This window comes from Bidens hawaiensis, unplaced genomic scaffold, assembly GCF_021521415.1.
Source record: "Bidens hawaiensis isolate Kalapana, Puna unplaced genomic scaffold, B.hawaiensis_p1.1 tig00032798_1, whole genome shotgun sequence".
Classification (NCBI taxonomy): Eukaryota; Viridiplantae; Streptophyta; class Magnoliopsida; order Asterales; family Asteraceae; genus Bidens; species Bidens hawaiensis.
In genome coordinates this window covers 70,261-142,349 of record NW_027495603.1, presented here as the reverse complement: position 1 = coordinate 142,349, position 72,089 = coordinate 70,261, and the positions used below count along the sequence as shown (strand labels likewise).

General features: G+C 38.2%; 1 protein-coding gene and 1 pseudogene across 2 annotated transcripts; one reads left to right on the top strand and one right to left on the bottom strand.

Annotated features, from left to right (window-relative positions):
- The first annotated feature begins 30,155 nt into the window (after positions 1-30,155).
- On the top strand, positions 30,156-34,894 carry LOC143584070 (leucine--tRNA ligase, cytoplasmic-like). The gene is made up of 3 exons (XM_077066217.1): positions 30,156-31,399; positions 31,945-33,455; positions 34,246-34,894. The coding sequence occupies exons 1-3, from the start codon at positions 30,173-30,175 to the stop codon at positions 34,766-34,768; spliced, it is 3,261 nt and encodes a 1,086-aa protein (XP_076922332.1). The 5' UTR covers positions 30,156-30,172; the 3' UTR covers positions 34,769-34,894.
- Positions 34,895-35,891: 997 nt separating this feature from the next.
- Positions 35,892-40,042, bottom strand: LOC143584074 (cell division cycle protein 48 homolog; annotated as a pseudogene). Its single transcript, XR_013144288.1, has 9 exons — positions 39,993-40,042; positions 39,708-39,873; positions 38,730-38,958; positions 37,900-38,652; positions 37,462-37,683; positions 37,285-37,356; positions 36,921-37,202; positions 36,335-36,694; positions 35,892-36,249 (listed from the first exon to the last, which is right to left on the bottom strand). The product of XR_013144288.1 is annotated as a cell division cycle protein 48 homolog (transcript).
- Between the last annotated feature and the right edge of the window lie 32,047 nt (positions 40,043-72,089).

Here is a 72,089-nt window from a genome sequence, read left to right as displayed (position 1 = left end):
TTTCCTATTGTGACCCTAGAGTCTCCTTTTCTACTTGAATGATCTTTGTCACCATAGCTTCCCATATCTGATTTGAGTTCCCATCTAGTCGAATCGATGTCTGCAACATGAGTTTGTCCTTAAACAGTGGAAGATTGTCGTCCTTCAAATTACCCCATCTAACTCTAGGTGTACATTTCCTTTGTTGCTTAGTTAGCTTATTTCTGAAGCCTATATCTTCCACCAGTAGCCGATGTTGAGCCACAACTACCTCCCCATGTATGACTTTGCAGTCCTTCCACTAACGTTGGTCTCCTCTCCTCATCAAAAGGTAGTTAATTTGTGTGTTGTGTCCCCCACTACTAAAAGTGATTAAATGAGATTCTCTTTTCTTAAAGTACGAGTTTATAATACCTAGATCGTGGGCCACCGCAAACTCTAGAAGATCTGTGCCATACTCATTCCTTTCTCCAAAACCGAAACCCCCATGTACAGCTTGAAAACCATCGTTAGCCTTACTAATGTGCCCATTAAAATCACCTCCTATACAAATCCTATTGCCCCTAGGTATGCCCTTCACCACTGCGTCTAGGCAGTCCTAACATTATCTCTTTTTTTGATCCCCTAAGCCTACATGAGGCGCGTAGGCGCAAACTACTACCACTACGTCCTCCCCTAGTACTAATCTTAACACCATAATCCTGTCATTATGTCTTATCACTTCCACCACACTAGTATGTATTTCTTTAGCCACTAGAAACCTGACTCCATTCCTAACTCCATCATTCCCTGAGTACCACAACTTATACCCATTACACTCGACCCCTCTGTACCCTTTCCACTTAGTCTCCTGTAGGCATGCTATCTGAACCTTGCGTCTTTTAAGCACATCTATCAATTCTAGCAACTTACTATTTAGTGTTCCTACATTCCAGGAAGCCAAACGCAATATATGCTCCCTATCTTTACCCTTTCCTGCAACTCTCTTTTCAGGACATGGTCTCAAGTGATGGTCATGACTCCTACGGTCTATGATTGCAACTAATCACACAAACACAAGCAATAGAACATCCAATCTATATATAGAGATGTATTAGGAATTTAGGATTGAGTGCACCTGGATGTTTGTTGCAAGATCGTCGTTTAAATTGCCTTGACGGATCTGCTCCAATTTCCACCTCTCTCTTGGACCAAGTATATATAATAATAATAATAATAATAATAATAATAATAATAATAATAATAATAATACTCGGGTCTGCTCTGGAATTTTTGTGGTCACCGGCAATTGAATTTTCATTGTTATTTTTTAAAATTTTGAGACTTTGTTATTTTATTTCTTATTTTTGGATTTTAGGAAATTATTTATGAACGTTTGGACAAGATGTTTGGATTAATATGGTGGTTTAACTCACGAGGTTTGGATTATATTGTTGATTTATTAAACGGACGGTTTAATAAAAATTATAATTATATCTCATTGTTATATTCATATTTTTAGTATTTTTTATGTTGTGTACTTAAATGTTTTATGATTTCACTGAAAATAGTTTTTAACACACAACTTATGTTACAACATCGACATGTTACGCTTCATAGTTTACAACATATGACTTCAGTAGATGATGAAATTTTAACAAATATGCTTTTTTTGTTCCATGGTATAAGTTAGAAATATGTGGGATAACTTAGAATTATGTTTTAAATTGTTATTTTCCTCTATTTGTCTTTGTATGTTGGGTTCTTTTAATTAAAATAATAATGTGATACCCTATAATAATAATAATAACAATAATAATAATAATAATCTGACGTTTACAATTCGTTAAAATATAACACACACACATGCACGCGCGCGCGCACACACACACAGATATATATATATATATATATATATATATAGGGATAAGTTATTGTAAAAAGACAATGTTTTCAAGGAATGGTAATAATAATTATGGGCCATTAGATAAAGGGATCCAAGGGTTGAGCTTTAAAATTACAAAAAACCGACATAGTTTCCTAGAATTACTCTTTCACAATTATAACCGACATAATTTCCTATAATTATTCTTTTACCATAGGTTTTAATGTCAAATGTCAAAAATATATTGGTTCTTACCATTCCTAGGAAACTCTTTATTCTTATTTGAACCATTTTCTATATATATAAATATATATATATATATATATATATAGGAGAAGTATAGTTTGAAAACTCTCTTGAGTTGAGAAAATCCGTGAAAACCCTATGTAACATCTTTTTTTTGTAACATGTAATATATGCTGTTTTTTTTTTACATTTTTTTAGTAATTTATATATATGTTTTCAGAAGAGAGAAAGTGTAAGAAAACTTTAACATTTTTTATTAATTTTAATTGTGGACCACAATATTTAATATTTAATTAAAAACATGTGGTTGAGAAATGAGTTTTTAGAGTTTTCACAACTCAAGTGGGTATTTATTCTAACCTAACCCTATATATATATATGAAGTTTTATATATTTTTGGTCCGTGTGTAACACGGGATGTAACCTAATATAATTAATAAATAAATTAAGCAACGTTTACCAAATATACAATACAGAGTAAGTCTTAATGAACCAAGATGAATTAATTTTGTTTTTTAAATAGGAAAAACGGATGAGTTAAAAGAGTTTTTAGGAGAGAGAAAAAAACTTGAACGGCTATTTTCGATTGAATATTTCGGCTAAGGCATAAACGAATTGGCGACCTTATTTCATCAACAAAAAGTATGAATTAATTCAATTAAATGTCTTTAACGACTAGAGAGCGAAACGTACATCATTAATTATCAATATTGGCACGTGGTTCTACACGTGTCACTGATTACTTATCGTGGATATCGCGTATCGCGATGGTCCAATGGGTGATATCATCGCGTAGCGCGACACAACCCATTTATTGGGTTGTGTGAGGGTCCATCGTGTATCGAGAGGGACTTACTCTTAGCAAGACACATGGCGATAGATAGTCAAATTTGATTTTCTCTTTTTTTGTAACATCCAACTTTTGTTAAATAATAAATAACCAAAAGTTTTGTTATTAACTGTGTGTCGTTAAATTAGTTGTGTGTTAAGTGTTTGGATAATAATTGGAATTGCAATTGTGAGTGGGTTGTGGGGCCCGTAACCCCCTATATAAATCCAACCCCTCCACCCTTTCACCATTTCCTTCCTTTCACACACACACTAGAACACACATTTTCTCTCAAGACCCGAATCCAAATCCGGGCTAAAGCAAGGAAGATCTTGGTGTTTATGTGTCTTCAAACAACATGAACACGTCCAGATCTACGTAGTGTTCAGTTCCGAATCGAACCCGAAGAAAAAGTTGAGTTTTGGTTAAAAAGATTAAGTTTTACGGTCGAATTCGACATGCAAATTGATAGAACGATAGATCGGGTTGTAAGATGTAAGAAAAACATAAACTTGGTGAGTTATAACCTCACGGGTTGATATAGGACAAAAAGGTGATGTTCGGACCTCTTAAAATGCGGGTATACAAAGTTGGTGCAACCCAAAACCCATAAAAAGGGTAAAATCGGGTCCTAAGGAAGAGTCACAAAGTAATTTGGCTTAAAATGGCAAAAAAATGAAAAAAATGAGGTATTCTCGCATAAGTCGATTTCGCATCGCACAGCCATGCGAAACGAAAAAGTCATGCGAAGCGAAAAAGTCATGCGAAGCGAAAAAAATCATGAGAAGCGAAAAAGTCATGAAAAAATCATGCGAAGCAAAATTCCAGCTCAACCCCAGCCAGGGGCTCTTCCCCTTGGACCCTGCTAGGGGCTGCCGCCCCTAAACCCCGCCACCAGGGCTGCTGCCCTCGGACCCCCATTAGTTGAGGGTTTCATTAACTTAGATGTAGGAAATAGTAGTAATGGATAATTGACACACGTAATGTACTGTACAGCTAGCCGTGCACAACTAAGGAATGGCATTACCATTAACGGCGAGAGAAACCAACTCCAAGTGAGTTCTAGCCCCTTTATCTGTTATGTTTTCGGGGCTGTGTGCATACTCCTATGTGGTAGATAATACACTTACTTGATTGGTAAGTGTATGATACGTGTATGATTGTGTATTGAATGTATTGTTACATAATGATTGTATGAACGAGTATGTATATATATTTATAACTAGAAGATATGTAAAGTATGCACGTATGATAAAGGTATGGTTATTCGAGAAAGAAGGGACCAGACCCTCATAATATATGTGATGTTAGGGACCAGACCCTCATAATATCTGAGATGATAGGGACCAGACCCTCATAATATCTGTGATGTTAGGGACCAGACCCTTATAATATCTGTGATGTTAGGGACCAGACCCTTATAATATCTGTGATGTTTAAGATAGAATAGCTTATGATATACCATAGGGTTTTATGAAAGAAGGTAAGTAAGAACATATGCATGTATGTAAAGTATGTATGAAAGAAGTGATAGTAAATAAGGTATGAATGTAATGTATGTTAATTGATTAACTAGAACTCACTTAGCGTAGCTGACTTTTAGTATGCACGCAGGCAAATAGGTTGAGGCAGCTGGCTTGAGGAGGGACACATGGCACGAGCTAAAGAGACTGGCATCTATGAAGAAGTGTCATGACTATTTTATGTTAATGTTTATGAAAAGACAACTTGTATGTTAAGACATAATTTAATGTTTTGTAATGTAATGCATGAAGTTTTAGTTATTCCGCGAAAGTTTTTATTAACTCTGATTTTTAGAACTGTGTTTATGAGTAAATCCAACACCAAAGTAGGGTTACCGGAAACGGGGCCTTACATTTTTGGTCCTTCATCTTTCATAAGTTGATAAAGTTAATTCAAAAACTTCCGGATGTTACACCCATGATGGTTTTTTGCAGTGCCGCAAGAGGTGGGCTTTGTTCCCGCCGATACTGAGGTCGCACCACCTCCTTCTCGCAAGCGCTCCGTCCACTCTTAGAAGGGCGTTTTAGTAATAGTTAAGTTGGAATTTTCTTAAAGTTCAATGGAATTAAGTAAATAACTTAATTCTTAATTGTGCTTCTTAATTATAATCATAATCTAAATTCAATTTAATGTGTTTGGTTGAAGAATGATTAGAATTGAAATTTGAATATGAGGTTTCTCAATATCAATCAACATTCATTCTAAAATATGAAGAAACTAAAATATATAATTGAAATTTCTCGCTCTTTATATCCGTCACATGCCATCCCTACCATACGTAGTCCGTAGGTATTGAGGTTGCGGTCCAACATATATATGAAATACTTTAAACAAAACTAATTAAACTGGAATAAATGTTGCATCCACGTATATAATAATGTTGTGTAGATTTTTTTCGTGATTTGGTGCATTAGATTTAATTCTCATCTACCTATCTATCTATATTATTAAAGCAACACAATTTTTTTACATGTCATTCAACTAGACCCTCTACATAGGTGCCAAGTGTATAACTTTTCATTTTTACAATTTTTTATTTAATGAATGATAAAATAAAAAATATGTCGTTTGTGGAAATTGAACTCACTACCTTATTTTTAAAATGTTTGTGGCTTACCAACTCAACTAGGATGAATTGATGTCAACTCTCTCTTTTTCTTAATTGTTATAGATTCACAATCTTCCATTTTGATTTCTTTTAAAATACAAATACAAAATATTCTTACTAATTACTAATCTATGTATTTTAGAAAAAAAAATTATATATATCTTATAAATTCATAAGGTATGTTATTATTTATATTATTAAATTTAATTTTTTTGTTTACTTTTTAACCACCCGTGTATCACACAGGCTATATCTTAGTTTTCTAGTATGATAGAAGTTGGTGTGCTCTACATATGTCTATATATAGCATTTTAAGGCTATGTTTACATATTATTGACAAACTAGATTAGTTACTTGTGTTACATGCGGATGTAAAATAAAAAAAAATTGTACTATATATGTGCATGTTATTTCTTTTAATGAATTGTAAATATCATATTTATAAGAACGGATAATTTTACATAATTAAATTTAATTAAAACATAATAATTATTTGATTTTGGTCAATAAGAACAAAGAATATATATATATACATATATATATATGGTAAGGATCCTAAGAGAAGCATTGGCAAATTGAGAAATTTGAGAACCATTTTGGACCATTAAAAAAAACCTAAAAAAAATATTTAAAAATTTATAAAACAAAAAAAACGAAATTTTAAAAAAGTAAAAAAACCAAAATTCTTATATTTCATTCCGGTTTCATTAATTAAAAAAACCGATTTTTTTTTCTTTTTAATTCGTATTATACCTATACACATATGTATATTTTCATTTAATCTCTAGACACGTAATGTACACATATGTACATTATCATTTACCTTAAATTAAACATATGAGTATATGAAAAAAACATATGTGTACATATATGTACATATTATACATATATGTATAATTTAGCTAAATCGAGATTTAAAAAAAAAACTGAATTTTTTTTTCTTTTTAGTTCGTATTATACCTATACACATATGTATACTTTCATTTAATCTCTAGTTACGTAATGTACGCATATGTACATCATCATTAACCTTAAATTATACATATGTGTATAGGAAAAAGAACATATTTGTACATATATGTACATATTATACATATATGTATAACTTAGCTAAACCAAGATCTTTTTTTACGTTTTTTTTAGAAACCGGGATGATAAATAAGAATTTTGGTTTTTTTCCTTTTTTTCATTTTTGTGTTTTTTTTTTGTTTTATGATTTTTTTTTATTTTTGGGTTTTTTTGTGGTCCAAAATGGTTATCATAGTTCTCAATTCCCAAAAGTTTTCACATGATCCTGATCCTATATATATAAATCGTTTGAATATTATACAATTGGTATATTGTGAATTAAATGTTTAATGTTCAAAAGATATATTTGGATTGTACTTTTTGTTACTTGAAATTTTTTAAAAGTGCAAAAATAAGGTCAACGTATATGGTGAGCTTATAACGAGTTTTAATTTTTAGCCGATTTACACTATTTTTACGGAGAGTTAAGATTAAATACAAGGTGCCGGAGTAAATTTAAGTACGCTAGCATATATATATTTTTTATGGCTACTGGCTACACTATTGTTACACTAGTATACAATAAATTAAACAGAATAAATTAAAGTTATATTCATTTTAAGTTTGACCTGTTATTTAATCAATTTGCTTTGTCGACCTTTTATAAAAATTTTAAGGCTACTAACTTTTGAATTATGTTTGTGACTTTGTATTGGTTAATAGGATTAGTTATTCTTACATGCATATCTAGTATCACTTTTTTTACTGGTCATTGTTTTGCAACATCCGAAAAAAAAAATGCAGTATCCATTATGTTACTATGTACACCATGATTTTGTTTAAAGTAGTCGTGCATGTAAAATATAGAAAGAAAAAAAAAGGAAAAAAAAAACATTATGTAATAACAAACTCCCAACGAACCAAATCTAATTATATTTTGTCTTATAAAAAATGATAAATAATCAATTGATGAACCGACCTTGGTTAGTCAAACTTTGGACGTTAGCTCCACTAACATCAAGAAAAAATGAAAAGAGCAAATGACGATAAGAGGCGTACGGTCATGTGGTGTACTCGTACTTATAGTTGACCTTTATTTGCTTTAGCTGATATTTCTAGTATTTTATTTGAAATATTAGCCAATTTTTTTACTATTGCGTCATTTGTGAGATTAGAAACTAGGAAGAAAAGTACGGCACATTTAAAAAATGTAAATATATGAAAGGGCTAGTTTTGTTAGAGTAGTTGTATTTACTAAGAAGTTTTTGATTTAGGTTTCTTCTCTTTTAATCTAATAATAATAATTCGTGTTAATCTATGATTGGTTTGTTTATAAATAGGTTTATTTGTAATCAATTTAATTATCATAAATCAATAAAACAATCAAGTTTAGACTAATCTCTAATATATCGATTGTTATGAATTGGTATCAAAGCTTCCATGGCGGCTCTCGGATCGTAGGCGAATCTGGCAAGGAAGGTGATCATCTTAGATCACAAGCCTTTGTGACGGGTTCTGAAGGCGGATGGAAGATCAAGAGCAGCAACCGAAAAGAAAAACCATGCAGTTAGTTAGTTTGGAGTTCGACTAACTTCAGGCGAACGATCCTTTTGATGCTCGTCTTAATTCTGGTGATACACTATCAAATCATAGTTGGACTCTTGAACAAAGTGACGGTAGGGTTCAAGAAAAGTGATTCGATCTTGACTCGGTTTCTTGAACATGAACAAGAGGAAAGTTTGAGGTCATCAGTAGGTGTGTTCCGGAAAAATAAAGTTTTGTAGGGCGGCGAAGGGTTCTTGAAGTAGTAGGGAATGCAAATAATAACAATTCTAGTAAATATAAAATCTACATATTCTAATAAAGTAAAATAACTGGAGACATGTGTCAGTTTGTGGTTAAGCCTCAAAACTTTTTTCCCTTCAAACTAATAACTATGTTACAAATCAATAATTATTTACTTTTCTTTTACACTCTATTTATATAATAGATATAACATGATGAAATTATTTACTTTCCTTTAAACTCTATTTTATCATCTATATACTATACATTTTTATAAAAATAAATATTTTTATAAATTATAAACATATGCTTTAAATCTATCCATTTATTTTTTCAGTTAATTTACTAAACTATATATATATGTTAAAATGTAATAATATATACCATTCACTTTAATATATAATAAAGTTTATCATAGTCGGTTTCCTCGGTTTTTTTTATCAATGATTGTTTCAGGTTTTTTATGGAACTTAATTTTGATTGTTATGGGTCAAGCGTTGGTAAATAGATTATGTGGTACAAGTTAACTACATTTGGCTCAAAATTTGTTACGGGTCAAAAGGAGTAATATGAGTGTTTTTAAAAGTTTGAGAATGTAAGTAGATTTATCATCAAATTTGTTACGGGTTCAAAATTTTGACTTGAAAATGTCAAGCAAAATAAAGTTAGAATTTTAAATGTGATTTAGGTTTCGAATTTATTTTCAATGTCATTTTTGAAAATAATGAAAAGATTCATGATTTGGTTAATTGACTATTTTTCCCACAACTATTAAAATTTTAGAAAAGACGGCGAACCTTTTCGACATGCTACCTCCAGGCACATCAATATTTCTAACTTTTATCAAATTTAAAACAGTTTTGTCAGCATTGATTTTTCCTTTAATGGTGATTAAAATGTAGTGTGTGAAACATGTCATACAAATTATGCTCAGGTGAAGCAAAACATTCACAAAATTGAATAGGTTAATGTGTTATTTTTATTTGTAGTTATTATGGCAAAGTCGAAAAGCCCCCTCAAAATTATAAAAATCATTTTCATGGTGTAGCTCAGAACTGTTATTGTATGAAAAGTTTTTTTTTTAAATTGGTCCATAACCAAAATTCTTTCAATTATATATATGATACTGAAAATCAAATTTCCAATAGATGGACCGTTCTCAAGTATGTTTTTGTACTTGCGTTATTATTATTATTATTATTATTATTATTTTATTAAGTTCATTTTTTTTTGGAAAAAAATTATTTTCTAATATAAATAAAATCAATTTATGTACACATAGTATAGATATAAATATAGATCTAATCATTTTTTCATATACAGTAACTTTATTATTTGAATCATCTCGTGTTTTACACGGGCTCTAAAACTAATAAATGAATATAAGTAAATATGCGTTATGAGTAATAACTATCACCAAAGAATAAACATTAGAAGAAAATAGAAGATATAAATGAGAACGTGAGATATATGATGATTTCAATATTGAGTAGGATTGAAATTAGAGTGTATACAAGAATAGAAAAGTTGAAAAAATCTTCAAATCTCAACTATAGATCCGTCAAGAGAGTATGGTGGCTTCGTCATGAAGGTTTGTGGGTCAAAATATGGCGTTAATAATAAGACTTATGTTTAAAATAGGAGTTGAAAAATTATCCAACATGGTTAATTCCTTGAATAAAAATCAACCCAAATCCTGGCATTTGTATAACAGGTCGAAGAAATAGTTGAAAACATTACTTGGGTTTTCGTTCCTATTTTACGTTTTTACCCCTCACCTATGGTGTTGCATAACAAAAGCCCCTCGCCTATGGTATTGCATAACTTAAGTTACCAGATTATATGATTTCACAAAATCAAATTTTATTTTAAACACTTTGTTAAATGTAGTAATTTGGTTTTATCATGTTATTTTGGTTTAGTTGTATTTAACTACAAAACAAAGGGAAGGAGTAGAGCCAATTAAAAATTTTAGATCTGTGTGGTCAATAGAAAAGTTCCTAGACTTGATCATGAGTAGTAAGTAGTAACTATTATCAAAAACTTGCACGATCGATGGTAAATGAGTTTATTGTTGGCAAACCCATCGTGAGCAGTAATTAAGTCACTAATTAATGTAGGTGCTTGTGTTGAAATTATTTCTTTCTAATGTAACCGAATAAGTGAGGATGGTTTTAACATCCTAGCAACATACCACAAAAGACTTTTTTGTGGGAACTCTTTGCCTATGAAAATCCTCGGTAATTAATCTGAGAATAATCTTTTAGATTTGGACCTTGCATGGGCTTTAAATACGATCTTTTGTCAGTAAGCACCCATTAAATTTTCTCACATAATTCGCAGATTGACAGCATAGAACATAGAAGTGTAGAACATCTTATTGGGTTTAAAATGTTTAGATACAAAATTTAGGTTGTTGCCTGTGTAAATATGATACGAACCAAATCTTTAATCAAGCGGTCCAAAGAAATTAGAAAGAATCGAGAACTTTAGATAGAGAGAACAAGATTAATTCATTTTAGTATTGAAATTAGATAAGCCCTTTATAGGCAACAGGAAATGAAGCCCCTAACCACGACTACTAACTCTAAACTAAACCACTAGCAGTTCATAACTAGATAAAATAAACGGAACATGAAGTGAAATTGGGTGCGTGGGTTACGTGTCATGGAGATCATGCGATAAAGGGTATGGCACGTAACAAAATCACTACCAATATGAAGGTGTATACACCTCTAAATTTTAAATTTAGTTGTAAATTGAGGTTTTTGCTTTTTCAGACTTGACATCAAGTTTACTGTGTTTTTTGTTCGGGTGGCTAAAGCCTAAACATCCCAACACTTTTGGGGTTCCACATTTTTAGGCTTGAGTAAGAATTTGTGCGCCCAAACACGAACATGCACTTTGAGTAGCCCATCATACGAACTCCATGAAGCCCAAAAATATGTAAAAACCAAGACAAAAGATTACAAGGGTTAGGTATTAAATTGTGTAATATTATCCTTGTAATGAAAGTTATTTACATTTTAACAAATGAGGCCTATGTAAAAACCAAGACAAAAGGTTTGTACACACCATTTACAAAACTGAATTTTTAGTTGAGGGATTTTTTAATTAGTATGGTTAATAACATAATAGATCAAATAGACCAAACAGGTTGAAAGTCTTTAATAGCATACAACCTCTTAATCTTGCTGATATTTTATTCGACTATGTAACTTTTATTGTATTTTGTCTGTGGCATCCTTAATGCTGTTTTTTTAAATCTCTCTCTCACTCTCTGTAATTTTAGAAGTTTTATATGTACACAAATCATCAAATATTATCAGAGCATTGGCGGTTAATAATGTTAACAGTAAATCTGATCAAACGTTGGTTTAACAGTTGAATATAGTAAGAAGAAAAAAACGTCGGTTTAACAATTGAATATAGTAAGAAGAAAAAATTATGATTTTTTCTTCTTACTATATTCAATTGTTATACCAACGTTTGATCAGATTTACTGTTAACGTTGAATATACTATTATAAAGGGGAAAATAGATAAAGAAATGCGTCATATAACATAAAACACCTAATAATTGAATTTTCATTTCACATATCCAGATTCATTTATTTATTCTGAACATGTTATAACTTATAACATGCATGGATGCATACAAAAATGAGTAATTTTTTTAACAACAATCAATTTCATTTTAAACATACAAATTTAACAACCTAAAATTAAATCATGCACAACATTTTTCTACATAATCTTTGGGCAAATCAAATAATCATATGCATCTCCCAACAAGAAACTAATTTAAAAAAAAATGGATTCACTCATCCATTGCATCCTCGTCTTCCGGCGGCGGCAAATGGTTAAGATCTGGAATAACCTTAGCGCGTTTAGACGGTCCTTGCATTTTCACATCATCATTTCTTACAACAACACTAGAACCAAGTGCTCTCGCAATCCCTATACCCGCAGCCTCTCGCTCTTCAATTGAATGCCATCTTATGTGCCCATTTAACGCCTTCTCGTGACACAAATCCTTTTTGCAAACGGGACATATGCCCGATTTCATCACGTCCTTGCCCGGAGTCATTGGACGCTTTGTGCCCGAGCCAGTAGCGGTACTTGCCACTGCGGTGCGGGCAGGAGGCCGTGGCGGTGTGGTGGAAGATGATGGTGGTGGAGGGGTGGGTTTTGTGGTTGGATTTGGATTGTGCTTATGTTTATCATGACCGTCGTCTTCCATTAATGTTGTTGTGTGTAGTTAGAGGATTAATGTTCGGAAAAGAGAAGTTGGTGGATGTGGAAGTTGGATTTATAGTTATGGTGGTTATGTTGACGGTTAACGGTTATTATTACACTTCACATTGGTGGTTATATATGGTGAAAAGACGTGACCGTTAGAATATCGTTAAACGGTGTATTGTAAAGGCGCCAAAGCAATATTACTTTGAACCAACTGTTTGCTTCAATACAATTTAGTCTTTTTAACGTTATTATTAATAATAATTAAAATATATAAGCGGATAAGAACTTTAATCAAAATAAATTCTACGTAGTTTTTTTTAATATAATATGTGAAAGTTTGTTTTTCTTTGTTTTTTTTTTTGAGTATATGGATAAAGGTAAAATGTCGTATACAGGCTTTGAAATTACATCCTTCTATTTTTCATTATTATTATATTTTATTTTAGTTAGGCTAAAACTCGCATTATCAATAGTTTAATAACGAAGTTCATCATCATTCATACAAATGCATTATTGTTTAACCGTGCATCACTTTGAAGAGTATAATTATGATGCCAAAACTATTCATATTTTTATGCTGGTATACCAACTTTTAATGAAAAAATGTTGAGAAGGTATCTAGTTTAGGTAATTCACAAACAAACTATGCATATTCATATTCGTTGTTATTTAGTGTTGGGGGATTTTAGAAATAGCAAACCGCATGATTCAGACAGTTGTATGAAAATTTTCAGATTAAAAGTATTTTTGATGGTTCTTCAAAATACTCTAATCGAATAAAACTCATAATTAAAACAAGAATAAGTATAATTTAGTGAGGAAGATGAACTAGTGAGAGACGATGAATTGATTATCTGTAGGAGTAGTTAGGGACTTAGGGTTAGAATAATTGTCTTATGTAGATATACTCATTTTATTTAAATTAAATAATACGCCTTCAAATTAAATACTTATGATTAAGTTACACATAATCATAAATTAATTTTCTAATAAATTTTTAATAAAGCAATGTTAACGGGAAAAAAATTCCAAGCTAACCCCAGCAAGGAGTTCTGCCTCTTGGACCCTGCTATGGGTTGCCACCCCTAAGACCCCGTAACCGGGGGCGCTGCCCCGGATTCCTATTGGTCGATGGCTTCGCCCTTAACATCATAACAAACTAAAGCAAGCATGCACTCCACGCATCCCTAACTTGCTTAATGTTTATTATGATTACATTGAACGACCAACTAATCCAATTACACTAAAATACTAATGTTTTGTGAAAATGAAAATAATATAATTAGCAAAATACGAAACATACTTGGGGGGTGTTTGGGTGGGTTTTTGTTTTTTGAAAAGCAAAAACATTTTTGAAAAGCTCTATTTTAAAGCTTTGAAAGAGCTTTACTAAAGACTTTTTGCTTTTCTAAAATCAAATAAGTAAATAAGCAAATTTTAAATGCTCATCCAAACACCCTCTTATGGGCTTGGTGCTGTAAAATCTGGGCTTGGATATTGGGCTAATGTGAAGATACAGGTTGGAGTAAGGATTAAAGCTGAAGGCGTGAGATTAGGGTTACAAGACTACGAGTTGTTAGAAGTCATTCAGTTTGTTGCGATCACTAATTTGATGATCTATTGAGTTGTATTGTTCTTTGTATATTTGGACATTTGTTTTATAGAAGTTCTTCGTTTGTGTGTGTGTGCTTGATTCTGGATAGAAGAAGTTCATATGATCTAGATTTTGGTCATTGTTTACATACCATCATGATTGGTCAACTTTTAAAGATAGTCTATATTTACTACACTACACGACCCAGAATAGACATGCATGTTGGCAATATTTTTAAGGGAATTGTGTATATACACTTTTAAATTATTTTATTTGATATTTCTATCAAAACGAACTCATTGGACATTGCAAGGGGACAATGCCCACTTAAACTCCTGCGGCTCGTCTCAAACGAGCAAGCACAATGTACCGCCTAACTCATCATGATATTTATCCAGATTGCCCTTTATCATAAGTAAATTTCAACTAACTATAAACTAAGATGATATGCTTATGATGACTACATAAAATCACCAAACCGTGTTTCTCAAAACATCATAACACGCATGAAAAAATTAAGATAGCGACTGACCACTTGCACTCCATGTTATTTAGTGAAAGTAGTTTTATTAGCAAATACAAAACATAGATAAGACGATAGTATTTTATAAACTTTAGATCATGGTATGGAGAGCTAGCCGCTAGCCATGATTTAGAATAATATTTTTAAGTGTTTGCCACACTAAGTCTTAAACTATATATTTTCTTTTTTTTTCTCCTTTTCTTTTTTCTAATTTTTTGCTAGAACGCGCGTTATTGTTTGTATGCTTAGCTGTTCGATATAGAGGAAATGTAAAGAACTTAGTGTTCATGATGCATGCCGTGCAACCTACAAGTTGGGGAAATATATGTATCAATACATATATATATATATATATATATATATATATCTTACACAGATTGTTATTTCCGACGGTTAAAACATCACATAGGTTATACGACCGATGTGGATGAATACCATGCGTCTCAAATGGCTTTGTTGAAGATTCTTTTTGTGACAGATAATAATTGTGATTGTGAGACATAAAATAATTAACACTTTTGACAGTCAAAACCGCCACATGGACTGTTGCGACGAATATGGATCAAATACAGGGTCGTTCAAACCGCTTCCCAAACCTTCCACAACATAACCACCTTATAACCGTCAAAATAACCGTTAACCGCCACTCTCCCAAACCTATAAATACACCCCCAAATCCCACCGTTTTCCTCACCCCAACTTTCAATTCAAAGCAATATTATTCGAAAGCCTATACACACACCGCATTCATTCCTCAATAACAATGGTTAACGGTTCATCATTCAACTTGAACTTGACGATGATGACATCGTCCTCCTCCGCTCCACCGACGCCGCCTCCTCCATCCCAAGGGCAAACTTCCAACACGGGGCATCAAGATGCCCCACAGCGTGCAAACCAGAATCAATGCCTTTGCCCCGTCTGCGGATTAAATTTTTATCATGAGAAAGTACTCAATGGCCATATGCGTTGGCATTCGCCAGATCAACGCATTGCAGCGGGCTATGGTATAGCCGCGGCCATGGCACGGGCAGAGGCTGTAACAAGGTCGACGAGGCCGCACCAAGGGCAGAGGCAGAGGAGCCAGCCCCGGCGAGGAGGTTTAAGACCCCAGATCTGAACCGGTCGCCGCCGCAAAGCGACGGTGAAGAAGGCTACTATTGAGTGGCATGAGAATGAATGTGTGTGTAAAATAATAAAGGCCCAAGTTTACCATAAAAAGTTGGGGGCTATATTTTATGGTATGTAATATCATAGTGCTTTGACAGACAAGTGTTAAACAAAACATTTGGGCCATGTAAGACTTATATTATTATTTCTGCATGGATTTTTTAATAATCATAATCATAATCATTTGATTATTGATTGTCGAAGCACGAAATGAATCTTACCTGATCCATGACGATGTTTCCACGGATTTTCGAGATGAACGAACCACGTCTTGATCTTCTTCTTCTGCGGCTGCGCCTGTGACCTGCAATGCTGGGACCTGCAATGGTTTCGGGGGTGTGGAGGCGACTGCTAAGATATCCTGAGGATTTCTTGTTCACAGACACAAAAAGGTGGTGGTGGCTCTTATTGAGCATGACCTCTAATAAGGAGGTGGAGACCTCCTTATATAGAGAGTCTCATGGCCACCATCATGGTACCCTAATGGGCCTAGCCCAATTAGGGTTACCTCCACAAAACCCCCTCAGCCCAATAACATTGTATTAGTCCATGTAATAAAATAAGCCAACATAATAGATTTAGGGTCGTAGAACCGGGTTTTAGTACCATACCCCTACAAGCCCCCCAAGTCCAGTGTTGCTCCTGGGCGCGCAAGCGTCTAGGTGGAGCGCTGGACTTCATAAGGTGTGAGGCGGTTTTTTCCCTTTTCTTTGGCCTTGTCTTTATTGTCTGAGTTTTGGGAGGTTTTCCCCATGATGGTGACAAGCTGTAAAAATAATGAAGCCTGCGCGTGAGGCGGCTTACGAGCTATAATAATAGAGCCTGCGCGAGAGGCGACTTGCGAGCTATGAGAATAATAATGCCTGCGCGCGAGAGGCGACTTACGAGCTAAGAATAATAAAGCCTGCGCGCGAGAGGCGTCTTACGAGCTGAGAATGATATAGCCTGCGCGTGAGGCGCCTTACGAGCTATGAGAATAGTAAAGCCTGCGCGCGAGAGGCGTCTTATGAGCTTTGAGAATAATAATTAAGCTGGCGCGCGGGGCGACTTACGAGCTGAGAATAATAAAGCCTGCGCGCGAGGAGCGTCTTACGAGCTGTAGCATAATAAAGCCTGCGCGTGAGGCGTCTTACGAGCTAAGAATAATAAAGCCTGCGCGCGAGAGGCGTCTTATGAGCTTTGAGAATAATAATGCCTGCGCGCGAGAGGCGACTTACGAGCTAAGAATAATAAAGCCTGCGCGCGAGAGGCGTCTTATGAGCTTTGAGAATAATAATTGAGCTGGCGCGTGAGGCGACTTACGAGCTGTGAAAGTAACAAAGCTTGCGCGCGAGAGGCGTCTTATGAGCTTTGAGAATAATAATTGAGCTGGCGCGTGAGGCGACTTACGAGCTGTGAAAGTAATAAAGCTTGCGCGCGAGAGGTGTCTTATTAGCTTTGAGAATAATAATTGAGCTGGCGCGTGAGGCGGCTTACGAGCTGTGAGTATAAAAGCTTGCGCGTGAGGCGTCTTATGAGCTATAAGAATAATAACAGCGTGCGCGCGAGGCGTCTTATGAGCTGTGTGAATAATAAAAGCCTGCGCGTGAGGCGACTTACGGGCTGCAAGAATAATAACAGCCTGCGCGCGAGGCGTCTTATGAGCTGTGTGAATAATAAAGCCTGCGCGTGAGGCGACTTACGGGCTGTAAGAATAATAACAGCTTGCGCGCGAGGCGTCTTATGAGCTGTGTGAATAATAAAGCCTGCGCGTGAGGCGACTTACGGGCTGTAAGAATAATAACAGCTTGCGCGCGAGGCGTCTTATGAGCTGTGTGAATAATAAAGCCTGCGCGTGAGGCGACTTACGGGCTGTAAGAGTAATAACAGCTTGCGCGCGAGGCGTCTTATGAGCTGTGTGAATAATAAAAGCCTGCGCGTGAGGCGACTTACGGGCTGTAAGAATAATAACAGCTTGCGCGCGAGGCGTCTTATGAGCTGTGTGAATAATAAAGCCTGCGCGTGAGGCGACTTACGGGCTGTAAGAGTAATAACAGCTTGCGCGCGAGGCGTCTTATGAGCTGTGTGAATAATAAAGCCTGCGCGTGAGGCGACTTACGGGCTGTAAGAATAATAACAGCTTGCGCGCGAGGCGTCTTATGAGCTGTGTGAATAATAAAGCCTGCGCGTGAGGCGACTTACGGGCTGTAAGAGTAATAACAGCTTGCGCGCGAGGCGTCTTATGAGCTGTGTGAATAATAAAGCCTGCGCGTGAGGCGACTTACGGGCTGTAAGAGTAATAACAGCTTGCGCGCGAGGCGTCTTATGAGCTGTGTGAATAATAAAGCCTGCGCGTGAGGCGACTTACGGGCTGTAGGAGTAATAACAGCTTGCACGCGAGGCGTCTTATGAGCTGTAATAATAGTGGAGCTTGCGCGTGAGGCGGCTTACGAGCTACTTTATGTCACGCGCCACGTGCAGATGTTGCATTCGCGTGCGCGTAGACTTTGGTTTTGTGTTATGCGCCACGCGTAGATGTTGCGTGCGCGTGCGTGTAGACTGTGACATGTGTGAGCATGTGATGCGTAAGCATGTGTAATATGCGTGAGCATATGTGATGCGTGAGCATATGGTATGAGGATTCCCAACCCTTAAGTTTGGCGCGTAGCCATATGGGATATTATGAGGATTCCCAACCTTGAAGTTTGGCGCGTAGCAATATGGGATATTATGAGGATTCTCATCCTTGGCGCGTAGCCATATGGGATATGATGAGGATTCCCAACCTTGGCGCGTAGCCATATGGGATATCATGAGGATTCCCAACCTTGAAGTTTGGCGCGTAGCCATATGGGATATTAGGAGGATTCCCAACCTTGGCGCGTAGCCATACGGGATATTAGGAGGATTCCCAACCTTGCAGTTTGGCGCGTAGCCATATGGGATATTAGGAGGATTCCCAACCTTGGCGCGTAGCCATATGGGATATTAGGAGGATTCCCAACCTTGCAGTTTGGCGCGTAGCCATATGGGATATTAGGAGGATTCCCAACCTTGCAGTTTGGCGCGTAGCCATGTGGGATATTAGGAGGATTTCCAACCTTGGCACGTAGCCATATGGGATATTAGGAGGATTCCCAACCTTGAAGTTTGGCGCGTAGCCATATGGGATATTAGGAGGATTCCCAAACTTGAAGTTTGGCGCGTAGCCTGATGCGCGCATGCACGGTGATAGAGTGGTGACTCGTGAGTGCGCGTGCATGGCGGAGGTCTCTTGCGCAAAACCCAGATGGTGGTTTCCGCGGCGGCACATGCACGGCTGCGGAGTGAGAATCCACGGGCATGCGTACATGGCGGCGGAAGTCTGGTAATTTCTGGATCTACAATTTTAGAGTCAGGTCTGCAACTTTAGACCTAAAATCCAGGTCTGTAATCTAGACCTAGATCTGTAAATCAGATCTGGACAGATCTGAAGCCCGGAGCAGATTTAATACCATCACAGATCCGGAGATCTGATCATTCGAATCAGGCCGTTTCTTCTTGCCTAGATCTGGAAGCCTCTTTTTAGATCTATGGATCTTTTTGAGCTTTAATAGAACAAGCTTTGAAGCCTTTTTCTGTAAACTTCCAGACCTGTGTTTTTCTTGGGAGAGATCTGACAGCCGAGATGAAGATCGAAGGGCAGTTCGTTGCCGTCCCACGGATGGCGCCAATGTCGAAGCACGAAATGAATCTTACCTGATCCATGACGATGTTTCCACGGATTTTCGAGATGAACGAACCACGTCTTAATCTTCTTCTTCTTCTGCGGCTGCGCCTGTGACCTGCAATGCTGGGACCTGCAATGGTTTCGGGGGTGTGGAGGCGACTGCTAAGATATCCTGAGGATTTCTTGTTCACAGACACAAAAAGGTGGTGGTGGCTCTTATTGAGCATGACCTCTAATAAGGAGGTGGAGACCTCCTTATATAGAGAGTCTCATGGCCACCATCATGGTACCCTAATGGGCCTAGCCCAATTAGGGTTACCTCCACAAAACACCCTCAACCCAATAACATTGTATTAGTCCATGTAATAAAATAAGCCAACATAATAGATTTAGGGTCGTAGAACCGGGTTTTAGTACCATACCCCTACAAGCCCCCCAAGTCCAGTGTTGCTCCAGGGCGCGCAAGCGTCTAGGTGGAGCGCTGGACTTTATAAGGTGTGAGGCGGTTTTTTCTCTTTTCTTTGGCCTTGTCTTTATTGTCTGAGTTTTGGGAGATTTTCCCCATGATGGTGACAAGCTGTAAAAATAATGAAGCCTGCGCGTGAGGCGGCTTACGAGCTATAATAATAGAGCCTGCGCGAGAGGCGACTTCCGAGCTATGTGAATAATAATGCCTGCGCGCGAGAGGCGACTTACGAGCTAAGAATAATAAAGCCTGCGCGCGAGAGGCGTCTTACGAGCTGAGAATGATATAGCCTGCGCGTGAGGCGCCTTACGAGCTATGAGAATAGTAAAGCCTGCGCGCAAGAGGCGTCTTATGAGCTTTGAGAATAATAATTAAGCTGGCGCGCGGGGCGACTTACGAGCTGAGAATAATAAAGCCTGCGCGCGAGGGGCGTCTTACGAGCTGTAGCATAATAAAGCCTGCGCGTGAGGCGTCTTACGAGCTAAGAATAATAAAGCCTGCGCGCGAGAGGCGTCTTATGAGCTTTGAGAATAATAATGCCTGCGCGCGAGAGGCGACTTACGAGCTAAGAATAATAAAGCCTGCGCGCGAGAGGCGTCTTATGAGCTTTGAGAATAATAATTGAGCTGGCGCGTGAGGCGACTTACGAGCTGTGAAAGTAACAAAGCTTGCGCGCCAGAGGCGTCTTATGAGCTTTGAGAATAATAATTGAGCTGGCGCGTGAGGCGATTTACGAGCTGTGAAAGTAATAAAGCTTGCGCGCGAGAGGCGTCTTATGAGCTTTGAGAATAATAATTGAGCTGGCGCGTGAGGCGGCTTACGAGCTGTGAGTATAAAAGCTTGCGCGTGAGGCGTCTTACGAGCTATAAGAATAATAACAGCGTGCGCGCGAGGCGTCTTATGAGCTGTGTGAATAATAAAAGCCTGCGCGTGAGGCGACTTACGGGCTGCAAGAATAATAACAGCCTGCGCGCGAGGCGTCTTATGAGCTGTGTGAATAATAAAGCCTGCGCGTGAGGCGACTTACGGGCTGTAAGAATAATAACAGCTTGCGCGCGAGGCGTCTTATGAGCTGTGTGAATAATAAAGCATGCGCGTGAGGCGACTTACGGGCTGTAAGAATAATAACAGCTTGTGCGCGAGGCGTCTTATGAGCTGTGTGAATAATAAAGCCTACGCGTGAGGCGACTTACGGGCTGTAAGAGTAATAACAGCTTGCGCGCGAGGCGTCTTATGAGCTATGTGAATAATAAAAGCCTGCGCGTGAGGCGACTTACGGGCTGTAAGAATAATAACAGCTTGCGCGCGAGGCGTCTTATGAGCTGTGTGAATAATAAAGCCTGCGCGTGAGGCGACTTACGGGCTGTAAGAGTAATAACAGCTTGCGCGCGAGGCGTCTTATGAGCTGTGTGAATAATAAAGCCTGCGCGTGAGGCGACTTACGGGCTGTAAGAATAATAACAGCTTGCGCGCGAGGCGTCTTATGAGCTGTGTGAATAATAAAGCTTGCGCGTGAGGCGACTTACGGGCTGTAAGAGTAATAACAGCTTGCGCGCGAGGCGTTTCATGAGCTGTGTGAATAATAAAGCCTGCGCGTGAGGCGACTTACGGGCTGTAAGAGTAATAACAGCTTGCGCGCGAGGCGTCTTATGAGCTGTAATAATAGTGGAGCTTGCGCGTGAGGCGGCTTACGAGCTACTTTATGTCACGCGCCACGTGCAGATGTTGCATGCGCGTGCGCGTAGACTTTGGTTTTGTGTTATGCGCCACGCGCAGATGTTGCGTGCGCGTGCGTGTAGACTGTGACATGTGTGAGCATGTGATGCGTAAGCATGTGTAATATGCGTGAGCATATGTGATGCGTGAGCATATGGTATGAGGATTCCCAACCCTTAAGTTTGGCGCGTAGCCATATGAGATATTATGAGGATTCCCAACCTTGAAGTTTGGCGCGTAGCCATATGGGATATTATGAGGATTCCCATCCTTGGCGCGTAGCCATATGGGATATTATGAGGATTCCCAACCTTGGCGCGTAGCCATATGGGATATCATGAGGATTCCCAACCTTGAAGTTTGGCGCGTAGCCATATGGGATATTAGGAGGATTCCCAACCTTGGCGCGTAGCCATACGGGATATTAGGAGGATTCCCAACCTTGCAGTTTGGCGCGTAGCCATATGGGATATTAGGAGGATTCCCAACCTTGGCGCGTAGCCATATGGGATATTAGGAGGATTCCCAACCTTGAAGTTTGGCGCGTAGCCATATGGGATATTAGGAGGATTCCCAACCTTGCAGTTTGGCGCGTAGCCATATGGGATATTAGGAGGATTCCCAACCTTGGCGCGTAGCCATATGGGATATTAGGAGGATTCCCAACCTTGAAGTTTGGCGCGTAGCCATATGGGATATTATGAGGATTCCCAACCTTGAAGTTTGGCGCGTAGCCTGATGCGCGCATGCACGGCGATAGAGTGGTGACTCGTGAGTGCGCGTGCATGGCGGAGGTCTCTTGCGCAAAACCCAGATGGTGGTTTCCGCGGCGGCACATGCACGGCTGCGGAGTGAGAATCCACGGGCGTGCGTACATGGCGGCGGAAGTCTGGTAATTTCTGGATCTGCAATTTTAGAGTCAGATCTGCAACTTTAGACCTAAAATCCAGGTCTGTAATCTAGACCTAGATCTGTAAATCAGTTCTGGACAGATCTGAAGCCCGGAGCAGATTTAAAACCATCACAGATCCGGAGATCTGATCATTCGAATCAGGCCGTTTCTTCTTGCCCAGATCTGGAAGCCTCTTTTTAGATCTATGGATCTTTTTGAGCTTTAATAGAACAAGCTTTGAAGCCTTTTTCTGTAAACTTCCAGACCTGTGTTTTTCTTGGGAGAGATCTGACAGCCGAGATGAAGATCGAAGGGCAGTTCGTTGCCGTCCCACGGATGGCGCCAATGTCGAAGCACGAAATGAATCTTACCTGATCCATGACGATGTTTCCACGGATTTTCGAGATGAACGAACCACGTCTTGATCTTCTTCTTCTGCGGCTGCGCCTGTGACCTGCAATGCTGGGACCTGCAATGGTTTCGGGGGTGTGGAGGCGACTGCTAAGATATCCTGAGGATTTCTTGTTCACAGACACAAAAAGGTGGTGGTGGCTCTTATTGAGCATGACCTCTAATAAGGAGGTGGAGACCTCCTTATATAGAGAGTCTCATGGCCACCATCATGGTACCCTAATGGGCCTAGCCCAATTAGGGTTACCTCCACAAAACTCCCTCAGCCCAATAACATTGTATTAGTCCATGTAATAAAATAAGCCAACATAATAGATTTAGGGTCGTAGAACCGGGTTTTAGTACCATACCCCTACATTGATATAATATGCTTGTGTTTATTTATTTATGATGGTTATATATAGTTGCTTCTGTCGTGAACATGCATGCCGTTTTGATTGATACATGCTTGTGTTTATTTATGGTTACATGTATGCTTTTGTTTATGGTTTATGATAGTTATTTTGTTTGTTTTACTTCTGCAATTATTGTTTGTTTTGAAATAGTTTTTAACGTATGATGGTTATTTTCTATTTTTTTATTTTCCAATATAAAAATTTTTATTTTTTTTTTAGTTTTGTCGATGCAAAATCCAAACAAACCTGAGGTGTGAACAAGCCAAGCTGCTCATGAGGGTCATGAGCTACTTGGGATCAGCACTTTGAAATTTATTTGAAATTCATAATGATTTTTTTTTTACTTTTTAGTATATATTTAAAATTTTTTTTTTAAAATATAAGAAATAATTTTTTATATTCTCAATTTTATTAACTTTGAAAATTGACATAAGGGAAGAAATAATTTTTTATATTCTCAATTTTATTAACTTTGAAAATTGACATAAGGGGAAAAAAAAGAGAAAATTACTGTTTGCGTCCATATTGTTTTAAGGCGGAGGCACAATAAGTCTCTAAAAATTTTTTAAACAGGTTGAGTCCCTGTGATTTAAAAAATGAACCATTTGAGTCCATGCCGTTACTTAACTTTCAGGGTAAACTTTTATTTTACTGAAACCACAGGGACTCAAATTGTTTGTTTCTGAAACCAAAGGGACTCAAATTGTCACACCCCGACCAAAGGCAGTGGAACATGCCGAGGTGTAACGATTGTCCATAAGCACATGACACTAATTAAAGTGACAATATTTAATAAACTCATTTCATTTCACAACCTCGAAAATGTCACATAACAATTATCCATAAAATAACCATAAACAAGATATCACAAAATATGGAAAATTTGATATTGTTCATTTTTACTAATATCATAAGGTCTTTGATGTCGTTTTCTTCACAATCATAAATCAACCAAGATGCAAACCTGCAACATTTCATAAAATAAAGTTTGTCAACACAAAGGTTGGTGAGCAATTCATAAGTTTAATCATATTAGTATATAATAAAGATAGCCACAAAACTTGCATACGAAACGATAAATAAAAGTGGTAATTTTGATAAATAGATGTCGCTAAACACATTAGCGACACCTAGCTATAAGGGGATGCCAAATAGTCTAGGATTTTATAGTTATCGTTAATTGCATTACGTTAACGACACCTTGCTATAAGGGGATGCCAAATAGTCTAGGATTTTATAGTTTCAGCATCCAAAAGCGATAAACACATAGGCATATAAGCATAGAACACCAAATCGAGCAATTATTTAGGTAAAGTATACAACTATGTTTGTGGTTTAAGATTCAAATATAAAGCATTTTGTTGAATAAGTATGAAATGTCACCCCCAAAATAAAAGATGGAAAATGGGGTATGAAGTACTCACATTCAAGTAGTAAACTTGAAAGATGATAATTTGGAGATTTGTCGGAACGACGAGTTTAACGCACAATGCCTAAAAAGAAAAGAAGTCTTGAATTTAGAAAGGTTGTCTTGAAGGTCTTTAAACAAAATAAATATTGAGAAATGTAAATAATTGAAGTTCAATGTTTAAAATGTAACTATTTAAGAATTTATAATAATAACCCTTTAAAAATGTAAGTTTGCTCGAAATCGGGTTAAAGTATCTAACCTTAATATTTACTCAACCTATGTTAAGTAATAAAGTGGGTAAAATGCAATAATGCAAATCCCTTTGGAGTAAGGATACTAAAACGGTTTTTTTTATCGAGTGTTCGGGTTGTCGGTTCGGGTCTTGATAATTGGTCAAACCCAAAATCAACTTTCCAAAATATTGAATGTTATGAGATAACTCAATAAAATTTAATAAGACTTAACCAAGTATGTAGTTCCATTGTTTTAGAAATAACAACGCACGTTATGCGAGTGTTCGGTTTTGTCGGTCCAAACTTTGTTATGAGATCAAGTTGGATCCAACATTTCCAAGTACTTAAGAAAATATTTAAAAATCAATTTGTAACTATTTTTAAAGAAATATACAAGTCTTGATGGCTAAAAAAAACACACTTGTGTGTCTTAAGTGAGTAAGAATCGGTTTGGTTCGGTTTCCATCTCACAGCAAGTTCATAGATGGTTTCCACATGTCCAAACACTAAAGAACTTGTATAATAATGTACAAATAAAAATACTTTAAGTTTTACAACCAAAAGTTAACAATAAAGTCTTTGAACAAAAGTTCGGTTTTCGGTTCGGATCGTGTTTCGGGTTAAGATCGAGGTAAGATTCTACAAACCCATAATCATAGAATTTGTAAATATGATTTTAGAAACTTAGATCTAACAATAAGTAGGTTTAAACAATTATTTAACAAAACTAGTAACAAAGTTCGGTTTACGGTTTAGAGCTATTTACGGTTAAACCGAAGCATAGACTCTTAAAAACCCATAACCATGGAACTTGTAAACATGACCAACAAACTAAAATAAGCAAGATTAATATGTATGAACAAGTTATATATATGTATATATATCAAGGACACGAAGTCCTCCATGAAGCCTTGCCTTATGAGGTCCGAAACCTCACCGACCGGAATTGGAGAAGTAACTACCAAAGGTAAACAAGGGGTGTATATTATATATATGTTGCATAACCATAAACAAGTATTAATAAGGCTACATAAACTAATTAAGATGAAAGACTAAAACCTTCAAGAACACTTAAGAAGATAACATTGAATCTTTGATTTTTGAGAGAGTTTTTTTTTTTTTGAAGTTGTAGCAAGGGAAAATGAAGAGGAAAGATGGTGTATATATAGGGTAATGTTGGTGGTCAAATATGGGTGTGAGACACAAGAGTTTTCATGCAAAATGGACCAAGACAAAAATACAAAACAACAAAAAAAATAAAATAAATAAATAATAAATAAAAATAAATATAAGATGTTTTCAAGACCCAACAAGTGTGAAACAATACTGTAACATAAATCCATCATTTTGATTATAACATAAGCTTCGGTTTACAAATCGGGTCGGTTTACATAATAAACAAATACAAAAACGAATACAAACAAGACCCGAAATTGACGAATGTCACACAAATTGTTTGCTTCTGAAACCATAGGGACTCAACCAGTTCAAGAATTTTTTCGGAGACTCATTGTGCCTCCGTCCTAAAACCAAAGGGACGTAAACAGTAATTTTCTAAAAAAAAAAGTTGATTGCTATTTGTAAAAGTTGATGATTAAAGAGGTAACTTTGTAATCAGATTTTAAATATGTTTCAATTGAGTTTAAAAATGTTTTTAATTGCATAAGTGATTAAGTAGGAACATTTTTTAAACTTGGTTATTTTATGGAACATTTTCGCTTTTTAGTAAACACTAGGTTATTAACCCGTGTACGACACTGGTGAAAATATAGAAATCTTCAAGAGAAACATATATAATTTCAGACGGCAACATGATTTTTAATCGCAATTCATATTTATATGAAAACAATTATAAATTTGTAAATTTCCACAGTTTAACTTTCCTCAAATTGGTTGAGTTTTTTTTAGTTCATATATAGTTGTTCGGTGTATGGGCTAGCCCAACTTTTGTTGTATTAGGTTAAATGTCCTATGTTTAAGAGCCAAAATGACAAGGAAAACAAACAATCATAAAAGACATTTGTTTATTGTAATGATATCAAAGCAAACCAAAACATAAAATTCCAACAAAAACTCTAAACCTATGACCACAAACAAATCAAAAGGAAAATCAACAAAATGTTTAAGAAAGAAAAAAAAAACACACTCAAAACATAAATTTAAAACAATTATTGTCTTGAAAGCATCCCTTTGTTATCATCCTTTAGAAAACAGTTAAAAACGATCACTTCCCAAACTTTGGGGTAATAAGAATAACCCCTTCATCACCATCAAACCTTCCCTTTCCGTCTTCACTATTGTTTTTTGTAGCCGACATACTATTTAAGGATCAACATCATACGCATCAACTGACTTTTGTTTGAGCTTTGTGTCTTTAATAGGCGCGAATTCAATTCAACCTTTTCATCAATCAATGGAGCATCCACAGAAACATCTTGAGAAATGAAAATAGGAGTGACCTAGTTACAGGCAGAAGTTGGAGTATCCTATAAAAAATTAATATCATACACATTAAAAGTTGTATATTAAAAAAGAACAAAATATTATTTAATGTTCGTAAAAGTAAAACAATTAACAAGTCAATGATGGAAATGCATGAATTGAATTGTAAACTTTGATTTTATTTTTTAATTATTTTATTAATAAAAAATTCTATGATTACTTGTTATTTTTGGAATATAATGAATTAACCAATAAGAATAAGGTAAAATGAATTTTTTTAATAGATATATAGATATAGATGTTTGAAGCCTACATTATCATAAAATTTGTTATTTTCATATTGCTAGCAACTTCGCGTTATGTTGTTGGTCGCATTCGAACTCCCCGGTTTCCTCCACCTTGTCTCGCCAGTCGTTTATGCTCTCGTTTGTCCATTAGTGTTCGTTTGTCCATATGTTCATTAGCAGAAACAGATGAATGTGTTCAGTTCCTTAACAAATTTTCGTTCAGTAGAGTTTATGAACCTTTTGTTTGTTTGACAAAAGCTTAATGGACAAGCAAGAACAAAGTATTGTCCGGTTTGGATAGATTCGTTTACAGCCCTAGTTACTAGTTTTGACAACTGACATGCTAACAGTTTCATTCATGACAAAAAAAGTTTATGTTATTAAAGAATGACTAAATGGCCCCTGAAGTTACATAAAAAAACACTTATTATTACATAACATTACTTCTTCATTTTATCCTGGTACACAAAACCTACAACAACTGTGGCGGCGTTAGGACGCTTTCCGATTCACCTTCTTCAATCATCCATTACATTTGCACGCAACAGCAGCAGGAGGTATTTAAATCGTTTATTTCAGATACTAATTTTTTAGGGCTTTTATGTACTAGTAGTTGATCAATACAGTTGCCAATTTGTTATATTATGTTCTGAAGTTGTATAATTTTTGCATTTAATTGAATTTTACTAATAAGTTGAAGGATTATATATGCATGCTGTCAAATGATTTCAAACTTTTGGAATTTATATTTATAATATATAGTATTGGGTTAAGAACTATGCAGTTAATGCCACAAAATATTGGATATCGGTATAGGATCAATATTTGAGATATAGGTAATTTTAATATTATGCAGAATATATATAGCAATTTTAATACTGACAATGTAATTTTAATATCACCAGGGGCGGATCTACGGTAGTAACGGGTGGTTCCGCGGAACCACCCGAGTTTCGAGTTTCGAAATTATAGTGTATTTATATATAGAAAATAATAAAGGAACCACCCTATAAATTATACAGGAACCATTTTAAAAACATATAAAGTGCTTGCCCGGCTGGTAGTTTGTGGGTTTTGTAACCCGGAGGTCGCAGTTCTATTCCCGTTTTTATAGTTTTTTTTTTTTTTCTTACTAAGTTACCCTAACTGATGTTAGGGTTTTTTATAACAAACATAAGCAAAGCAGCGCCTCTCTTCGCAAACAGGCAACAGCAGTGTCAGCAGACCAGTTTACACTTAGAGTTCAGCCACTGACCACCGTCCACCGCCGTCCGCCGGCGCCAGCAGCCTCCCTCAGCCACTCCCGCTGCCCGCCTGCCCCGCACAACCCCTGACCAACCGCAACGCCGTCCCTATCAGTCTATCACTCTATCAGCCACTCAGCCCGTCTTTGATCCCCGTCCTCCTGCCACTGCCTACTCTTACTCGGAGTCTCGAATCCTCCCACTTTGAAGGTAATAATTCATTGTTAAATGTTAATTGTTCATAATTGTTAAGTGTTAACTACTTAATTGTTAAGCTATTTGTTAAATTTAGTTTTAGTTTGTTAGATTATTTGTTTTAATTTCTAATGACAGTGTCTCTTTTATTATTTTATCGTATTTTTATTATGTAATGAACTTTTCCCGAACCATCAAACCGACCCGAACCTCAAACCGACCCGGAATTTTATATACCCGACTCGGTGAAATTGAAACATATAAAAGCAGTGCACCACCCAAAAAAAATTCCTGGATCCGCCACTGAATATCACGCAGAATTTATACATATAGCAATTTAACACTAACAATTGTTGCAAGTAGGAACTGATTAAAGACTTTAAGCGGACAATTAAGACTTAAAAAACTGGTATCGGTCAAATATTAAGACCAATACTATGAGTCTATGACTGATATTTTGCACCGATATTTACCTATCAATGGCACAATATCGGTCAAATATCGCTCTGATAATATTGGGACAGATATTATGACGGATATTTTGCACCGATATTTTACCAAGGGACCGATAACCGATATATCAGGGATATTGACTGCATAGGTTAAGAAGCTGTTCTTTAGCAAGGCTAGGAGTAGTATCAAATATACATAAGGTCTTTGTGCCTGGTTTTTAATCAATCAATAATAATATAGAAAGAGTCGGGTTAAGAAGCGGTTTGTTTGTTTGTGTTGCTCGATTCAATTAAGATCCAACATATTTGATTTGTGTTGACCCTGTCAGGTTATTTTTAAAGTTCTTTGTCCTGTTTTTCTATATGTTTTTGTAGTTTATGCATATCTGATGATCATTCTGTGTTTGTAAGACTAGACTTTCTAATATCTCTCTCATTCTGCCGTTTCTGTTACATTAGCAACGAGATGGCAGATATCGACAGTGGTAGGAGCTTCAAGAGGCGGGACCAGCTTCTAGAAATGGAACATGAAGTAAGAAAATGGTGGGACGAAAGTCACGTTTTCAATGCCGAAGCAAAAGACCAACCCGCGAAACAAGGCGAAAAGTTTTTTGGCACATTCCCGTTCCCATATATGAACGGGTATTTGCATTTAGGGCATGCGTTTTCGCTCTCTAAGCTTGAGTTTGCTGCTGCTTTTCACAGACTGAGGGGCGCTAACGTCCTTTTACCCTTTGGGTTCCATTGTACCGGAATGCCAATCAAAGCATCTGCTGATAAACTCAGAAGAGAGATTGAAAAATTTGGAAATCCACCTGTTTTTCCATCAGTTGAAACCGAGGTGGTTAATGAACCCGAACCCGAATCTAAACCTAGTGACGGAAGTAACCCTGAGAAGTTTAAGGGGAAAAAGTCAAAGGTGGCGTCAAAGACTGGTCGGGAGACTTATCAGTGGGAGATAATGCGTGGGTACGGTCTATCTGATGCTGAAATTGCTACATTTCAAGATCCCGTTCAATGGCTGCGGTTTTTTCCTCCATTGGCTGTTGAAGATCTTAAAGCTTTCGGTTTGGGTGCTGACTGGAGGCGGTCATTCATCACAACTGACATCAACCCGTTTTTTGATAAGTTTGTGAGGTGGCATATGAGGAAGTTGAAATCAAAAAACAAGATTATTAAAGATTTAAGATACACAATTTATTCACCTTTAGATGGTCAACCTTGTGCTGACCATGATCGGGCATCCGGTGAAGGTGTTATACCTCAAGAATATACACTCATTAAGATGGAGGTGGTTCCACCGTTCCCGCCAAAATTTGCACATTTAGAAGGTAAGAAAGTTTATTTGGCGGCTGCGACTTTGAGGCCCGAAACTATGTATGGGCAGACAAATTCATGGGTGTTGCCTGATGGCAAATATAGGGCGTTTGAGATTAATGAAACTGAAGTTTTTATCTTAACCGAGCGTGCGGCTCGGAATCTTGCTTTTCAGAATCTTTCCAGGGTGCCTGAAAAGGCTACATGCTTAGTTGAGTTGACCGGTCAAGATCTTATTGGGTTACCCTGCCGATCACCCCTTTCGTTTAATGATACTATTTACTGTCTTCCAATGCTTTCGGTTCTTACTGATAAGGGTACTGGGATTGTTACAAGCGTTCCCAGCGACTCACCCGATGATTACATGGCATTACAGGTAATATATGTCTGTTATTAATTTTTGTTAGGGTATGTATGGATCGGTGTTGGCCCAAAACCGTATTCAGTTAACCAGAAAAAGATGACCCATCATTTATGGTTAATCGGTTTTGCATGTTGATTCGGTTCGATTATGGTTTGTTCAACCGCGAACTAGGATTTGTCATGAAATGTTTGGGTCTGATTAAAATAGCCCAAAACAATGTAATTAGGCCTGAAAGTTTGGACTTCAATTTTTTAACCACTTAATATATTGTTATTTGACATTTGAGCTTCAATAGTTTGACTTTAATATTTACCATTTAGTATTCGGAAAAAAATCATACGAAGGTAGTGGATTGGGTCGGTTTACCGTTTTTTTGCTTAATCATGGGTCGGTTTGTTTTTGTCGATTCTAGAAATATGAATAACCAAAACCAACCCACTAGTTCAGTTAAAAAAAAAAGTTAAAACCGACTCTAAAATCTCGATATTTTTTTCACTAATCTTTTTTATTACATTCTTCTTAGTTTTAACTTTTAAGATCAACTTATTGAATTGCAGGATTTAAAAGCAAAAGCTCCTTTTAGGGCTAAATTCGGTGTAAAAGATGAGTGGGTATTACCCTTCGAGGTCCTTCCAATCATCAGCCATCCAGAGTTCGGTGACAAATCTGCTGAAAAAATTTGCAATGACATGAAAATAAAGAGCCAAAATGAGAGAGAAAAACTCGATGCTGCTAAAAAGGTAATCTACAAAGGCGGTTTCTATGAAGGAACCATGATTGCTGGTGAATATGCTGGCATGCGTGTTCAAGATGCTAAAACCCTAATCAAACAAAAGCTTTTAGAACTTAACCAAGCTGTCGTGTACAGTGAACCAGAGAAGAAAGTAATGTCACGATCAGGTGACGAGTGTGTTGTTGCACTAACCGACCAATGGTATATAACTTATGGTGAAGAAACCTGGCTAGAAAAGGCAAAGGAGTGTTTAGCCAACATGAATTTATACTCCGACGAGACCCGACACGGGTTTGAACACACGCTGAGCTGGCTGAACCAATGGGCATGTTCTAGAAGTTTTGGTCTCGGGACCCGCATACCATGGGACGAGCAGTTTTTAGTGGAGTCTTTATCCGATTCCACCATCTACATGGCTTACTATGCAGTCTGTCATTTGTTACAGAAAGGGGATTTATTCGGTGCGGACATGTCTACCATAAAACCTGAACAGCTTACCGATGACGTTTGGGATTATTTATTTCTTTCTGACTCGGAACCTAAATCTTCTGATATTGATTTAACTCTTCTTAAAAAGATGAAACAGGAGTTTCAATATTGGTATCCTCTTGACCTCCGTGTGTCCGGTAAGGATTTAATTCAAAACCATCTCACGTTTTGTATTTATAACCACACTGCAATATTCCCCGAAGAACATTGGCCCCGTGGGTTCAGATGTAACGGTCATATTATGTTGAATTCTGAGAAAATGTCAAAGTCAACTGGGAATTTCAGGACTTTGAAACAAGCAATTGAGGAGTTTTCAGCAGATGCCACCAGATTCTCGCTTGCTGACGCTGGAGATGGTATGGATGACGCGAATTTTGTGTTTGAAACCGCAAACGCTGCGATTTTACGTCTCACGAAGGAGAGAGTGTGGATGGAGGAGGTTCTTGCTGCTGAGTCAGCTTTAAGAACGGGCCCGCCTTCTACTTATGCTGACCGTGTATTTGCTAATGAGATCAACTTTGCCATAAAGATGACTGAGAAGAATTACAATGAGTACATGTTTCGTGAAGCTCTTAAATCCGGGTTTTATGATTTGCAAGCTGCTAGAGATGAGTATAGGTTTTCATGTGGCTCGAGTGGCATGAACCGTGATCTCGTGTGGCGGTTTATGGATATTCAAACACGGCTTATTGCCCCGATTTGCCCTCATTATTCTGAATATGTTTGGAGGAAACTTTTAAAGAAAGATGGTTTTGTTATTAAAGCTGGATGGCCTAGGGCTGAAAACCCTGATCTTACCCTTCAAAAGGCAAATAGATACTTGCAGGAGTCTATAATCAATTTCAGGTTTACTTTACCTGCTCTAAATAATATTTTTGAGTTAAAAACGGTTTTAGTTTCTGTGGTTCGACTCAAATAACCCTTTTAGTCCATTAGTTTAAATTCGACCTTTTTAGTCTTAACAGTTCCTTTTTTGCATCAATTGAAGTGCAACAAACTGACCCCATTAAATTTGTTGTTAACTTTTTATTCAAAGGACCAAAATACCCTTGGATTATTTTTGTTGCTTAGTCAAAAGCTTTGGGACCCATTTGACAATAAAGTTTTTAACACCATAGGTACAATTTATTAGGAAGAATATACACATTTTTATAGAAATAATAAAGTCTTGCAATTTAGTTTGGGTTTGAATCGTTTGATAACTTTGTAGGCTCAACACATTGTTGTTTGTTTAATACACAATCAAATATGAACAAAATGTTTTGTTCATTTGGTTAAAACGAACGAACACCAACAAATGAGCTAACGTCCATTTATGTTCTTTCCTTTACATCCATTAATATGCATTTAAATTGTTTATACGCATTACAAGTTAGTCTAGTTTTATAACTTTTTAGGTCCAACACATTGTTGCTCACATTTACTTTTAACTGGTTTTAGCTCAGTTATGTTTCTTCATCTATGTTCAGTTTTTTCTTTTGTTCATTAACCATTCATTGATGCCGTTAGCAAACAAACTTAGACGAACACGAACAAAGGAATCTTGTTCGTTTACAAGCGTAATTTTTTGTAATACTTGTGTTTCATCATTTATGTTAGTTTTATTAATTTGGTTTTGGCGATAAATCATTTTCAGGAAGCTTCTTTTGAAGCAGGCTTCTGGTGGTTCAAGGAAAGGTAACAACAAAGCTAGTACTCAGAGCAAACCAACAATTGGGCTTATATTTGTGAATGAACAATATGATGGATGGAAACGAGAGTGCCTGAACATCTTACGTGACAAGTTTGATGAGCAAAACCATAAATTCGCACCGGACCAGGAGATAATGCAAGCATTGCAGCAGAGTGCAGTGGGCCAGGAAGGAAACTTTAAGCAGACACAGAAACTCTGTATGCCATTTCTGAGATTTAAGAAGGATGAGGTGATGACACTTGGCGTTCAAGCATTGGATCTAAAGCTGCCATTTGGAGAAATTGAGGTTCTTCAAGAGAACTTGGAGTTGATTAAGAGACAAATTGGTCTTGAACATGTTGAGATTTTGTCAGCCACTGATTCAGACGCGGTTGCTAAGGCTGGCCGACATGCTTCGCTGTTAAAACAAGCTCCACCATCACCGGGATCTCCTACCACTATCTTTTTGACTAAGGATGGTATGTGAATCAGTGAACTGTATGCACTTTTTATGATATGATAAAGGTATTGGTATTTCGTTTTTTTTTATATATTTAGTGGCATTTATTTTTCATTGTTGATGTTTCTATTTAGATTTAGCTTGAACGTCTGGGATTAAGCGGATGGAAAAGAGTGGTGAGCCTGATGGCTGGCTGTCTCAGGTAATTGCCTACATGCTTGCTGCTATCTATTGCAAATTGTGCTATTCTTTTGCTTATGTTCATCTGCTTTAGTAGTTGAGAAGTAAACACGTTTGGATGCATATTAGGTAAAAGTTATAAATGTTGCGACTGATTTAACAAGAAAGATATCAATGTTTGGTTCTCTTGCCACAATTTGAAATATGGTTTGGTCATTGATTTATAGATTTCGTGCACTTCAGTCAACTTTTGAAGCTAAAGTGAAAATATTTTGGTTGCTGTTAAATAAAAATCTATGTTATCTGAATGTTAAAGGTAAATCTATCGCAACAGTTTGATGTTTCTTGGATGAAGCTTATTAGTATCTGTAAACTAGAATTAGTACCATTATAGTATTTGCACAAACGTGCTATATTATAGTTATTTTGATGGTTAGAAAAGTTGACTCTTGTCATTTTTCCTGTGTATATGCAGTTAGTTATTTGGTTCGTCACAAACCTTTTTTACTCATCGCACAGATGTTATCGTTTTTGGAAGTGATTTAACTGAAATGCTGGAAATATGACATGTTATTTTCTTATGAAACTAGTGATTTTGTATTTTTGGTCATGTTTTATACAACTTGGAACTTTTTGCTTTTGTTAACCATGTATGTGGTCAGTTCTACTTTTTAACTCGAGTTATGCTTTTCAAGGTTTGATGTTGGCTGGTCCTGGTTTCGGTTGCTCTATTGGTTTATTTATGTTTTGACGCTCGTGTTTGATATTTATATCTAGTCTAACACGAACACGCGGTTAGTTTCGTTTAAAACATTAGCTTATCAACTTATTAACGCGCACACGAGTTTCTGTTTGCTTAAGGTATCAGTATTTTATTAGTTTTTCTTTGTTTAACAACAATATAAAACGAACTAAAAATATTAAACTTGATAATTAACCATTCCAAATTCAAAATAAAACTCAGAGTTAAAAAAATAAGCCACAAATCAAGAACTGGTATAACACTAATCATATAATTTGATTATGCAAATCTAGCCACGTAACTCATCATCATCACCTCCACCAGCTGAGGCGGCAAACGGGTCCGAACCACCACCAGCTGCCACCCCCGATGCCGCTTCTGGGAACCTAAACTCAGACCCGAATCCCCTCGACTGCTGCAACTTCTGAGCAAACCCCTGGTATTTCATTATATCCGCATCGCTCACACTTCTGCATGCATACTTCATCGATTCCTCAAAATGACCCGCCTTGATCTCCGCCACCTCATCTTCGTCCTCATCCATAGATTCAGGATTCTCACTTCTCTTTCTTTCCTTCTCTATATCCTGCATAACACATTTAACAAATTAGTTAATGAACGAATCACGTATACACATTACATGCGCTGATAAAACAAGATTAAACGCTTACTTTCTCTATATTCTCTCGGATTGCATACTTGCATGCACGTTGACAGATCTTGGTAATATCAGCACCACTAAAGCCTTGTGTGTATTTAGCTAAAGCTCTTAAATCAACATCTTTTGAAACCAGGGACTTCCTCATTGCAGCCTTGAAAATCTGGTGTCCGGAGTCCTTGTCCGGTAGTGGAACGTAAATAAGTTGGTCAAGCCACCCGGGTCGAAGTAGAGCTGGGTCAATAATATCAGGTCTGTTAGTAGCACCGATTATAAAAACCGTCTTCTTTGCAGACATTCCGTCCATTTCGGTCAACAACTGGTTCAATACCCGGTCAGCAGCACCACCTGCATCCCCAGAACTACTTCCCCTCTGCAATGTTTTCAAACCAGTAATAATTAGGGCTATTTACTCATAAAAGTCATTTAACAATTTTTTAAACGTTAAAGTCCCTCCGTATATTAAATTTGAAGAAAATAATGTTAAGGGACATTTACGAGATAAAAAAAAAAGAAAGTATATTGGTTTTTTATGGTATTTAGTATTTAAATACCAAAAACAGAAAAACTTTTATGTAACGGTTTAGATAAATAGTGACCTGAGTTGCAATGGAATCGAGTTCATCAAAGAAGAGAACGCACGGGGCAGACCCACGGGCCTTATCGAAAATTTCACGAACGTTGGCTTCACTTTCACCAAACCACATTGTAAGTAACTCGGGTCCCTTGATGCTAATGAAATTAGCTTGACACTCGTTTGCGATAGCTTTAGCCAAAAGCGTTTTTCCATATCCGGGCGGGCCATAGAAAAGGACACTTTTAGACGGTGACATACCGAACTTCTCAAATTTCTCCGGGTGCTCCACGGGATATTGAACAGTCTGTTTTAAACAAATAAAACGCATTATTGTTATTATTATTACTATTATTCGAATAATATAACTTTGTTAAGATGTTCATTACCTCTTGCAGCTCGCGCTTAACGTTTTCAAGGCCTCCAATATCTTCCCAGCTGACATTAGGAACCTCCACAAGCTGTTTCAAGTACAAAAACAAAGATTATGAATTATGAACATATAATAAACAGCTTGACTAAATGATTTTTAAAAATTTGGACAATATGTTGTTGAATTAACGTACAGTTTCACGCAAAGCAGACGGGTTGCTAGTTCCAAGAGCTGTCTGAAAATGTTCATTTGTAACTGCCATGGGGTTAAGTATCTCAGCATCAATGGTTTCATCTTCCAAATCAATAACATCCATTTTTTCTCTAATGCATTGCAGTGCAGCTTCGGTGCAGAGCACTGCCAGGTCAGCGCCAACATAACCGTGCGTTTCTTTAGCTATCTTCTCCAAATTGACCTATAAATCAAATTTTTATTTAATATGATTATATATAAAAAGGTCGTGTTTGGTCAACCTGTTTATTTAAAAAGTGTTTTCTGTCATAACTTAAACTAGTTAGCTATTGTATTCAAAAACTTAACCCGCGAATAGTTTTATAGTTTGACCGTACTTATTTTATTCAACACACGCGTATGTGTGTGTGTGTGTGTTTGGGGGGGGGGGGAGACTTACATCATCAGAAAGTTTCATGTTTTTGGTGTGAATACGAACAACCTCAAGATGCCCGACTTCATCAGGAACACCAATATCAATCTCCCTATCAAACCTACCAAACCGTCTCAAAGCCGGGTCAATACTATTTGGACGATTAGTAGCACCCATCACAATAACATGTGCACGCTCTTTCAACCCGTCCATAAGTGTCAACAACTGTGAAACAATCCTTCTTTCAACTTCACCATTAGTCTTCTCTCTTTTAGGAGCAATAGAGTCAATCTCATCAATAAAAATAATCGAAGGCGCGTTCTTTTCAGCTTCCTCAAACGCGCCCCTAAGATTACTCTCACTTTCTCCAGCTAACTTCGACATAATCTCAGGCCCGTTAATGCAGAAAAAGAACGTCCCGGTCTCATTGGCTATAGCTCGGGCAATAAGTGTTTACCAGTACCTGAAATATACCTTCAGGCGGTTTGACTCCAATTGCCTTGAAAAGTTGAGGGTGTCGCAATGGTAACTCAACCAGTTCACGAATCTGAGCCATTTGTTTCCGGACACCACCAACATCATCATAACCGATCTCATCTAATCTTTCCTCGTCTTCCCTTTTAATCGGCTCACCTTCACAAAATATTTCAGTGTCGGGCGCAACAACACAATACTCGCTCGGGTCAGTCTCAACAACTTTAAACTCCACACTTCTCATCCCTCCTCTAACAAGGAAATGATCGCCTTTTCTTACGGGGCGGTATGCTTCGAAAAAGTAGGCTGCATTGATCATAATAAGCTATAAGTTTATTACAACTTATAAGGTTTAAAACTGCAAATTATGTTATAACACTTACGTTTAAGGTATGCGTCGAATAGGTCACCGGTTACACCTTCAATGGTGTCATCTAGAGGAAGAACATGAATTCGTTTACCATATTTTACATCTGGAGATTGATGCACGGATACAACGTCTCCAAGTCGAACCCTGAGGTTTGTTCTAATAACCTTGTTCATTCTTATTTTCGGCTCGTCACGTGTTTCATCAGCAACCACGATACAAACAGTATCTTTTCTTTTCTTCCCCTGTAACATGCATTATAAGATTCATTATTAAATTTAAAAGAGCCCTTATATATGATCAATATTACATGAACTTAAATAGCACTTTAACCGGATTCTGTACTAGCCAATGTAGTTACGTATAGTTTTAAAACAAATTCACAACAAAGCCTATGGTATTCTTCTTTCAATGAAGCATAGGCCAATCGACGAACCGAATGGACACGAACAGGGGATGTTTGTTCATTAAAAAATGGGCATGTTCGTTTCGTTCGTTTAGAACCTAAACAAACAGTTCATTAACACAAACAAACATAAACAAACAAGTTGGCACTAATGAGCACAAACGAACAAGTCTAATACATCACATCTTTACGAATGACAACCAAGTAAATAAATATTTATATAATTTAAATGAGGCCCTTTTATGTTCATATTTATACACATATTACTACTTATGTGCTTATTAATATTTAAGCGATGAACATTAACGAACAAAAAAAACACGAACTTTCCGTGTTTGGGCCTAAATTCAAGCACAATTTTAATTAAATAAAAACTAGCAAAACCCTAATTCAATCACGAATATAAACAAACAAAGCAAACCTTAACAAACCTAAACATAAACGAACACAAACAAACAAGTTAGCATTAATGAGCACAAATGAACAAATCTAATGCATCACAAGTATTCACAACTCATATGAAAAATAACCAAGCAGATAAATATTTATATAATTAAATTAGTGAACATAAACAAACGTAAAATAAACCTTGATGAGGATGGTATCACCACGGAACAGCCGCAGCTTCTCCATCGTAGCGGCATGCATAGCGATGACAGAGTTATCATCGTTAACCACTTCATCAACCACAAGCCGGTTCGGAGACTTCTTCCGGTCCAAGATAGCGGTTGAGAAGTCCTTCTTGGCGCCTTTACTGTATTCAAAACATTATCATTATTATCATTATATTATTCAATCCGACTGAATAATAAGTTTGTGTATAGGGCTAATAATAATAATAATAATGGGTTGATTTAGTTAAGGATAACTTACGGCTCCGATGAAGAAGAAGAAGAAGACGACGACTCCGGCTGATTGCTCATGTTGAAGAATGTTATTATTATTATATTGTTAACGAATTACAATAACTGAAAATCAAATAAACTAATGAGCCTTTTATAGGCGGTAAAAAGCATTTAAATTAGGAAACATAATTATACAAAACTTTTAATTTAAATAAAAAGATAACTTAGGCATCAAGTAATCCAACTTAACCCCTGATCTTTAGATATCCTTCGTAACTATCCTTTGAGATCAGGCCGGACCACCCTTAGCGTCCTTCTAGTTTACCCATCTACGAATACAATATGCTTATAAATTTCACATTATCTAGGGTGCATGGACCGACCCTATCTTTCGTTAATAACTATAATACGGAGATTGCCCTTGGCAACAGATATGAAAGTTAGGATTATCACTGGTCGAAGTGTAACTATGAATTGTTATTGACTAATAGGTGATAGTTTAGCTTATTAAAGTACCTTTATGAAATAATATATAATACATCGGGATGTGATAAAATTAATCAGATTATGTGATTTTTACATAGGGTGTTGATTTAGCAATGCACTTAAAAATTTGGTTGTGATATTGACAAAACTAATCCAATTGGAACATTCATTCTATGCAATTATGTTTAGTTACGTGATTATTCAACTCTTAACTAAATCTTACTATAGATGTCACCAAACAAACCTTCTACAGGTTTGACTCAAGAATAGAAAATTTCTACAGGTTTGTAACTTGTAACCCTAAAAATTAACTTAAGTAACTCTAGTTGAATTTGCCTAGTCAGGTCTTACTATGATATGATACAAGTATAGCAACTTTTAAACTACCACTTCCATCCATGGAAATTTGCTAGTCAAAACATATGAAAGCAATAGGTGAAATACCATGAAAACCGATAAATCAATGTCCAAGAAAGACCTCGGCAACAACAAAAAAATGGGTTCTATGTGAGAATTGATCATACGAGACATTGTGAGAAATTAGAATGAGTTTTAATTAAAACCGTCGTTTATGACGCTTTTCCGACGTAATTCGGCATCACAACCCAATCAGTTTTCTAGTAGCGTAAGAAGATGTAATTCGGCATCACAACCCAATCAGTTTTCTAGTAGCGTAAGAAGCCGGCCAATTTATGTGGGTTGTGAATCATGAGAAATGAGAAGTTGCTCTGCTATCACGATTATCCATCAAATGGACCACGGACAACAATATCCTCTTCGATTCTTTGATTTTGTTAGGGGCAATTAAAGTGACTTTTTTTTTTTAAATGAGACTGCCCCTTGTTGTCGAAAGTGAAGTTCGAGTATTAATCATACTGTCAATATAAATTATTATCGGTCAATAAGTTATAAGTTGGATTATCAATCCAATTTATCTCATTCATAAACAAAAAACAATATTGAGATTTAAGTTGATTTTACTGCTAAAGAATTTTAAGTAACAATGACAGTATGTAACAAATCTCTAAAATTATATTAGTGGTTCTTTCACAACCAACTCCCAATTTGAAGGAACACATCGAAATTAAAACCATAAAAATCAGAGTCTCGGTCACGTACAATTTTCTAAAAAAAAGTAATATAATCATATAAACTTTCTTAGTGAAGAGGTAGGTCCAAGCAGAGCCCAGTTGGACCCGCAAGACTCACCTTGAAGAGGGACGTCTGCGCAAGGACCAACTGGTTCCGCAGGACCCACCATGCTCAGAGATGAAGACCTTACGCGCAGTACGCCAGCTGTTCCCGCAGGAAAAGCCTCCCAATGGTGAAGTACCCCGCCTGTTCCCGCAGGTGCGGATACAAGCCATCAGGTAAGGCTACCCGCACTAATAGCAAGGCTACACGCACAAGACACTAACTCTTAATAATTCAGTAATGTCACCTGAAGAAGGAATGAGCAAAGCGGGAATACTCCCGCCCAAATGAGCCAGTCCGTACGCTTCTGGAAGATCTTTTGTACTATACCTGCCAAAGTATGGACAAAATAGACAAGATCTGACCAAAGCAGCCCATGAACCAATCACAAGGTGACAGCTCACCGACAACAGTACGAGGAGGAGCATGCTCTAGTACAAAATGTCACTATCAGCCGCTGCCTACCCACCAACCCTCATCGTGGCACGTACATAGCCTGTAGTTGGTGGAAAAGGAATAGTACACAGCCGGCCATGTCACTATCAGCCGCTGCCTACCCACCAACCAGCATGGCACGTACGTAGCCCACAGTTGGTGGAAAAGGAATATTATACAGCTGGCTGTACCTGCTTGGAAACCTACATTCGGCTATAAATACTCCAACACCTTGGAACGGTATGGGCATCTTATCTTCTCTAGCTATTTCTCTTAATGTACACTTATATTCAGAGCAATCTAGTCTGATTCTCACGCCGGAGGGTGGTCACAAGGAGGAACCCCCCCCCTTCTCAGTGACGAGCTCACGGTGTCTGTTTTGCAGGTCATCTGAAGAATAACCATCTTTGCCGGACCTAACCCTCGTGGGAAACATCTACTTAACCCCCAGATTATCCGTAATCTGCCCGGGGTCACTTAGTGTTTCTTCATTGGCGCCATCCGTGCATAAAAGCTAGAACTAATTCTTTTTCAGTTTTTTCAAAACTTCTGGAAAGATGGTTAAGGTTACTCCGGTGCCAAGGCCAGCGAGTGACCAAGAAACTCCGGTAACCACAACCCCAGCTACTGAGGGGAACACCGGCGAGTACACAATTTTTACAAACACTACCCCGGTTACCCAAGCCGGGGCAAGTGCAGTAAACAATACTTCACTGGGATTCACCGATACCCAGTTGGAGAGACAACAGACGAGGCTCCCCCGCCAAACACTTGATCAAGTTAAAGCGTGGGCGGAAGCACGTCAGAAGGAATTCCAAGCTGAGTTGGATGAACGCTTACGTTCACTCCAACAGGCTGACGAATTTAGAAGCACTCGACAACAGCTCAACATGAGCGATGAGTGCGAGTACTTGGACGATGATCGGGAGGAGTCCGACAGTGACGCAAACCCTCGTCATAGGGCGAAAGGGAAGCGCAAAGAAACAGACTTCCAACCGAGAAGGAATTTTGGAGAAACCTTCAAACCAAGGAACGCGGGGGGAAACCCACGTGACTTCTCCAAAACCTTTAGACCAACTGTTGCAAATGCGGGAACGTCCAAGTTTGCAAGGGACATTGCGGAAGCAATCGCCCCAAAGAGTGCCAAACAGATGTCCAACATCGGCACTTATGATGGTATATCCAACCCAGACGATCACTTGAACAGATTCATAGCGGGGGCAACCGTCAGCAACTGGACGGAACCCACGTGGTGTTATATGTTCCAGATGACGCTGGTTGGAGCGGCCAGGGCGTGGTTTGATCGTTTACCGGTCCACCACATCTATGATTGGGCGGACTTCCAACACAAGTTCAGCCAGCACTTCAGTCAACAGAGGAAATATACTGAAGAGCAGTGGACGATCCTCAACTGCGTTAGAGAGGAGGATGAATCTTTACTAGACTTCATCACTCGTTTCAACTCGAAAAAGCTGAGTCTGGGCACCATAAGCGAAGATCTTGTTCGTGCCGCTTTCATCCAGGGCGCCGAATACCCAGAGCTTATCCGCACGTTGACGGGTAAGACGGCATGCCATCCACATGGGATGCCATCATGACGGCGGCCAAGCGCTTTGCCGAAACGGAGAAGCAACTGGGTAGGGATCTTCCCCAGAGTACAAACATCTACACGTAGAGGACTAGAGAAAACAACGTCCGGACCGCCCGGCAAAACAAAAAGAGGAAGCTAGGTATTTGGCAGTCAAGGGTAAACTTTGACACCTCATCCAGCTCTTGCCCTCTAGTAGGCGGAAGGGATAACATGCACCCATCAAGCCGAAAACCCCGGTGGACGCCACTCACCAAAAGCGTCACGGAGATATTTGCCACCGAAAAACTCCCATGGCCAAAAGCTCCAATGATCCGGCAGCGACATAACGCGGATCAGAGCAAATCCTGTGACTTTCACAGGACAAAGGGTCACACCACTGAGGAGTGTACATCCTTGAAGGATATTGTTGAAACATTCGTCAAGGATGGAAAACTTACACACCTTGTGGCATCAATCAAGAGTGGAGGGAGGAATGATAACCGGTACAAAGGCAACGGACGAAAGCCCGTTGACATCAGCATCCACATGGTTCATAGTAACATCAGAGGAAGAAAAAGACGAATGACAGAACCATGTGCGTGGAAGGAAGCTGAGGTGCGCTTCCCGCGAGTGCCAGGAGGACCCAACAAAGAAGGCCCTATCGTCATCAAAAGCCAACTGGGGCATTACATCACTTCCCGCACTCTTGCTGACAATGGCGCCTCGTCAACGGTTATGTACAGGCAGTTCTTCGACAAGCTAGACGACGAAGACAAGGAACGCCTGGAAACGGTCTATGCCTCGATGGAAGGATTCGACGGCAACACAAACACCCCCCTGAGTATCTTATCTTTCCCCGTCATTCTCACAGACGGGAAACACTCCCGCACAGAAGACGTGGACTTTGTCGTAATGAGGAAGCCACATCACACATACGACATTCTCTTCGGGAGAGACGGGATGGCAAGATTCAATGCCGTCGTATCTTCAGTCCACGGCATGATGGGATGGCCAACAGCTGAGGGTGTAGCGATGATCACCGGTATTCCCCAGGTATGCATCGCATCTGTCTCATCTAAACCCAAACCAAAGATGGCTAAACCAACCATCACCGATCCAGAAGAATGGGCCTTCAATGGCAAATACCCTGACCAGGCTGTTACCATTGGCCCAACAATCACTGATCCTACGCGCACCTTACTCAAACGCTTACTACACAAAAACGCAGACATCTTCGCGTGGACACCAGCTGACATGACTGGTGTACATCGAAGTAAGGCAGAGCATAAGCTCAAGTGTGACCCGGCTTTTACGCCAGTCATACAAAAGCGCAGAGTAATGGGGGCGGAACAAGCTAACGCGTGTAGAACCCAAGTCAAGGAACTGCTTGACGCGGGCATCGTACACGTTAGCAGATATCAAACATGGGTTGCAAATCCCGTCATGGTACCGAAATCTAACAAATAATGGCGCATGTGCATAGATTTCAAAGACTTAAACAAAGCATGCCCCAAAGATTGTTACCCGTTACCCGAAATTGACCTTAAGGTAGATTCGTTAGCACCGTTTCGCCTTAAATACTTCCTTGATGCGTATAAGGGGTACCATCAAATCCACATGGCTGTTGACGATCAGGACAAAACCGCATTTCGGACGCCCGATGGTACATTTTGTTATCAAATGATGCCATTCGGACTTAAGAATGCCAGGTCCACATACCAACGCCTGATGGACAAAGAGTTTCATGCCCAAATTGGGAGGAACTTAGAAGTCTACATGGATGACTTGGTCATCAAAAGCCCTGACCCAGAAGCGATGTTGAAAGACATCGAAGAAACTTTCAACACGCTCAGAAAGATAAACATGAAGCTCAATCCGAGCAAGTGTTCCTTTGGGATGGAAGAAGGGAAGTTCTTAGGAGTCATCGTTACTAAAGATGGCTTCAGAGCGAACCCTGAAAAGGTCGAAGCCATTATCAAAATGGAATCACCTACTACCATCAAGCAAGCTCAGACATTGAATGGACGACTAGTTGCACATAACCGCTTTTTGGCAAACCATGCGGATAGGTCGTTCCCATTCGTGTCAACATTGAGAAACTGTTTAAAGAAAACGCACTTCCGCTGGACACCAGAAGCGGAAGCAGCTTTTCAGGAAATTCGGTCACGCTTGATCGAACTCCCAACGCTCACAGCACCAGAAGCGGGGGAGGAATTAATCCTATACCTTTCCGCCACAGATAGAGCAACCGGGGCAGTCCTGCTAGTAGAGCGAAAAGGCATCCAGATGCCAATCTACTATGTTAGTCGTGTCCTAACAGACGTAGAAACCCGGTACTCTACCTTGGAAAAATTAGTCTTAGCACTTGTACAGGCTTCACGCAGGCTAAGACGATATTTCCAAGGTCACCCAATCACCATTCTCACCAACTTCAAACTTGCAAACGTTATAGGCAAACCCGAATTGTCGGGACGCCTAGCCAAATGGGCAATAGAATTGGGAGAATACGCGATAAAGTACAAGCCGAGACCAGCCATAAAAGGCCAGGTCTTGGCCGACTTTATTGCAGAAGTCCCTGCTTCGCGGGAGAAAGAGTGCCAGGAGGAGGCTCAACCCTCCCCAGCACAGGACATCGATGATGTCTGGCGACTCTACACTGATGGAGCAGCCAGCAACGAGGGTTCAGGCGCAGGGTTGAAACTAACCAACCCAGCAGGCCAAGAATACACTTACGCTATTCGACTGGATTTTCCAAGTACGAATAACGAAGCGGAATATGAAGCATTCTTGGCCGGGCTGAGAATTGCGCGTAAGATGGGAGTGAAGAACTTTGAAGCCCACGTGGATTCCATGTTAGTAGCCAACCAAATAAACGGGACGTACACGGCCGTGAACGACACAATGGCCATGTACCTCGCACAAGCAAAAACCCTTATGCGCGATTTTAACGATTGTAAAGTCATACACGTCAAGCGTAGCGAAAACAAATCTGCGGATGCGTTAAGCAAGCTTGCATCATTAGCCTTCACCCACTTGGGAAAGGACATCCGCATTGAACTCCTTGGAGCACCATCAGTCCCGCACAAGGAAATCTGTGTCATCCAAACCGGCACAGAAACGTGGATGACACCAATAATAAATTACCTTGCGGCGGGTATACTACCAGAGTCAAAAACACAGGCAAGAAAAATACGTTGTAAAGCACTGAACTATCAACTCATTGATGACATCCTTTACAGACGTAACTTTCTTGGCCCACTCCTAAGATGCGTGGACAACCAAGATGCTGGCTACCTCCTAAAGGAAGTGCACGAGGGCATCTGTGGAGTACACGCAGGTCCATGCGCTGTTGTAGCTAAGCTAAACAACGCGGGATACTTTTGGCCGGGGATGCATACGGATGCGCTGGCATACATCAGAAAGTGTAGGTCTTGCCAACTCTACGCACCCAACACGCATCGCCCGAAGAATGAACTTGTTCCAGTCACCTCTTCATGGCCATTTCAGAAGTGGGCCATCGATGTGACAGGCCCATTTCCCACAGCAGCAGGAAACGTTCAGTTTCTAGTGGTAGCCATCGACTACTTCACCAAGTGGATAGAAGCAAAACCCTTAGCCCAAACAACCGCAAAACATATCAAAAAATTTATTTGGGAATTTATTATTTGTCGTTTTGGACTTCCACAGACTTTGGTGAGCGATAACGGCACCAACTTTGCTGACAAGAAGCTACAAAAGTGGCTGAAGAACTTCAAATCACCCACACCTTCACCTCAGTGGCGCACCCGCAGGGTAACGGTGAGGTGGAAAGAGCAAATAAGAGCATCGTTGACGGCATAAAGAAAAGACTCTTGGAACACAGATCCGGCTGGTTGGACGAAGTTCCACACGTCCTTTGGGAAAAACAGAACGTTGAAAAAGGCAAGTACGGGAGAAACCCCGTTCAGCCTCATTTATGGCACTGAAGCCATGGTCCAGGTCGAAATTGGTCTACCCTCACCAAGGGTCTTGATTCAGCCAGAAGACAATGATGCGGAAAGACGGTTAGACCTTATGCTGACCGAAGAACGCAGAAACTTAGCCGCAGCGCGTGAAGAGAACTACAAACGAAAAATGCAAAAGTACTACAACACGCGGGTAAAACTCTGCAACTTCAATGTAGGAGACTACATATTGCGTAACAACGAGGCTTCGAACCAAGAGCGCCCAGGAAAGCTGGCCCCGGTCTGGGAAGGACCATACATTATCAAAGAAGTTTTGGGTATGGGCGCATATCGGCTCGAAAGGCTCGATGGCACCCCCATCCCAAGAACATGGAATGGAGCTCAATTACGCAAATGTTACATGTAGATCAATTCCAAACTTGTAAAGAAAAGGCCTAGAGCCACTTCTAATGGAAATGATTCTCCTTTATCACATTGTGTTGATAGCCTTACCTTTATACTTATGAACTTCCCACACTGATATGCCGGTATTCACCGCATAAATAAGTATGGGAAGAAGTAAGTCGTTGCGTGTAGAGGTGGTCAAAAAAACCGGTTACGGAACCGGTTTGGCCGGTTTAACCGAAAACCGGTTTTTTAAAAACCGGTTTTTTTAAAAACCGGTTTGACCGGTTTACGTAACCGGTTTACGTATCGGTTATAAGTTTTGGACCCAAAACCGGTTTTATAACCGGTTATAAAAAAAACCGGTTTTTTTTAATAACCGGTTATTAAAAAACCGGTTAACCGGTTTTTAAAATAACCGGTTATTACCGTTATAAAAAAAAACCGGTTAACCGGTTTTTTAATAACCGGTTAACCGGTTTAACCGGTTTTCGAACGTTACCAAACGGCCTTATAGCCGTTTTTTGTGTTTTTGACCGTTTTTTAGCCGTTTTTTTTTTGTTTTTTTACCATTTTACCCCCACAAACATCTATATATAGTTTAGGTTGGGTATTGGTTAGATCACACTTGATTATACAACTCCAAAAGCTCTAAACGTTTATTTCATACGCGATTATACAACTCCAAACGCTCTTCTTTCGTAGTCGTTTATTTCATACTCGAGTATACCACTCTTAATTCGTAGTCGATTATCATGGCCTCCCAAAGTGCTGCTTCATCGGTCAACATGGGTGCCTCGAACACGGGAGAAACCGTCGTTCGGGTCATCCCCACGAAACGAAACCAAGATATTTGGCAACATTTCGACCTATGCGAAATGTCTAACGGAACCCAAAAAGCTAGATGCAAACATTGTTTGAAGTTTTATAACAAAGAAGCAAACTCCAGTTTAAGAGCTCATGTAGAAAAGCCCTCTTGCAAGGTCTTGAAGGACGAATCCGGAAGTAGTTCGCAGCCGGAGATGACGAATCAAGGAACGGTGTTTACGTACGACCTTGAAGCGGTACGTCAACAGTTTGGCAACTTTGTGATTCAACAATCACTTCCTTTCAACCACTTCGACAACCCTCAATTCACGCAGATGATGCAAACGTATGTTCAACCACGCTACCAACACGTAAGTCGTTCGACCCTTAGAAGAGATATGCTTAAAGCATGGAAAAACGCTAAATCCGAACTAATTTCATACTTTTCAAACTTACAAACTGGTGTGAACTTAACCACGGATGTGTGGTCGGTACCTAATGGTTCGCCCGACTCATACATTTGTGTGACGGCTCATTGGGTTGACCCCCGGTCGTGGCAAATGATGAAACGAACCGTTGCGTTTCAATTGTTTGATTACCCGCACACGGGTAGAAATATTTTTAAACTCTTGGATAAAGTCATTCGACAATACAAGATTGAAGATAAAATCTTTTCAATATCGTTTGATAACGCGTCCAACAATACGGCCGCGGTTGGCCATTTAAAATTAAAGTATAAACCTATCTGTGATGGAGCGTTTTTTCATAGCCGATGCATTGCACATATTATCAACTTGGCCGTGCAAGATGGGTTAAACGTGATCGAAACGCAAAGAAACAATTTTAAAAGAATGTTACGAGATGTTTTTAGCAACAATTCAACATTTTCAAGATACAAAAAATTTTGTGAAGAAGCTAACTGTCAATGGTTGGGGCCTAACTGGGATTGTCCAACAAGATGGAACTCGACTTGTGAAATGTTTGAGAAAGCCATCCAACAAAAACAATCGTTAATTGCGTTTCATCAAATTTTGTCAAATAGGGGTAAATGTGCACCGTACGATCCTAGAAACTGGTTATTGATTGAGATCGTTACGGAGGTTCTTCAAATTTTTAAATCTTGCACAAGTAGTTTATCCGGGGTTTACTATCCAACAAGCCCCATTGCTTTACCAAAAATTGCTGTCATGTGCACAAAGTTGAGTGACCTTCATTGTAGGGGTGCACCTTATTTTGATATGGGTGTAAAAATGAAAGAAAAATTTAAAAAATATTTTCAAGAACTACCCGCTGTTTTGACCTGTGCTGCTGCGTTAAACCCTTGCATCAATGTTGGTGGTGTTGAAGCTTTAATAGAAAAAATTTGTGATGAGCTAGGGTTAAACGACGATCAAAACCCCTATTATAGCCAAACTTTAAAGAATGATTTCAACACCACCTTGGCAAACATGTATGATGTTTACCTTACAAGATACGGGTCGTCTTCCCAAATTCATGACTCGTTAAGAGCTGTTGCCCAATCCCAATCCCAAACCGACCTTGAAATGGGGATGTACTACATGATTTGGGAAGACGCCGGTAAACGTCAAAGGGTAAACACCCCAAGCAGTGAACTTGGAAGGTATGGTGGTACCAACTTTGTGAAACACATGACTCCGGATGAATTTAGAAGTCTTGATTTGCTGGCTTGGTGGAGAGGTAAGGAGGATGAGTTTCCGATCCTCGCCGCCATGGCCAAAGATTTACTAACGGTCCAAGCTTCCACGGTAGCTTCGGAGTCTGCTTTTTCTGTTTCTGGCAGGGTTATATCGATTAGGAGGACTCGACTCACTCCACCAGCTGTAGAGATGTCGATTTGCTACAAGGATTACTTGGACTCTTTAGACAGGGCACAACATCAACGCTCACTCGAGGGGGAAATGGACTATGAGGCGGCCTTGTATGAAGACGAGGTCAATCAAGGACACACTCAACCAATGACCGATGAAGAAGCCGCGTACGACGATTACCTAAGGAATAGCTCGGGATCGGGTAGCGAAGAAAATGAGTAACAAACATCAACTTGTTAATGTAATCGTGTCTAAACATTCTTTAATGTTTGTATTTTTGAGTTACGAATATGCGATAACGATTTAATGTTTGTATTTTTAATGTAAAAGCTATAAATGAAAGTTATGTGTTTTTAATCTTCCAAGCAAAGAATGCTAACAACGAAACCCTAAACCCTAAAGCAAAAAAAAAAAAAAAAAAAAAAAAAAAAAAAAAAAAAAAAAAAAAAACCGGTTAACCGGTTAGACCGGTTTTTAAAAACCGGTTATAAAAAAACCGGTTTAATAACCGGTTCTAACCGGTTTCTAAACCGGTCCAAACCGGTTTGGCCGGTTTGAGTTTTCAGCAATAATAACCGGTTAATAACCGGTCCGGTTATTAACCGAACCGGTTTTTTTCTGGATAAAAAAAACCGGTCCGGTTAAAAACCGAACCGGTTTTTTCAAAAAAACCGATTTGTGCACCTCTAGTTGCGTGTGGAAGGCGGCAAAACCCGCATAAACACAAAAAACGGCAAAAATTTCTAAGGAAAAGATGAGGAAAACCTTTTTGCAGGTCAGTTATAGGTGAAGTTTGGTCATCCCACTAAATGAAAGTGACGGTCCTACCCGCACAATCATGATAGAGGAAACTGAACATTAACCTATTGACAACCACACGTCGAAAGGTTAACTTATTCAAAACACTTAGAAAATTTCTAAAAAGATGAGGAAAACCTCCACGCAGGTCAGTTATAGGTGAAGTTTGGCCATCCCACTAAATGAAAGTGACGGTCCTACCCGCACAATCATGATAGAGGAAACTGAACATTAACCTATTGACAACCACGCGTCGAAAGGTTAACTTATTCAAAACACTTGGAAAATTGCTAAGTTAAACTAAAGTATGCACGAGCGAATCATATATTGTTTATGAGGCAAAACAAGTGCCAAATTAAATTATAAAATGCATGAGCATGTCATATAACGTTTATAAAGCAAGTCATCAAGTGAAAGTGATGGTCCTACCCGCACAAACATTTATATTTCATAAAAAATTCAAACATTACAAGAATGGCCAGGTATCTACCCGCCTACAGAAATATAAATCTATCCTAACGGTGGGAAGGGATCTCAAGGTTCAAACTTCAGGACCACTACCTCCAAACCCACTTGTACCGGCACCATCAGTTGGCTGTGGCGGTTCAAGAAAAGTCTTGAGAATAGTTAGCCCATCATCAGCAGCAGCAATCTCGTTCACCTTCTCCACCACCGGGTGCGGGAAGGCAGCATAATGGTTCACTGCTTGGTCGTAAGCAGCTTCAGTGTCCGCGTCATAAAGAGGGAAGTTGGAAGGCGGGATGCCTTGCTCAACAAACCCCAGACCAAGCAGGAAACCAGCCTTTTCCCCATCCTCATGAGAAGCGTTGAGGGCTGCGCTCATAGCATCGTCATAGGATGTGTTCGTGAAGATCCGATGCACAACCTACAAAACAGAAATATATCAAAAACTCTTCTAAGTGTTAGGAAAAGCGTAAAGAAATTATGAAGCTGCGCATACCTGCGACAACGCTTCTCGAAGAAGCCATTCCTTGGTGACCAGAGCCTCCTGGAGGGCAGCTTGAGCTTCATCACGGGCGCGTTCGGCTTCGTTTTTAGTAAGGTTGGCAAGCAACACATCTTTAGCTGCAGCCTCTTCAACGCCCTTCAGCTTACGCTCAGTGTGGTCAAGCATGCCCCTCTGGTCCAAGATCTCTTGGAGCTTCTTGGCGTCTTCCATGGCCAAGGCATCATGAGCCTGCTGGAGCTTCTCTAATTTGGATTTAAGTTCTTCAACTTCAGTGCGTAGAGGCTCAGCAACAGCTTCAGTCTTGGTGGCCCTCTCAGTTGCGTTCCGTGCAGTTTCCTTAGCCAACCGAAGCTGTTCATTAACAGCTTGGGTAGCCTTGGAACGGGCCTCGAGCCGGGCCTGAACTTCAACCTCGAGGACCTTGAAGGCCTTTTCCTTCTCCGCGGCAATGGCGGAAAGCCTCTTATTCTCCTCCCGGATTGCTCGCGCCTGAGCCACTTCCAGGCTACGCGCCGTCTTTAACTTGTCGTTTTCACGACAAAGCAACTCGACGCGCGGCTGCATCCGGGCAAGGAGGATTCGGAGCTCATTCGTTAGCCTACCCTCCTGGTAGCTAGACATGGCTTCCCCCAACGCACCACTTGGGGCTGCGTGACGCGTCCACTCGATGCAGTCCACAGCCGTTCGAAGGGTTGTTCCCCGGCGGATGTTCCACCGTGGAACATACACCTCATTGGAATCCGAAACCGCAAAAGCAAAAAACAGTTAGGAAAAGATGATATATAAAAAAAAAAAAAAATAGGCCAAAATAACCCTACGCACCTGTAGGGTCGACAACAGGCCGGTAGCCGCCAAACCCATCACCCGAACCTAAGGGATATCCATCCAAGAGGTCAGGCAGATGGGAAGGAGGCAGAGATTGGCTAGAAGCCCCAACCCTGAACGTACCTGAGGGACCGGCCGTAGTCGCCGGCGCCGGAGGAGGCATTGTAGAGGCCCCTGCGGTAGAAACCAACGGAGGTGAACTCACTGGAGGTGAATTCACAACCGTGGCCGTCGCTGCGGAGGAACCCGCAGGAAAAACGGGATGAGCAATCAGTGAATGATTCCGTGAAGATGGCACTGACAGCCGGCGGGGATGATGTTACAGTTGCAATAGTTGCCTCAACGGGATGAGCAACTGAACCAATACTGCAAACAGGCGCAGTCGCCTGGGTCATCGCCTCGGGTAGGTTAACCAAACCTACCGTCATGGGTCCAGAGATGCTCATTCCCGCTCCACTCTGGAATGCGGTTGCATCCGCGCCTGCACGAAGACAAGATATATAAGTATGATGGCGGAAAGATATGCAGTTAAGCTGAATATAATCTATACTTACGAGTTTTCTTGAGCTTGAAGGTTCTGACAGGCGGGGACGAACCCGATGGAGCCGGCCTCTTCACGCCGGTCACCGTCGCCGTACTGGGTTGCCTGGAGGTGACAGCTGTCTCAACCTCCAGAACAGTGGTCTCACCACCACCAGGGTTCCCCGCCGCGACCTCGCTTTCGGTCTCCGAGTCAGACCGGTTCCCCTGATCGGCAGTGGAGGCAACCTTCGACTTGCCCTTCGCGCCAGCAGCCTTCTTCCTCACGAAGAAATGACCATCTGCGGATTCCTCATCAGAAGATGACAAAATTAGAGGAATTTCAGCAGAGGTTTGAGCATGGAGAGGGCGGGGGTTAAAGAATCCCTTACCTGGCCGCGTGGCGCTCAAAATCTCGTGGCCCGGCGGGTAGACCTCCACAAACCGATCCGCCGTTTGCTCCAGATTGGGCAACTCGTTCTCATCAAGAGCACGAGTACCCAGCCGAGCGGGACCACCAGCCTCCCGCGGATGCAGGAGCGATTGTAAGTTGTTCCCCTCTGAAAATAAACAGAAAAACAGTTAGAAGAAAAACCCTAAATCAGCAAAAAGAGATGGAGCATACCATAGGGAATAGAATTCGAACCGTATTCGAGGACGATGGGAATCTGTGGCGCCTCTGCCCCAGCATCCTTCCATATCCGGCTCATCCCGAGCATCACCATCCCAGACTCCGCAAAGCGGTAAACCGGAGTCTGGATCTGGGAGATCTTGGTAAACCATTCAGTCTCCTGGTAGGTGGAGGCGTGAAGGTTGGGGAGTGCTCTCCCGTTCTTGAACGTCATCGCTATGGGGACGACGCGAGCGGAGATATAGAAAAACTCCCGCTTCCAAGACCGAAGACTGCGCTCGGTAGCACAGATCTTCAAACCCTTGATCCGAGTGACCAAGGTATACCAGCCCTGGATGCACCTCCAAGAATAGAAGGTCATCAGGCGGTCGATGCGGGGCTCAACGCCCAGAATGTGGCACACCCATTCAAAGTGGCGAACCATTGCGATCGCCATCGGGTGCACCTCCGTCAAATGTACACCGTGTTTCTCCAAAACACGGTACACAAACTTCGTCAATGGGAACCTGAGATTCCCATAGATGAAGAATGCAGCATACACCCCTATCTTGCTCTTGGGGGCATCGTACACCGTCTGGTGAGGCTCTGGAAACTCAGGCTCGAAGGGCTCGAGCATGAACTTCTTCACGATGTAGTGATACAGGTCGACGGAAAGAGCACACTGGCACTCGCCAGCAGTACTCTTATCGTCCTTGTCAGACGTGGACATCGGGTTCTCGGTGTACATGTCAGACTCCTCGGCAGTAGCCTCAGGATCATGAGTAGAAGACATTTTGGAGGTATGAAAGAGAACGATTTCAGGAGAATGCTCGACGGAAAAGTTAGAGTATTCGCCGGAAATCGCTTAAAAGAAGAAGGAAGTGAAACTGTGAGTTGAGATGCATCCTCTCCTCCCTTTATATACTCATCGCAATGAATGCGATGAATTTAATACGGAAGAGAGAGGAAAACGCAGGTGCAATGAAACTATGACACGTGGAAAAAGCAAGCTGGCAACAGCTGTTGACAGGACGCGCGTCGTAAACTTCGCACCCACGCGCCCGAAAACTCGCGCCCACGCGCCTGAAAAAGCGTCTGGAATGACCATATACTGTCACGTCGCCATAACTTCCTGCACGTCCTGAAACTGTCAGAAGAAACCGTCGGACGACACTAACGTCCCTTCAACAGTTTGGACTGTTCTTATCCTTTCACCAACTCTTCGAATTTCAAAAAGATTCAAAAAGATTCAAAGATTCAAAAATAAGAGGGAATATACCCCCTTACCTTGGTACCCAAGAAACCGTAAGACAAGTGCGGGTACAGTGTCAAGGCGAAACCCTTCACATACCTAGCACCTGCAGGGAATTGAAGCCAAGAATACATTGGAAGTAAAGAAACTATAAGACGAGTACGGGTACAGTGTCAAGGCAAAACCCTTCACATACTTAGCACTTGCAGGGAATTGAAACCAAGAAGGATCTTCTGGGCCATGCTTGCGGAAAGGGAAATAACATCCCCGCATAGCGGGAACGTTGAGGACTAGATTGTCTGAAGCTCCAAGATGGAATTGGTTGTTTAACATAATTGATCACTATGTCTAAAACTACCAAAACCTCGTGGAGAATCTACAAGTGAAACTCAACGCTCCTGACTTGCGAGGAGGCTACACACCTACCCGCATCATACCCAAAGATCAAGCAGAAAAGTCGGGAATTTCTGCACGTGACATTAGGAAAACCGCGGGAAGAATCCCCACGGAAAACCTTAAAACTAAAAACCCTTTTCAAAACCCCTTGCTTAAGTCCAAAAGTTCACCTCACTTATTAACAATTCATGAGAAGAACATTGGACTGGGGGGACTTGAAGAGGTAGGTCCCAGCAGAGCCCAGTTGGACCCGCAAGACTCACCTTGAAGAGCGACGTCTGCGCAAGGACCAACTGGTTCCGCAGGACCCACCATGCTCAGAGATGAAGACCTTACGCGCAGTACGTCAGCTGTTCCCGCAGGAAAAGCCTCCCAATGGTGAAGTACCCCGCCTGTTCCCGCAGCTGCGGATACAAGCCATCAGGGAAGGCTACCCGCACTAATAGCAAGGCTACACGCACAAGGCACTAACTCTTAATAATTCAGTAATGTCACCTGAAGAAGGAATGAGCAAGGCGGGAATACTCCCGCCCAAATGAGCCAGTCCGTACGCTTCTGGAAGATCTTTTGTATTATACCTGCCAAGGTATGGACAAAATAGACAAGATCTGACCAAAGCAGCCCATGAACCAATCACAGGGTGACAGCTCACCGACAACAGTACGAGGAGGAGCATGCTCTAGTACAAAATGTCACTATCAGCCGCTGCCTACCCACCAACCCTCATCATGGCACGTACATAGCCTGTAGTTGGTGGAAAAGGAATAGTACACAGCCGGTCATGTCACTATCAGCAGCTGCCTACCCACCAACCAGCATGGCACGTACGTAGCCCACAGTTGGTGGAAAAGGAATATTATACAGCTGGCTGTACCTGCTTGGAAACCTACTTTCGGCTATAAATACTCCAACACCTTGGAACGGTATGGGCATCTTATCTTCTCTAGCTATTTCTCTTAATATACACTTATATTCAGAGCAATCTAGTCTGATTCTCACGCCGGAGGGTGGTCACAAGGAGGAACCCCCCCTTCTCAGTGACGAGCTCACGGTGTCTGTTTTGCAGGTCATCTGAAGAATAACCATCTTTGCCGGACCTAACCCTCGTGGGAAACATCTACTTAACCCCCAGATTATCCGTAATCTGCCCGGGGTCACTTAGTGTTTCTTCACTTAGTTTGATAGATGCGTCCGAAATTTGGTTTAACCTTCTTTGTGTAATGTGTTGCATCCATGCATTCCGTTAAATATGTTACGAGTTAAATTAATATGATCAACGACTTGTATTCCCGTTAAAAAGTAATAAATATATAAACCAAGTTCCCGTCACATGGGGCTCCAAACAAATGCTTCTTGGATATCGAGTAAAAACGAGAAGACAACCACGTTTCATCTCGTATGTCTCTTGCCAGATCTACAAAAACACGAAGTACTCGTTTGAAGCGGAAAGGACCAGAGTCTCCCACAACCCTCCGACTCTCAAGTCAGTATGCATTTTCAAATTCCACCTCCGCTATAACAGTATGCATTTTCAAATTCCAAGTAGTGAAAGATCAAATCATATAGGTGACAATAACAAAAGTTAAAAAGCAGTTCAAAATGTAACATTTTTCAATTTGTTGGTCCCATAATAACTAACAAATAATTATTTTATCCATTTAGAGCATCCACAATGGTAAACCGTTATCCTTGTTTCAAACCGACATATCAGCTTACCACATCAGATTTCAAACCAACCTCTAAAACATGCATTTCTTTCCAATGGACATTTAAATAGCTCTGGTGTCAAACTACCACCTCATTGTCCACCTCAATAATTTTTTTTTCTGTTATGTAATTTATATGTCAATTTATAGCTTTATAAGAAACACATAAAATTAATAATTTTATAAAAAGTTCAATGAATCAATATATTCCTTTCCTCTGCTCCCTTAGTTAAAAAAAATCATATAGTTACCTAATTATTGCATAAAAAATGATTGTTTTATTATTGGATTTCATTGTTAAAAGAATAAAAAAATCTAATCAGTAAACCTCAAACCATTAATTTCTTTTTCACCCAGCTACCTCCCTCCTCTCATCTCTCCTGCCCGTTCATCTCTATTCTTTCTTCTTTCTTTTTTCTTCTTTCTTCTTATTATTCTCTTTAGATCATGCATTTGATGTTGAATTCAACAATTTAATGAGTCAACTAGAGGAATTTGGAAGATGGAAATTAATCTGAGTGTGTAGTTGCTTGTTAAAGTGGGTCTGCCGTACACCTCCGAACCCACGGACCACTTTTCTTCTCTCTCTTCCATCTGGTCAACTCCAATGGTGGTATCCATCAAGTGGGTTTCGTCTGGAATTCAATACGGTGGCCACATCAGACCATTGGAGATTCTCTAAGAGCAGTTGAAGAAAAAATTCATGTAATGTCATAATAGAGGTGTACAAAAAAACCTTTTTGGTAGGCAAACCGACCTGAACCAGTTTGATAAGGAAACCGGTTTCATCCAAACCGGTTTATGAACCGACCCAAACCGTCGGTTTTGGTAAGGTTTCCCTTTTGAACAACCAAACCGGTTTTAAAACCGAACTGGTTTGAGGAAAACTGGTTCGGACTTGCTTCTAAACCGGTTTATAAGCCAAGCCTGTTTGAGTCAAACCGATTTTGACCAGTCTTTGACCAAAACGGTTTGGTTCATAAACCGGTTGTACACCTCTATGAGTCATTATGTTATGTTGTTGGGCTGTAAATATATATTAGATTATTAGGGCCTTAGAGGTGGTAGGCGGTGAATGGGCCAATGGTGTAGTATGGGCCGATGATGTAGGATGGGCCGGACTAGAAAGGGAGTTATAATTGGGAAAGAGCGGGTGGATTGGATCTGTGAGAAAACAACATATGAAAGGGCAAGCAAGTAAAAGAACTAGAATAAATTAACGGTAACTTAGGAACTTTCGCCAATAACACAAGTAGAACAAACGGTTTAGATTGTTTTTACTATAATAATCAGTAGAGTTTTTAAGATGATGCAATGTATTTGGCACCCAAGTTACCTTTGATGCCAAAGATTCCGACTGAGTTGCAATAAAAACTGGAGAGGCAGCTTGAGTAGCTAAAGAGAAAGTGAATGCGTAGAGATTCTCGGTGCTATTGCATCGAAGTATAAGGATGCGTGTTTGGAGGTCCTTCTCATAAAAACTAACCATTTCAAATTCAATTGAAAGTTTGTTACCAGTTGTTAAGATGTCTAAAAGAAAGAAGATTTTTAATAAAAGTATGGACATGGAGAACATTTTTAAGAAAGAGGGTAGGATAAGATTTGGTTAAGATTTGGTTACCGTGTCCAGGGATTAGAATGGTAGAACCATTGCCGACGATAATATTTCATTAATACGTGTCCAAAAATAATATTTCCCATACCAACTGAAAAGTAACCGTGTTAACTTTTTGATGAAGTGAAAAATACGTATGATATTGCTTGAGGAAAAAACGTTCAAATTTGGGACTGTGTGTAAACGTTTTCTGAGTTTAATCCCAACAAAACATTAAACTTGAGGACTTAATATGGTTAAAATTTGGGTGACTTAAATTGACATATTAACAAAATTTGAGGAAAAAGAAAAAAAAACGAAGATTGCACCTCCTACTTAATTCGAACCTCTGCAATTCACATGCCTTGTGGGAAAGGCTTAACCATCATACCAAGTGATTTCTTGTTAATGCACTAGATCAATAGGTGTATATACTAAAACAATTGGTTAAACTTAAAAAAAAAATACAAAACTTCTGCCTCCAACCGCATTCAAACCCGAGACACCCCAATGTATAACATTATGCTATATAGATGTCCTATACAAGCTTATAATTGGGGATGAGTAACTTTTTGTCTGTATTAGTACCGTTTCAATACCATACTGAATTGATACCGACCAAACATAACTTGCACCGGTATAATATTCATTTTCATGTTTTCGGTATTAGTATCATTCGGTCTCGGTACTTTGATGGTACCGATAACGAACAAATAAAATCTTTTTCTTGATTTCTAGCTAGAAGAAAATGTCATATTCCAGTTGAATAAGTTGATCAACAAGCTGATATTATGTAGATGCATTAAATGAGCCATTTTCTTAGATATATGACTAGCCTTTGAGAAAGAAAGAGAAGGGGTCATTTAGGGTTGAGAATGGACAAATGACACAATATTACAATCATTAAAAAACATCTATGGCGGACCTCGTTAATCAAACAATCGTGACTCAAATGTGGCTGGGCTCGTTAAAGGAATCCCCGACACTACCATCGCTTTTTTCTAACTCATTAAGACATTGTTCACGTGGAAACATATGCATCAAGTATTTATATGATCTCCGATATCATCATCAACGCTAAATTCGATCGTTGTCCCACCGATTTAAAACAGTTAATTTTAGTAATTTAAATGTGATTTGACTCCCATTGTTGGTTACGGACAGATTTTCTTCAGTAACCACTTTACCGACGGATTGTAGATGAATTCATGGGCGGATGATGCTCTTCAAAATTTAGATGGTTTTAGGTAATATTTTCTGAAATACACATATTGGAAGTGATCGAAAACCTACTAGTCTAGTGATATAGTGGTTGCCTTCATAAAAGTGGCACGGGCTCAAATCCTTGTAAACACAAGATTATGTGATATTTAGATGTAAAATTTAATATAGAAAATATAGAGTAAAAGTGAACCTTTTTAATCCATCATAATGTTAAATGACATGGTGAAAGAAATGAATTTTAATCTGATATTTTTTTAAACGGTAAAATTAGGGAAAGTACATCTTGATATAGACCTGAATGATATGCTAATGGTTAGACGATCGGTATGGAATAAGATTGGGCGAGTTATGTCTTACATTTTAATTATTTCTTATAAAATAATATTAAACGAATTTAATGAGATGTGAATTTACAATAAAGAAAGCCTCATTATAAAAAATATAATTACAAATAACTTTAATTATTATATTCTATCTGATATAATGGTAATTATAAAGTAAACTTTAACTCATATTATATATTTAATATTCCCCTATAATCAGAGAAAACTATGTCACAGACTTAGGTCATAACGATGACAGATGAGGCATGACAAGAAGACTATGGTGAAGAGCTATGATTGCAACCGCGTCATGAGCTATGATTACGGTGACCATCTACATGAGAAAAATAAATTGAACATGCTCTGTATGTTTGTTCTTGAGACAAGACGATATATAGATAACAAGAGAAAGAAAGTCGTCATACAAAGGGGCTACGGGTTGGGGGGTGGGGATTGGAGAAGAGGACCGGCAAAACCAAGATCTAATGGCAAAAGTGATAAAAGAGATAAAGATGTGGACGAAAATAAAAGAATGATAAGAACCCTATAGATAGAATAATGAAAAACACGTAAGGTCTTTTTAATTTCAATAACTATTTATAAGAGTAAAATAAAATAGTTATAAAGGACATAAAAAAATAATCATACTTTATTAAAGTAAAAATGAAAATAAACTTTAACTAACATATCTGTAACGTCATCGTGAGTGGGGGTGTAGCCCTGCCGCTCATGACAGGAAAAGTTGTGAGTGTTTTTTTTAATTTCATTTTCATTAAAAGAAAATGGTAACACTGGTCACTACACCATTACATTCCCTAATCAGTATAGGCATGACCATAAGCTTTTCCTAGATGACGATGCGGCAACATGTTTTACTTACACTCCCTAGACCATTGTGAATGCTAAGTGATCCATGTTTGCAATAAGTAAACTTTCTAATAATAAACCTAGCTATAATAATAAAAATGAGTAAAACAAAAAGACTGGTGCAATAAACCAAGGTGGTAGACTTGTCTTGGAGTAACACGACAGAAACAAAATAAATATTAAAAAGAGAAAATATCTTCTGAACAATCTTAATCAGTCACGCTTGCGACTCACTGGCATTTCTGGACCTTTTGATGCACTTTTTTCCAATCAATCGTGCCTTGTGGTACTACCTGTACCCATACCCCTTATTCATTTCACTTAACCCCTGCAGGGTCCAACCAGTTACGTGTCTTGTGATTGTCATGTTTAGCTAGCTAGGGCCTTCATATTTCTAGCCATCGCCAAGGTCGCAGTCACCTAAGCATACTTCAGGGTGGTGTTTGTTTGGTGCCATCATATTGGATAAGTTTATTAAATAATACAAACTTTTGGCCAAGCAGGCAAGCAATATTAGTACGTGTAATCATATATTTACCAACACCAGCATATTTTACAGCCATAATGGCAATCATGTTGAACATTTGTTATGCCCCTTAAAAATTAACTTTACATAATTTTAAGATGCATATTTTTATTATATTTAAATTTAACTATAGTTATTGTATTCTTATATATAAGATTAAGCCAATGATTTCGAGCCTAAGTGATTGACAATTCAAGGTGAGGAATCCAAGTACTTCATTTACAAAAAGAGGAGTTTTGGGGTTCAAGTTCCACTTGTGATAAAGAAAAGCAAAAAATATGGGGTTTCCGGTTGGGTTAGGAATTTTCTCATCTATGGTAGGCTTTCTAGCTCCTAAAGGTGAAATGAAGATGATTGGGTGGGTCAGTGGTAGATGTGGACAAAGCGGTTTAAAACTCAAACCCGGTTTGGGTTGAAACCAGTTCGGTTAGGTTAGCAAAAGTCAGAACTGGTTTATGATCGGTTTCGGTTCTGGTTGAAACCGATTTCTTAAACAAGGTTACGATTGATTGGTTTTGGTTCGGGTTTTGACCGGTTTTTTGTTTCAGTTCGGTTAACCATTTTGTAACCGGTTTTCGTCGAGAAAATTGCAAACCGGTTCCGAACATACGGTTTCAATCGGTTCAAGACCGGTTTTTACATAATCGGTTTCAAACTGGTTCGGTTTCGGTTTGATTTTCGGGTTGGTTCGGTTATTCGGTTTATTTTCCCATCTCTAGTCAGTGGTCCGTTAGTGACCAAAATGACCGTTCAAAAATATATGTATACAAAAAAGTTAATAATATATTATAATTCACGAGGTTCTTGTTAGTTTAAATTATATTAGTCTTAAAAGGAATTCTCATCTTTTTCTTTCTCTTCCTTCTATTTATGTTAGTGATCGTGTCATCAAACTAAGTTGCTTGTCGGCCCTCTTCCTAACCTAAAAAGCATTGTGTGTGTGTCACACCCCAATCTAAGGCGGAAATGTCGGGGTGTAAACTGTAGTTCACAACTCACAAGGTACTATCAAATATAAAATATGACATCTAATTAATTAATTTATTTCAAAATTCAAATAAAGGGCACAAGTTTCAAAATATGACAATAACAATTCAAAACAAGTAAATAATCCCAAACTAAATAATAGAACAAAAAATCTTTATTTTATTTTCCAATGTCTTTTTATGCGTTCCTCACCTTAGTATCAAATCGACTGATAACCTGCATATGCGTAGAAAATAAACAGAGATTTGTCAACAACACATGTTGAGTGAGATGATAATCAGGTTTGACACTAATAATAATATGTAATAAATGATAAATAATAAATGCGCAAACAAAATAATGTGAGTATGATTCAATCAAACCATGAGCAAATAGTTGTGTCAGTTGACCGTTTCCTTGCAAATTGGGCATTGGCTATTATGACTAGCATACAAATGTGAGTGTCGGTTGACCATCGCCATGCGAACGGACTTTGGCTACTAAGACTAGCATATAAAAATGTGATTGTCGGTTGACCATCACCATGCGAACGAGCTTTGGCTACTAGGATGGCGTATGATCATACTATAATGTGATTATGACGGACCTCTCCGGATGCGATTAAATAAACACTTAAACAATTAGCAATTAGCATATAATTGAAATACACATAATATTTACGTTTGCGATTTTGTGTATATATATGATATAAAAGTATGAGTTAGATACACATATGTCCCTAAAACGTTTGAAAACATTCAAATAAAAGGGGAATGGTATCTCACCTTATTTCTTAGGCGAGTGTGCGAGAAATAAGAATGAAAACACGATTAAACGAACGAACCGTCCTTTAACATGCTGACTGAGATAAACCGAACATATCTAAAACCTAGATATAATAAACTATGATTAAAACCGAGAACATAGCCGCTGGAATCGATCCAAACGGATGTCTAGAACTCCGGTTATGAGATAATTAACATTTAAGCGAGCTGGTACCAGAATCCGAACAGCGAGTCAGAAGTCGGGTTTTGGTCAGTAGCTTTAAAATCTCAAAACAAAAATAAAAGTCGTCTGGAAAGAAAGTCGAATCCGACCAGAAGTGTTAGAAATTGATTGATCAATTTTGTTGACCAATACGCCCTTTAACGGGTTGGAGTCCAATTGAACCGTCAATTCCCCTAAATCTCAAAAATTGATTGAGGGTTATTGATCATGGAATGATAGTGAACAACTTATCTTCATATAACTTACCCGGACAAGATAAAGCCCTCTTTAAAAGACACGGTACTTATAATTTCCCTAGATGGGATAAAGCCCTTTTTAAGAGGCACGATAATTATAATTCATCCAAATGGGATAAAACCCTCTTTAGCAGGCTTAATACTTGTAATTCCCCCAGACGTGATGAAACCCTCTTTAGCAGGCTTAATACTTGTAATTCCTCTATACGGAATGAAACCCTCGTTAAGAGGTTTAATACTTATAATTCCCCCTAATGGGAAAATGACATAAATTCTCCATCAAAATGAGGGAAAAGAAGAAATAGTCATAAGAAACAAAATTCGAAATCGAAATTAAAATGCTCATGAGCCAGCATGAGTTTTCGAGTTTCAATAATATTCTCGTAATTTTTTTTAAATAACATATGAAAGGATAAGCCAACTTTTGAAATAAAATATGAATTTAACGTAAACTTAATATAGGTAGTGAAATCGAATTGAAAATCGAATGTTCATAAGTTTTCGAATTTTCAATTAAAACCGTGATAATAAACGAATTATATAACGAAAACAAATTGAAATCGACTATTCATGTATCACCATAACTTTTCGTATTTTCAATTCAAAACCAAAAACAGTAATTGAATATATAAATAAATAAAACGAATTGAAACTCGATAATTCATGTATCACCATGACCTTTCGAATTTTTAAATTATAATAATATAATTTATAAATAAAGAAAATAGGTTAAAACTTAACAATTCGCATAATAGCACAAATTTTAGAAATTTCTTTGAATATATAAACACAGAAAAACGAATTAAAACTCGACTATTCACATAACCCAATGACATTTCGAAACCGCAATATAAACAATTGAGTATGAATGATCATATCTTGTAAAAATACGTATTCAAATCGAACCAAAAGCTGGTCATTCGTGTATCACCACGACTTTTAGTTAAAACACATAAATCAAAATGCAAAATCAAATCGACCCAAAAGCTGGTTATTCGTGTATCACCACAACTTGTCAGACTTTTAGTTAAAACACATTGTAAAATATTGAGGGTAGGAGTCATACGTCGCATGAATCACCATGACTTGTGTGACATCCTAAGAGTGCAACTATATCCTTATCACAAAGGGGACATGGTCACGTAGAACATCTTTATGAGGAAGAAATATTGGAAAAAAAAAACCAAGTAAAAAATCGATTTGAAAGTTTTTGAAAATCTTTGTTTTAGGCCTAAGCCTTGGAGTTTGTGTGTGAACATGTGTGCATGTGATATTATGAAATATTATAAATATAAATAAAAGTAAATGAATGAACTTGTAAGTGCGAGCACAGAGCACATCGAGTATACATGCAGTTTGGGCCATAAAATAAACTATAACTATACTAGGCCGATACGTCTAACAACCTATCTTATAGTTACAGTTCTGATACCAATCTGTAACACCCCGGCTTTAAGCGGAATACCCCTGGGTGTAATGTACAGATCACTCATAAGCTCGTAACGCTATTAAAGCGACAGTAATTATATTCATTTCATTTCATTACATCACAAATACACAATACAATAACTTTGAAATTTCATTATGATATGTTTTTAATAACCTAATGGTCCAACTAATCTAGTCTTCAATCCTTAAACTTTAACCTGCAGCACGTTTAAAATAATATATTTTGTCAACAATAATGTTGGTGAGAATTCATAAGTTTTGCATATATATAATATGAAAAGTGTAAAATTCACAAGTCAAGATGTATCATCTCAATCATAAAGCAAAAGAAAAGTAGATACATGATATTCTCGTTCGTTTGACATAAGTCAAATCTACTAAGGAACCCCCGTTTGCCGAGCTACTTGGAGTATAGAATAATGATAATGATACCGTCATTTAAAAATGGACGGCGCAGGTACGTCCCGTCGGACCCTCCTACTATGAGTATGTGTATCCACCAACAAAAACAGTAAACAACTAGCACATAATCACACAGTTTACAAGCAATATGATACAAAACAAATACATACAAAACATGCATGTGAATTTTAGTTTGACACAAGAAAACCAAGTTTGGACGTGCTACACCCCAAAACGCGTAAAAGTAAAAAGGGGTTATGAAAAACTCACTTGTTACTTAGCGGGAAAAGAGAAAATAAGCGAAGATGTCTTAAGCGAGTGAACCGACAAAGTTCGGTCCAATGAGTGAATTTAGATAAGAAAATAACTAGGGTCAAAAATGAGTTTGAGGAAAGATAAGAAAGAAAGAAAAAGATGGACGACATGTTCGGTTTATAAATTCATGAATAAAAAGTTGGTTAAAAATAAAATTTTATTCAATTTTTATAAGTTAAGAGAAAAACAAGTTAGTTACTTAACTTTTAGTCAATATATTTTAGTTTTTGGGAAAATATATGTTACAATATTTATTAGTTAATTTTAATGTGTTCGGTTTGTAGCCGAACTGATTATTATTTAAGCAAACAAGTTAATCGAGTGGTTCATTTTTGGTCAAACATGAACTCGGTTTTGAGTCGGGTTTGTGTCTAACATATTTGAAATGATAAGATTAAGTGACATGATGAAAATGTTTGGTTTGGTTTTGTTTTATTAGTTTTGCAAATGTTAGTTTTTTTTAACATAAAACTTTTTTTAACCGAACATTAGACGAGCCAACAGCGATAGTGAAACACAACCATGACTGTCGACATAAGGTGACAACGTGGTGATGACAACATGATGTGTTTTACATAAAATAATAAATTACCCGATGATGGAATAACAAAGAAAAAGAAGAACTTGAACGATTTGACTTTCTTGGTCAAACTTGGACTTTAACACCAAAAGAGAGCTAAAGCATGAGTGAGAGTTAATTGGGTTGTGGTGAAGGATTTGCAAAGGTAGGACATGAATTTATAGTGCAAGAGTCGTTAATAACAATGCTTGGCCATATTAATTGGTCAAGCTAGTCTTTAGCCAAGTCTTAAGCAAAAGTTAATGATGAAATTAAATGGTTTGACCAAGAATTGATGAAGGTAAATATGTTATACATTATATAGTTTAGGTGAATTAAAGATCTTCTAAGCCAAGTCAAAAGACAAATCTTATGGGCAAAAGTCATGGAATTTGTCAAAATAAATGAATATAGTTGAATATTCAAAATATGCAATTAATCATAATTAATGAAAGATAATCAAAACATAAATGAATTGAAATGATCTTGACTTAAATTTAATGCTTGAGATAATAATATTAATAAAACATCATGAAAATCATAAATAACATAATGATCATATTCAATATATTTTCCATCTTTAATAATAACTAAAGGTCCGAATTACATCAAGTATTTTAAACAAGTCGGGTTTCGGTTTGAAAATTAACGAATGTTACAGGATTCACAACTTTTAGAAATTTCGTCCCGAAATTAAAATTAAAATAAAATTTTAAAAGAAAACAACTAATACATGGAGTTGTTAAAAGGTTTAACGATTATATAAACACAATTAAATAAAAACAATAACGTCGTTCTTTGAATGACCCGAAAGACGCTACAAATGGGAATATGGCAAGGACACTTATATGTAGGATGTACCAGCGGCGTATCCACCATGCCTTATCATACCGCATTTGTCCCGTCTTTCCAATATCATTCCAGATTTTGAGTTATTGCACACAACGAACTTATTATGTCTTCCATGCGAGGACTTGGATAATTACGTGTCGACCCATAATTACCTTTATCGTCGGATGGTCCACATAACCCGTCCCATTGTGTGGGTTTTAATAAATAAATTAAAATCTTATATGAAAGTTTGGAAATCAAGATCAATGAACTATAAAGATCAAAACAAAACACACACACACACACACACACACACACACACACACACATATATATATATATATATATATATATTTATATATTTATAAAAACGAATCCTTGAGGTCAAGGATAACACGAAAATATTAGGTAAAAATAAATAAATGAAACTTTTGAAGTTTAAACAACATAAAAGATATTATTTAGGTTAAAAACGATATAAACACAACGTTTGAAGTTAAATCGACATAAACGATGTTATTGGTAAAATGATATAAGCGAAACTAATGAAGCAAAAACGAAATAAACGACGTTATTGAGGTTAAAATGATATAAACACAATTCCGAAGTAACATAAAATAATGAGAATAATGCGTGAAAACATTAAGGTCATGAACATCGCAATAAATAAATGAAGTATTGGGATCGAGAATAATAGGGTGAGTTGAGCTAACAAAACATAACCAAGTAAGTTGATAAAGTTTTGGGTTTAAAAACAACAAGGTAAATTAACGATACTTTGGTGAGAAAATAACAAAGTAGACAGTTGAAACTTTGAGATGAGTATACAAAGTAAAGCATTGGACTTAAATTGATGATACCTTGAGATCTAAAATAACAAGATGATTCGATGAAACTTGAGCAGGAAAAGAACCAAACAAATAACCAAAGCAATTCATGTTAAAAAAAATTAACTCAACATGTACACGTGACTTCTATTAGATACCTATAATCATTGCCCCGGTTTTAAGAAAATGAATCCATTTAGAGGTATCCGGTCATAGATAGTCAATGTAAGAATACGGTTTCTATTAGATTACTATGTACGCAACCATGTTCATAGTCCCAATTTTCACTAAAAGATTATGTTTATGGAAAATCAGTCATAGACCGCGAAATTGAGATAACAAAAAAAATAAACAAATTCAGCAATGCGATTATGTATTATAGATGATGCAATATTTTGTGTGTTTCGTGCTTGAGAGTAATAGGAACGAAAATAGGTCAACAGTCAATAAATAACCAAACTCAAATATAAATTTCATAACAACCTTTGAAGAAATTAGATGAATAGAATTATTTTGATTATATCCAAATAGAATTATATATAAAAAAATAAAATTCATGAAAGGAAGGAAAATAAAGTGATCGTTCATTTTCACGAGGGTTTAAATTTAGCGATCGTTCATTCTTTTACGAGGGTTTAAGTTTAGCGATCGTTCATTTTTTTTACTCGTATTGAACTCCGAGAGTTAACATTATAAAAGGTTTTAAGTTTTATTAAGCTTAATCAATTTCCAAACTATACGACAAATATCCAAGTTTTATAGCACAATTCAAAGTTCGGGATCCAATGTGTAAATTATATTAATCCTCGATCTTAAAACATTTCAAAAGTATAAGGTTTATAATGTAATTATAATTTAAATTATGTTTTAAGATTACTTGAAAGATCAAGGTTCATTTTGTAGTTATAACTTAATCTCTAAATTATAGCAATATGAAACATGAGGGATGCAATATGTAAATTTATTTAAATTCTATTATTAAATAATAAAACCTCCAGCCCTCCCCCTTAATTTGTTTTTCCAGCTGCTGTTGCCGTCCGGCGACGAAACCCAAATTCCAGCGACCCTTATTCACCTTTAAATCAATCGTTTCAATTCAATTAAATCTCGTAAAACTCGTAGACTATAATGGAGAACAATAATTAGTGACGAAAACGCGTTAAAACAGCCTCTAAGCGTGCGTAATATTACCGTGAAACAGCCGGAAATTATTCAAACCAGTTACGACCATTAAACACTAATCGTTACAATTAAGGTTATAAATAGAACGCAAACCTTCGTCTAAACTCGCTCATATTATCACTGTAATTTGATATAATCTCTGCATCACATAATCGGGCTTCAAAGTTCGTTTTTCTAGCGAAGTCTTTCACCATCAAGCAATAACATTTAGAAGTAATTTTTTTATACATTTGAATCGTTTCCATCTGTTCAATAAAACCCCCAAACCAATTTATTCAAACATGGAGCTAAAATGACAAATTAAATCCTAAGGTTTCTTTTGAGGAAGATGAACTTGTGTTCTAATATAAATAGGGTTGTTATATACAAACACCATCCCCATGGTGTGTGAATAAGGTTATACGGCCCGTATAGGGCCTATACGAGTCGTATAGGCCTAACTTATTAACATGCTTACGGAGGTGACAGTGTGGCAGCTTTTTGCAGTCTATACGAGCCGTATAGACCCTATACGAGTCGTATGGGTATTCTTGTTCGTATAGACCCTATACGAGCCGTATATACCTATACAAGCCATATAGGGTCTATACGACTCATATAGATAGCATGTCAGTTGTACTTTAACCAGATATTTCTAATTATTTTATGGTCTATACGAGCCGTATAGATGGTATACGACTCGTACAGTCTAGGTATCAGTTTTTCTTGCTCTAAATATGTAAGATTCGTGTGTTGCTTTGAACTACTATAATTTTATAAAGGCTATATTTCAAAAGACGAGTTAATATGAATCAAAACATCTACATTAACAAACGTAATTATTTTTATGGCAGTTAAACAAGCTTAGATAACTCACATGGTCGTCAACCAAAATGAATTGCATGACCACATATAAAAAGTTGTTACCCAAAAACGCTCATGTTGTTCGTATGTTTTTTTGTATACAGCAAAATATTTACTTTTAAATTACGTGTTTTTATTTTTTTATAAACAACTCGGATGTTATTTTTAATAGTTTGTAATTTTAAAAGAATCTTAAAAAAAACTATACGAGTCAAACAGACTCTATACGAGTCGTATAGCCCTATACGGCTCGTATAGGGGCTATACGATTCAAATAAATGAAAACTGACACTCCTGACCGAAAATGACTTGACACTACACCTATACGAGTCGTATAGACCCTATACAACTCTTATAGGCCCTCCTGGTGTTTGAATAACCTCCTTGGTGTATGAAAAACCTAAGCCTATAAATATTATTGTTTGTATTCTTAAACCAACTAGCAATCTGGTTCAACTGGATAACTCATATGTTTGTGTCCTAAAGGACCCGGGTCTGGTCTTCATTCTTTTTTTCTGTATTTTTTTGAATGTCATTTGTTTTATATTTTAACCAAAATAATTTGTTAAAAATAATTATAAATTAAATAAAATCACAAAATTAATTATAAACCAAATTTTATCATTTTTCATATAAAAACTAACTTTCATTTTCTTTAGACCCGTAATATTATTTTATAACTTCATCCTGTTAATGTTTTAATTGCAATTTCGTTAATATCTTTACTTGATACCGATATCAAAAGAGGATCTCGTTGAAATCAATGATTGCGCCCAATAGGCCAAGGGATGGCCCTATCCAGAATGTGACGGATGGGCCAAGACTAGTTTAGTACTTTGTCCTTGTCATAGGTAATAAGGACAATTGAGTGGAGGGGACTTGTAGAGTTAACTATGGAGATAGGTTATCATCCCATAACGGAAAATATACCCGATCGGGTAAGCCTAGGAGAGAAGGAGAGGCAAGGATAAGGCCTGGACTAGTCCATTACCCTTATCATAAATAATAAAGATAATAGATTGGGGGATTTGATGTGATTCCTCTATAATTAAAAATGGGCTGGGAAAGGATTTTGTATGGAGCGGTCTAGAAGATAGAGGTGGGTTGAGATAAGTCCATTACCCTTATCATAAATAATAAGGATAATAAAATGGGGGACTTGAAGACGCTACCTCGTAATTCGGCTCCCGAGGCAGTCCACGAGTGAGTAGATATGGAAGACAAGGCCCAACAAAGGCCCAAGTGGGA

What these genes read in the sequence shown, in the direction of transcription:
- LOC143584070 (XM_077066217.1), top strand. Translation starts at nt 30,173, where the DNA reads ATGGCAGATATCGACAGTGGTAGGAGCTTCAAGAGGCGGGACCAGCTT. An exon ending in ATGATTACATGGCATTACAG is followed by an intron (nt 31,400 to 31,944) that starts GTAATATATGTC and finishes ATTGAATTGCAG; the next exon opens with GATTTAAAAGCAAAAGCTCC. An exon ending in GAGTCTATAATCAATTTCAG is followed by an intron (nt 33,456 to 34,245) that starts GTTTACTTTACC and finishes AATCATTTTCAG; the next exon opens with GAAGCTTCTTTTGAAGCAGG.